At 31.5% G+C, this 72,089-nt stretch overlaps 4 protein-coding genes and 1 pseudogene across 4 annotated transcripts; 2 read left to right on the top strand and 3 right to left on the bottom strand.

Moving 5' to 3' along the window:
* The first annotated feature begins 35,180 nt into the window (after nt 1–35,180).
* Nucleotides 35,181–37,337, top strand: LOC110271861 (uncharacterized). Its single transcript, XM_021123461.2, has 4 exons — nt 35,181–35,591; nt 35,622–36,081; nt 36,170–37,238; nt 37,331–37,337. The coding sequence occupies exons 1-4, from the start codon at nt 35,181–35,183 to the stop codon at nt 37,335–37,337; spliced, it is 1,947 nt and encodes a 648-aa protein (XP_020979120.2).
* Nucleotides 37,338–37,357: 20 nt separating this feature from the next.
* On the top strand, nt 37,358–38,435 carry LOC148563698 (uncharacterized; annotated as a pseudogene).
* A 6,900-nt stretch (nt 38,436–45,335) lies between these two features.
* LOC107643506 (D-ribose-binding periplasmic protein) lies at nt 45,336–47,350 on the bottom strand. The gene is made up of 3 exons (XM_088489123.1): nt 46,600–47,350; nt 46,264–46,403; nt 45,336–45,828 (listed from the first exon to the last, which is right to left on the bottom strand). The coding sequence occupies exons 1-3, from the start codon at nt 46,922–46,924 to the stop codon at nt 45,715–45,717; spliced, it is 579 nt and encodes a 192-aa protein (XP_088345249.1). The 5' UTR covers nt 46,925–47,350; the 3' UTR covers nt 45,336–45,714.
* Nucleotides 47,351–59,346: 11,996 nt separating this feature from the next.
* LOC148563697 (uncharacterized) lies at nt 59,347–61,902 on the bottom strand. The gene is made up of 7 exons (XM_088486908.1): nt 61,557–61,902; nt 61,176–61,457; nt 60,803–61,097; nt 60,673–60,724; nt 60,285–60,630; nt 59,972–60,097; nt 59,347–59,528 (listed from the first exon to the last, which is right to left on the bottom strand). The coding sequence occupies exons 1-7, from the start codon at nt 61,900–61,902 to the stop codon at nt 59,347–59,349; spliced, it is 1,629 nt and encodes a 542-aa protein (XP_088343034.1).
* Nucleotides 61,903–61,926: 24 nt separating this feature from the next.
* On the bottom strand, nt 61,927–63,190 carry LOC148563696 (uncharacterized). Its single transcript, XM_088486907.1, has 2 exons — nt 62,918–63,190; nt 61,927–62,115 (listed from the first exon to the last, which is right to left on the bottom strand). Exons 1-2 carry the CDS (start codon nt 63,188–63,190, stop codon nt 61,927–61,929), a joined length of 462 nt encoding a protein of 153 aa, XP_088343033.1.
* Between the last annotated feature and the right edge of the window lie 8,899 nt (nt 63,191–72,089).

Raw genomic sequence — 72,089 nt, 5'->3', positions numbered from 1 at the left:
TTACATCATCCTTGTTAGCCCCCTTGAGCCTATTAAAACCCCTTTATTCTATTTAGCCAAATTATTAGCCTTAAGCAGAAAAATAAAGGAAAATTCCAAGTGAATCCTTAGTTAGCTTAAGATAGAAAATTATGAATAGAGTTAAATGTGGGAGACCTTTTGAGAATATGGGTAATAGAAACAAAAGGATAGAAAAAGTAAAAAGGAATAAAATAAAATTTGGGAAGCATACTCATGAGAAAATCTAAGTGATTCAATTATCATGTGCAAAAAAAAAAAATTATTTTTCAGCATCTAAATAAAAGGGAATACAAAAAGGAAATTCCCCAATGAAAACAATGCACATGGAATAGAAAAAATATATATATAATAAAAAGTGAAACATGAGCATGTAACAATAAGTGGGAAATTATGGGAAATTAGGTAAAGAAATTTTATTTTACTAGATGTGTATGTTAGGTGAGATCTTAGTCTAATTAAGGATTCACTTATTAGCTCACTTAACCCTATACATAAATCCTTACCTTTACCTTGGCCCCATTACAACCTTAATTAAGACCTCATGACTTTTTGGTATGACTATATTCTATAATTGTTGATTGGTTAGATGAAAAACAAAGTTATAGAAAGTAAGAATAAAAAGAAAAAAAAATAGAGTGAATAAACCCAATAAACACTGAGTAACTAGAGAGTAAACACAAAATCCAGTGAGTGTTCAATAACTCATCAACATATATCTGTGCTTAAAATTTACTAATTATTTTGCAAGTTTGTACAATATTTTCTTTCCCATCTCATTTGCTAAAGTGCTTTATTATTTAAGGGTTGGCTATATATATATATACACAACTCCTTGAGAATGTGAATTAAATTAACTACATGTAAGCTTTATATATGATTGGATGAATTAGAATTGCATGACTCATTAGGTAGATGCATTTAGCATAGGTTGCATTTCATAACATTCCATCACTTTAACCTTAATTATTTACCTTGGATTTAGCATGAGGACATGCTAGTGTTTAAGTGTGGGGAGGTTGATAAACCCATATTTCATGAGTTCTTTTGTGCTTAATTAGAGTGATTTATTCGACTCTTCACCTACTTATTCACATTAATTGCATGGTTTTACTTTCCCTTCCTTATTATGTCATATAATGAAAAACATGTTTTCTAAGCTTTAAAAATTAATTATTTTAATTACCTTTATTTCCATTCGATGCCGTGATTAATGTGTTGAGTAGTTTCATATTTTCTAAGGCAGAATGACTTAAAGGATGAAAAAGGAAACATACTAAAATGGAAGGAGAAAGCAAAACGGAGTCTTAAAGAAACTGGTATCCACGCGATCGCATGGATGACGCGATCGCGTGCCAAGCACGAATCAGCAGCGACGCGGCCGCATGACTGACGTGACCGCGTGGCAAGGAAAAGCTCCAAATGACGTGACCGCGTGACCCACGCGGACGCGTGACAGAGGCCACGCACCAGAAATTACAGAATACGCCCCCAGCGAATTCTGAAGCCCTTTTTGGCCCAGATCCAAGTACAGACAGCATAGACCAGAGGTTATAAAGTGTGGAAATGCTTCCATTCAAAGGAGAGCTCGCATATTTTCACCTTTCAATGATTTAGATTTAGATGAGAAGGAGATCTTCTCTCTCTCTCTTTTAGGATTTAGGATTTCTTCTTGTTTTAAGAGTAACTCTAGATCCCAGGTTTAATGTTCTTTTATTTTAGTTTTACTTTTATTTATTTATTCCAATATTTGAATTGATTATTATAATTTATGAATTATTCCATGTTACAGATTTCTATTTGAATTAATAATATTTGAGGTATTTTCAGTTTATGATTGTTCTCTTTGATTTAAGTTGCCATTGCTTCCCATCTAAGGACACTTTTATTATTTCAGCAATTTACTTTTTCTCCTTTTGGTTTTAGTTAAGAATTCAGTAACTCAACAGTTATTAACTCAACACAATTGATAATCGTGATCTTGCTAATTGAGTTGAACTTAAATAATCCCACCCTTTTCTTAGGAAATAATTAGGATTCAAAGGTCAATTTAATTAGTCCCTTGACTTTCCTTTGCCCTGGTAAAGGTTGACCAAGTGGAGTTTAGATTCAACTCTCATTAATGTTGAGAGAGATAACTAAGTTGGACCTCTAATTTCTCTACCTTGCTAAAAGTTGCTTTATAGTTATTATTTATTCTTAATTGCCATTTGATTCACTCGTCATTTAAATTACTTGCTTCTCACCTTCTAAACCCCGATTACAACCTTTATAACCAATAATAAGAACATACTTCCTCGCAGTTCCTTGAGAAGACGACCCGAGGTTTGAATACTCGGTTAACAATTTTTAAAGGGGTTTGTTACTTGTGACACCCAACACGTTTGTACGAAGAGAACTTTTGAAGGTTTAGAAACTATACTTGCAACGAGGATTTATCCGCAATTTTTTAGACCACGCAAAAGTTCTCTCCTCACTACTGGATAAGTTGGGCTTGGCTATATAACCGACAGATGATATCATCGGCCATAGGGCAGGCATACATCGTTTACATTTGATTGAATTGTTTGGGATTTGTTACTTATCTTGGCTTGTTTTGTAAGAACCGAAATTTTTACGTATAACTATTTTAATAAAATAATAATTTTTAATTGCCCGGAATAGGTTCGAAAATATAGAAATATTCTTTTTAAAATATAAAGGTAAAATTTGATTTCAATGAATTTTTCTGAATTGGAAAATGTATCTTTTGCCGAAAATTTTTATAAAAATGCGTACCGGTGCTTAAGCCGGCAGTACCGGATCTAGTCTGTCTAGTGCCATGTATTTTGGAAAATAAGATTTTGAAAATTGAATTTATTATTTTGAAAAGACAAAAATAATTTAGAGTAAAAAATCGGGCACTAATCTTAAAGATTTTGTCCTAAAGTGGGCCAAACGGATCTAAAACGCTAACGAGTTAGACCGGACCCAAGTTAGGCCCAAGCCCAACATATATATTCACATTTAAGTAGCCAACCTAGCCACTTTCAACACAAACAAGAGAGGGGAGGCGCTGAGTTGAGAGAGAAGAGAGGTGAGGGTTTGGTCACTATTCACCACCAACTTCTAGTGGCCATAACGTGAGCTACGGAGCTCCGATTGACGAGCCGTTTGTGACAACGCAAAGCTCTCACTGAGATCTTCAATTCTATATAAATAAAGTGGTAAGCAAATCAAATCCCAAGCTCCAATTTTCTGTTCTTTGACAAATTCAAGTTGTGGCTTTGTTAGATTGAGATTTTCATGGTTTTCTTTGTTTAGGGGTGATCTAGCATTGAAATATTGTTAGGTTTTACCCCTAATCTCGTTGGGTAAGGTAAGGTCTCACTAAACCCTTGTATTTAGTTATTTTTGTGAACCCTAGGTTTGATGTTGGTATGTTATATGATGCTAGATTGAGTTTTGGTGTTTGTTGGAGTTAGTTTGAAGCTTTTGGAGCGAGCTTGGTGGTTTCATTTTGGTGTTTGGTACATTTTGGGAATCGACCAAGGTATGATTTCGGTTTTCTTTATGTAATATGTAATGTTTCTGGACACATAGGCTAGTTGACCTTAAGATAGGTTTGCATGATATGATTGTATGATTAGTTGTATATAAATATTTTGCTTGATGATGGTTTGGATGGAGGTTGAATAAGTTTGAATGTGATGACATATATGTTATTAGATGATGATTATTGATGAGTTATATTGGTGGGTGTTGAGGTTTGAAGATGAATGTTGATGATGATTTTGATTGTTGGTTATTGTGGTTCATGTTGAAAATAAATGAGTGAGGAGGTTTGATGAATTGAATGGATTGATTGATGATAATAGGACCAATTGGATGAAAGATTTGATACTTGTAACATTGATGATTATTGGGAATTTGAATGGTGGTATTAAGGAAATTGGATGTGATATTAAGTTGAATTTAGAGTTGGAGGAGGTGAGTATTAAATAGTTTAGATGATTGAATGATTGATATGGTTGAGGAATGCATGGTATGGATTCTTGAGTGATTTTGGTGTTAGGTTGTGAATAATTGGTTTTGAATTGAGAGTGTTGGAAAGATTGAGTTTATAAAGATTTTGGTAAAAATGGATTTTGGGCAAACTTTGGCGGATCATATTTTGAGCTACAATTTTTGAAATTGATTGAATTTTATTTTAAATTAAAGATAATTTAAAGAGCTTTAAAATGGTATAGATTTCATAGAAATCGGAAATTTGTAGAAAAAGATATGATCATTGGAAGTTAGTGTCTAAAATCTGATTTCTGTGATGTTACAGAAAATTGTGAGTTCTGGTTTGTGTGCGCACGCACACTGTTGTGCGTGTGCTCTGAACAGAGGCCACATTTTCACTTGTGCGTACGCACACCCTTGTGCGTATGCACACCCTGTGATTTTTAGAAAACATGCGTACGCACATTCTGGTGCGCACACACACACAGGGATATGCCTACTATTGGGAGCGCTAGCACACTCTGATGCGCTCACACACCCTACAAATTTTGCAAGTTGTGCGTACGCACAATATCATGCATACGCACAAGCTGGGAAAACTCTTCTGGCCGTGCATACGCACAACCCTATGTGTATGAACAACCCTATACGTACGTACACTGCCCTGTTTTTTAATAAAAATCTTGTTTTTAACTATTTTACCTATGAATTGGAATATTGATGATGGATGATTATGATTAATGGAATGAGTATGCATGGAAGTGTTCTATGAGCAGTGGGCTCTGAGATGGATTATGTGATTGTGATATGCTTTGTTCTCCGTTGTAGGGGCTGTGGTAGTCTCCCACCTACATTTGGATGTGAAGGTTGAAGCTGGGCTTTCCACTCACATTTCTCGCTCATGGAGAAGGTGGTAGGGTACTTATCCCTCGAAATTATTCCTCCTGAGTATGTGGTTTCTCTCTGGTTGCAAGGTGGTAGGGCACTAACCCACAGAATCATGCTGCATCCAGAGGAAGGTGGTAGGGCACTCTCCCTCAGAACATTTCCCTCTGAAAGGTGGTAGGGCACTCATCCCTCAGAATTATTCTTTCTGAGTATGCGCAACAGAGAGACTAATCCGAGAGTTGTCGACTGGATTATGTCTCAGGTTTGGCACTATAACTGACATGTGATATCACAGCCAATAGGACAAGCATTCATCATATGCATCTTTTATGTGTTTGTTTGCTTTGATTACTTGCGGTTTGCCTAAATGTATAATATGCCTACTTGCTTCTTGAATTACTTGCTATATATGAATATTACTTGTGTATTACCGGCTTGTATTATCTGTGATTGTCTGGTGCTGAGGAGGTTAGGTAGGCGGTAGTGATAGGATCGCACGGAGGGTAGGTTGGTGAAGGCTGTGGAACATCGGTGACTAGTTTTAGTTAGAAATCCCCTAAGTTTAGATAACCCTGTTTAATGTTTATGGTTTAAGTTATTTATTTTGTTAAGCTTGAATATCTGTTTGGTGTGAAGTTCTAGGATTTCCTTCAGCGTCCTAGAACCTTACATCTTACATATTGGGCACTGTTAGCATACTGAGAACCTCTGGTTCTCATACCATATATTGTTGTTTTTTTCAGATGTAGGTCGCAACCTACCACGGTGAGTTTGCATATGTGGTGACAGAGCGGAGTATGATCTTCTTTAAGTTTTATTTCACTTTACTTCTGTTGTAGTACTCTCATCTTTTGTATATTTAACGTTGTTGCCTTAAAGGCTTTATTTCTGAAAAAACTTTGAGAGAGAGGTTGTTGCTGTTTTAAACTTCAAAACTCTATTGTATTCAATTTGATTAGCCGGCCTAAACTCCGTATATATATATATATATATATCTTGTTTACTTAAATTATTACCTTTTGTATTCTGGAGTTATCTATAAGGTTTTATATATATTATGTCTTGTTCTATTCGTACCTATGCGTTTAGTTATCGTGTGTGACCGCTTCGCGTTTTGTAATTTCGTTTTATGCAATTTGAGCTTTTATTCCTTCATCGGGCTTCTAGTATTACTATTTCTTTCTCTCTCTCTCTCTCACTCTCTCTCTCTCTCTCTCTCTCTCTCTCTCTCTCTCTCTATATATATATATATATATATATAAAATATTATACGAGCCTTAGAACTGTCGTGACACTTTGTTATCCTTCGCTTGACGGTGCGAGGTAAGGCTTAGGGTAACAGGGTGTTACATGTTTAATTGTGTGTATTAAGTGACTATGTGTTAATTGTTTTACCTAAATCTACTTGTGTATTACTTGTTTGTCTTTCTTGTGTTTGAACATCTGAGAGGTCCCTCATGCTGGTGTCAGTTGACACTGAGGGCTGTTTTGTTTGGAGTTTGGAGAGTTGTGGGAGCTTTGAAAAAATGAAGTAGATTAGAATTCTCTATGATAGTTGTCTAATTACGGATTAGTGAGAACCTAGGTTGAAAAGACTGATGTATGGGAGTTTAAGATTGCTTAGAGAGTTCCTGTTACCTTATATTGAATCTATTTAGCATTTTTACCGTACTGAGAACCCATGGGCCGGGGGTTCTCATTCCATATATATTCCTTATTTTTCAGATGTAGGTCTCGGTGCTCCGCAGCGAGTTGGAGTTCGTCTAGAAGACGGCGAAGTTTAGTTTGAATTCTATTTTTGTATTTTGCTTAGATTTCTTTCCCTTTATTTTAGAAAAACTTTAATGATGTATATGTATATGTTTTCTTTTGAAACCTTGCTTATAGAGGTTTTGATGTGTATTTTGGAGAGAGATAGGATTGTTATCAACTGTTTTGTTGATGTAACTCTAGCCGACCTAAACTTCGCAGGTCTTGACTAGTGACACACACACACACACACACACACACACACACACACACACACACACACACACACACACACACACACACACACACACACATTCTGTCTTTATCCTATTCTTTCTTTAAGCTTTATTTTACCCTGCTTTTCCGAACGCTTATTATATTTCAATAGGTGTGTTTGCGCTCGCAATTTTCTTTATTTTCTTTTCAGGCTTCTCGTTTAATAATTTCTTCTAAAAATATATATGTATTACAACTCTACCTTGATTCGCACCACCTGATTATCATTGATTTATGACTCAAGTATAAAGATTTGAATGGTAGGGTGTTACACTCTTGCTCTCAATTCGCCTCAAATTTTATGTCAAAAACGTCCACCATTATAGCTAGATCACGAGTCCTTCTGCACTGTTTGAATTCTTGCTTTTCTCATTCTTTGATCTTCCATGCTCACCACACCATGCTAAAATTGTGTGAGGGATCAAGTTTCTTGGTGAGGAAATGAGAAGATGAGAAAAAGAGGCAAGAAGATGAAGAATTTCGAGGAGCTGGAAAAGCTTCCTTTCTTATTAAGTACAAAAATTAGAATGAGAGAATCTGACAAACTTCACTGCTAGAGACCCTATTTATAGTTACAACCTAACTAACTAGATGCTGAGTCATCACAATAAACTCTTATTAACCTAAATGAATTACTAAATCTAACTTGTTATACGTTTTCAACTTGCTTAACACCGTACTCAATAAAAATAAAACAAACTACAAACTAAAAAGACCTGTCAAACATAACAACGCAACTATTATACTAGTCTTCAATTCTAAAATCATCTTCGACATTACTATCAACAACTAAAAGAGTCAGTTCTCCCATTCCTACTTACCCAAACATTCTAAATTACTACATAAAAAATAAGAGTAAATAGCCATTTCTGACTATAAAAGGTTCGGACACTGACATTTCTATCCATGAAAGACAAAAATTAAAGTTATACTCATGAAAGATAGGTTATTGTAGATAAAATTATCTGAACCCTAAAAAATTAAATAATATTCTCAAATTATCCTCAAATATTTTACTCCACACCACCATTCTCTCAATTTCAAACCCTACCACCACTCTCATCCCCAACTAACACCATCACTGCTGCCATCACCATCATCACCACCGTCGTCACCACCTCTAATTTTCACATAGCACTAATTAAAATGAATCAAACAAAATGTTATCATAAAAATCAAACATAATAGAGCAAAAGACAGATCTAATTAAAAAAGAGAAAGGAAAATCGAGAATACATATCGATGAGAAGACCCTTAGGCTTCTGATTCTTCTCGGTGTACACTTTTGGGGTTCAATCTTCTGCTTCCCTCGCGTCACCTCTCAAAAGCTATCGATGGGATTGGGAGTAATGTGAGGTGTGAAGTGTGGCGATAAAATGATGATAAAGAAGAACGAAAGACCAACGCAGAAAAATGAAGAAGAATGGTAGAGACGCTATGTGGAACCCCCTCTTCCTTCGGTTACAGTACGAGAATTCGATGGTATGGGCTCCGGTGAACGCCACTATTTCTTCAACGGAGAATCCTCTTTTCGCGAAGATCTCGATGATTTAAGACATCGACATTGTTGGCTTATGATGGTTGCCGCGACATCGGAGGATCTGGACATACGACTATTGTGGCGATCGAGGTATGCAGGGTAGTAAGGGCTGTCGATCATGGTGACGAAGTCACGGGTGGCGACTGGGAGGATGTCGGTGCAGGAGACGGTGTTTGGATTTGCGAGCTCGAAGGAGGTTTTCGCTCGAACGATGGCGTCGAAGTTGTCGCGGGGAGGGAGAGGTTGATTTTGTTGTCGTGCTCGGCTTTGTTGAAAGAGGTGGATGAAATGAGGACGGAGGCATTACAGCCGTTAGGGAGTCAGTCATGGAGGAAGAGGCGGATGGTGGCGCCTGTGGTGGTGGGACTAGCGATCTGCTTGGTGATGACGGTAGTAATGGTGATGACTGATGACGGCAATGATGGTGGTAGTTGAGGATTGGGGGAGTGGTGGTATGGAATAAAATTAGAGGTTAGAGTTAGGATATATTAGAGGGTAGTTTAGAAATTTTATTTAATTTTTTAGGGTTTGGATATTTTTGTCTGTAAAAGCCCATCTTTCATAGGTATAACTTTAATTTTCGTCTTTTATGGATAAAAATGTTAGCGTCCTAATCTTTCATAATCAGAAATGACTATTTACTCTAAAATTTAATTACTCATTTCTTTCGTATTCTTTTATCATTGAAACAACAATGTTCTTTCATTGAATCTGATATTGACTAAAATAAATTATCAAATTCACGTAACTATACCAACCAAATACAACACCACCAATAACAATAAAAAAGTCTTAAATGATGCCATTGTGTTCGATATATATTATGTTTATAGTGAGATTATTGACACCTAAAATTATACCAGGAAAATAAAATTAGAAAAAACGAACAAATATTCAACCGTTTCAACCGTCATTTCCACAAAGTAACAAATTTTATTTTTAGGAAAAGAATAGGGAGACAATGAGAATACTAAATAATGTGAACAATGGAGTAAAAAAGGAAATTAAAATTAAAATTATAAATTAGATTATTAATTAATTATTTTTAATTTCAAATTTTGAATTTTGAAAAATAAGGATTTGCAATTAAACCAAATTACAATTGGCACAGTTACTCCCAATACGCTAACCTCCCATTCTCCATTTGCGATCTCCGATCCGCAGAGTCACCCCGGCGCCACTGCACTTCCTCGCTTTCCGGTCCGACGCTGCCCAGCCTCTTATCGTCCCGTTTGCACTCCGTTGCGATTTGAGATCGCGCGGCATTAGCCCTGTGAATCCTTCTTCCCGCTGCCCACCCGCCGCTGGCCGTGCAGGCCTCATCGCAACCTCACCGTGCACGGTAGTATCGTCGACGTCCAGCACCATATGTTACTACATTTTCATACATGCATTCCTAGGCATGGATGCTAACCTAAACTTTCCAAAAGAATTTGCATTTTTGATGGCTTTGCTCCCCGTGTGGTAGATGGGTCAATAACATACACCAACGTGTTTGATGCAAACTTTGACACACTAGTTTCAGCTCTTGAAAAGAATGGCTTCGGCTCCATGCCAATCCTAATAGGAGACGTTGGATGGCCAACGGATAAAAGCGCTAACGCAAACATAAAGAATGCTCAGAGGTTCAACTAGGGCTTTATACTGGATGTTCAATTCAATAGGTATGCAGATGGTTATGTTGATTTTTAATTGGATGGTTATTCCTTTTGATTCAGTTTACTCATGCACGGTTAACAATGGCTGGATGTTCAATTCACTATATGTGTGGATGGTTATCCTAATGTTAGGGTTTAGGGGATAATTTAGGGATGGAGTGTTTTTTTTACTTTATTAGGCCAATTCTAAAATCCATTATTCATATTGTTCACAAAAGTCATTGGCTACCTAACAAAATTGTTATCTTTATTTTCAATAGTTGGATTGTATATAAGTAAATCAAAGAATGACAATCGACCAATCAATAAATACACAATGGATTATTTTTTTTCCTAATTCAAATCAATTCATAATTTTTTATTGACAGGATTAAAACCCACGAATTCGTGGGTTAGTCCAAATTAATATGAATATAGACACAAGCCTTTTTCCTAACACTCTTTTATAGAAAGTAATATCCACGTGGACAAGAGCACTTATCTTTAACCCCAAGTTGGTATAGTAATCCGAAACCTTCGCACACAATAAAATAATGTAAGAAAAAAAATATGCGAGTAAATGATGAGATTCATTTTTGAAAGATTAGTTTTTTTTTTTAAATTAGTCATTAAATTTTTTTTAATTAAATTCGTTTTTTAAAAATTTTATATTAGTCATATTAGTCCTTTTATAACTTCCGTTACTAACAATATCAAAATTTGTTGATGTGGCATATTAAGTGATACTACATAAATCATAACATATTTTATAATTCTAATTGACTGTTAACATGATAAGTTTATGTAATTAGATTAAATTAACTTTAAATTGAGAGAATTTTAAGACATTAAAATTTCTTAATTTAGGATTGATTATTTAATCTAATTTTATAAATTTATCATGTTAACAGCCAATTAGAATTGTTATATATATATTGTAGTGATATTTAATGTACTATATCAATAAATTTTGACGATATAAGTAACGAAAATAATAAAAGAATTAATATAATCAACTTAAAATTTTTAAAAGACGAATTAATTAAATTTTTATTTTAAAAATTAATTTAAAAAATAAATGATTTTTTAAGGATAAATTTAAATATTTATTTTATGTTTAACTTGTGTTTAGGAAAGATTTGATGACTCATGCCTTGGGAATAGGGTTAAGGTCTCAAGGTCTTATTATTAGTGCCCTTGAGCATAATATATACAAAACGATGAGTGTGAGATACAAAAAGTGAATATTACAATTTTGGATTTTGTCATTCCATTGGTTCCCACCAATATATATCCTCCATCATAAGCTCCAAACAATGATAATATACATATGTGGAAATTTTGGTTATTGATTATGATGATGACTTTTGTAGAGAAGCTTATAATAATTTACCTATTATTATGATATGTATGGAAAGGTAAATGACCATAGTAATTATGTTCTTCAAATCTGAATGCTAAACTGTAATTAGCATTTTCTAGACCTATGAAAGGACGACACATGTTCACCAAAAATATGTAGGAAGGGGGACCAAAAACTTTGAAGTGGGCACATAGCATGCTTTAATTTTTGTCTTAAATGTGTATACTATATAAACCATGCACGGCACTTTATTACCCTTATTGTTTCCTTATTATCTCATAATAAAAAAAATATTTATAACCTTCCCCACGTATAGTTCCTTTACATGCATGTGAACAAAATATAATCTTTAAAGTGTGAAAGGGAATGAAGAATCCTAAGTATAAATCCCATAAAGCCAAAAATTCTTTTCCCCTTTTTCAATATAAATTGTTAGGGCTTGTTTGGTAAGAAGTTTAATAAAGGACAGTTTGTTGCATAAATATACCACATTCACACAGGATTTAAAAACATTAAGCCCTATTTAAAGAATGCAATATAAGTAACTTAATTTAATAATTATATCGATGATTAATTTTATATTTCGAATATGTGATTTTGAAGTCATACTTTTTAAACATACAATTAGTAGTGTATGGTTTAAGGCTATTTATGGTTACTCATTTTTAATTTGTTTAATATAAATTAATAATATTTTATGAGTTTAATTTTAATACACGAATAGTGTAAAATATTTTACATAATTGTGCAATTACATCTGTTGTTTTGGATGATCATTCATGCAGTTAATGTAAAAAGTAATTATTTTTGTTGATGTAGCATTATGTAATTAGATATACGTGTAAAACTACTATAGACTGACAATGCATTAAAATTAAACTAATATTTTATTACTAAAATGAATCGTTAGTAAATATTTTTAAACCAAGTATAAATATATCTTAGGATTATGCGGGTCATATTTCTCACTTTCTTTTTTAATGAATTTCCAACTTTTGGTGGTCATATGACAAGGATAGAGGGACCCAAATTGAAAATTCTAACCTTTTCTTTTGGGGGTTGTAAAAAAAAAAAAAAAACTAGCTATGTGCTCGTGGGGTAGCTGCAAAAAGTTTTATGTTGCTGGTCCCTTAAGGGATAAAAGGTTTCAAAAGCTACAATGATTCTGAGTTCTCAGATATGGTTTTATGAGATTTTGATGCTGAATACAAGACATAGCACTAGTTACCCTCAAGTCCTTGAGGCACTCATTGTCCCCATTCTACAGCAGATTTTTTTGATAGAAAGAATGAAAGACAGATAATAAAAGATAAAAGTAAAATAAAGCAACAACAGGACACATATGATTATATGATGCCAGAAACTTAATTAATTAATTAATATATATATTTATTAGTAAAATTCCTGACACACACATATATATACACACGTCTCTTCTATTAATAATGAATCTCATGGTCACAAGTCCCAACCATATGATCATTTTGATTAGTCTTCCTTGATAATAATATAATTTATATGGTGCTACGCTAGCATGCACAAATAATGATACACTATTATTCAGTCCCATTATTAGTCATTTCAAGAAATATATATATATGCTACATACATGGCATGATAGAGTAACAACTTTATTGCTTATTATTACAACAATTTTGAAGCATTTATATTGATTTATTTGATCTTTGGATGCCATAAAAAGAAGGAGAAAGTTATGAAATGGGGTATATATAGATAGATGATAAGGGGAGGTAGCTAGGGTAGTGTTTCGAGGGGGAGCGTCTAAGCGTGGATATCGTTGGTCTTCTTTATTAATGCCTTTGTGATAGTGCCTGTCATGCATGGACCTCCATATACTCACTCAAAGACAGTGGAGGAAAAAAGAGTCTTGTGCATAATCATCTCCACCACATCAACAACCCCTAATCTTTCAAATTAAAATCAATTTTTCTCACTTATTTTTTTCTTTAATGGTTTTCAGAATAATGCGCACAATATGAATAAATTGAAATTCTTAAATTTTTTTAACTATAAGGGTAAATTAACCGATTTAGATTGGTCGAGTAATCAGTTCACTTGTCTGTTTAAGTAAGTGTCGAAGGTTTAAATCCTGTCTTTTTGCATGTAGCCAATAACTCATTCTTAATTATGTGAAAATTCATTAATTTTTAATGATATTTTGATATTTTAGTGATATTAAAATATAAATTAATTTTTTAATTATTTTTAATATTTTATTTTAATTATATAAAGTATTTAAAATATTTTTTATTTTAATAAATAATAATATATACTACTTTTAAATTTATTTTAAAAATATATCTTAAGAATAAGATTGGATACGTTGATATGTGATAATATTTAGATGTGTCTGAACTTGTCTGAAGAATAATTTTTTATTTTTTATCAAGACACGATTAGACACACGTGTCGGACAAATATCGATAAATATCGTATTCGAAATGAGTCTGACACGCGGATACGACAACCTAACAAAGTGTCCATGCTTTATAGATCTCTAAAAGATAAAATCCAAAACATAAAGCTTAAACAAATCGAACAACTATCGCTTGTGCTAAGTGTCAAAGTTAACTAATCTATCCTTGGTTTGATGGATTATTGATAAATAATTAGTTACTACATGTGTGATAAAATTGGGCTCTCTTGTCTTTCTCAACAAAAAGACGTTCCAAAACAAAAGACTTTAATAATTTGAAAGCAGTATGACATGCCTTCAGCTTATTAGCTTACATAATAATGAAAGTAAATCCAAGGAAAGTGCTTCGTGGCAGCCAAATATGGCTAAGTGCAAAGTATAGATGAAGTTAAAACAACAATAATGATGACTACACATGATTTATCATTAACGTCAAACTGCTTCAATAGTATCTCGCTAGTAATTAAGCAAATTTGTCTTCTTCCTAATAATAATTGTCTCACCTAATAAGAAATTTCCTCAAATTTATTTTCGAGAATAGAAAAATCCAAAGTAAAGACTAGTTATAATTAAATGAATATTTTATAATAAGATATCCAAATACTACATATCATTAGATATGAAATGAATAAAAAAAAATATTAAAAAATTATTAGAATTTATTATTTTTTATTATCAGTTAGTTATTAATATTTAATAATATAAATTAAAATATATTATTAAATTACTAAACAAAAAAATTAAACTAAAAAAATTAAGTTAATAATTAAATAATAACTAAAGACAATAAATTTTGATACTCCTAATATTTCTCATAAATAAATGACACATGATCTTAAGGGGCTGCAAAGAAGTTGAGTGGTGAAAAGTTTTACACTTTTTTACTTTGGTGGCGCGCTTGTTGCATGTATTGTAATGTAATGTAGCAATGAGAACCAAAGAAAAAGATGAAATTGACATAAAAAAAGATGGAGGAGCTGTTTAACCGAAAGATTGTAGCCGAATTTTGTATTGCATGATTATGAAGAAATAATAATAATAATAATAAAGATGAATTGAAAAGAGCATATAGAGTTGAGAAAGTACAACGAAAATGCATAGATAGGACTAATTATATATATTGAAAAGGAAGAAATATATTCTGATCTCTCCCTTTACTCTTTCATATTTATTAGTTTACCATTCTTTTACTTTCATAAAGCTTAAAAGGTGAGTTGTAAATTCTGTACACTTTTTTTCTCTTTCTCTGATTTTTTTTAACCAAAATACTGATGAGGGTAAATGAAATTAAAATAGGAAGAAAATCACCATATATAGTGGATTCGAAAATATGGAAAGAGCCCTAACACCTTCCGACCACTTTAGAGAACACTAATATATGATGATATTTTTTTCCTTTTTCAAATTAGTATTTGGATCTTATTACTGGTGATCAACTGATTTGGTTTAATTTTGGTTCGTGATTGTTCTTATTACAAGTCTCAGCACATCTGTTAATAATAAGATCTCTAAATAATTTATAAGTGATGTATCTTTGATCATTTTATATATGAACTAATTTTTGGGTTGACTTAGATTCATTTAATCTCAGTTTTAATAGTTTTTTTAATATAAATTTATTATTTATTTTCTAACTCAAACTCTAATATACAAATTAAAAGAGATATATTTATCATAATTTCTGACTAATAAACTAATTCGAAGTTGATAATGTCATGAAAAAAAATAAAAAAGTGCTTGAGGTTCAAATTAGGTACAACCTCCTCATACTTTACGAGTTCACATTCAGTTAGTAAACCAAGAAGAAAAAGTTTAGTTGTGTTTGAGTCACATGGCATTAATTAGTGTTGAGTTTTAGATTTAGAACCCCAATGGAATTATACTAGATATCTTTCATTTGATCGTACTTGCAATGTGGTCACTAATTCCCACTTTGCATTTTCATATCTACAAGGGGAAAGGAACTATACTTAGATAGTAAAAGAAACCCGGTTTCATTACTAAATATAAATATTAAGCTTATAATTAACATGCCACTTAGTCAAAAGCATTCTTTGTTGGCTTTGTTTTTAGTTTAATTTGATCAATTGCCGAACACTGTTCACATTACTTTGCACGCATTGGACTTTTGTAACTTTGGAAACTTGTATTAAAAAAAGGTGCTAGTCCTTATCTTCATTGGGGCTAGTATGAATTTGATTAAATGAATTAATTAGAATATAATCCATATTGGTCCATTTAGAAAATAATATTGATTAATAGTAATAATAGAATATGTGCTGAGAAAAAAAAAAGAAAAGAAAAGGGATAAAACGAATCATATTCTGTCATCTTCAACTGCAACATTCCCTTTATGGTCGGAAGTGACAAAAAGATTTAAAGTTTATCACAATTTTACATCAAGAAATAAAAGTTTAAAATGCCTTATTATTCTATTAAGTGTGACAAGGTACAGAATGTTGTGGCATAACACTATGAAGTTGTGAAGTGGGTTAGACCCCGAAACAGTATAAGCATGATGAAGACACATTTGACATGCAATTTGCCAACTTGGGACCCATTTTTGGAGAATTTGGATCAAATATTTTTAAGTCTTCTCCTTAATACTTTTTGGTTGAGAATATTTAGAAGTGCTTAAGTTGGGCTACGGTTATATATACAATTTACAAAGTTATTTCCTATCAATGGATACATATTTGCTTCATAATAGGAAAGAAAAAACTTGGAGCCTTTTTTTTCTTTATTTTTTTTGTTTTTGTGCATAGCTTGGATCCATGGATTTAATTAGCTGAAGCCTGAAACTCAACACTAAAAAAAAAATTACGTCAGCCGCCCTTCAAATAATAATAATAATAAATTTTCATTGCAAGTTTTGAAGATTAGATATGAAACAAAACAAGGCATTTAGATGACTAAACTCTGATTCACAATGCTAATAAACTTTCATAATTCATATATCCTTTTTCACCAATGTTAGGATGGGCCAATGTATTCTCTTATATTTATCTTGAATTTGAGTTACTATTAACTGATTTTCCATTTTTTTATTAAAAATATTATCTTCCATCCTAGTATTTTTCTATTATTTATAATTATTTTTGCGAAAATGTGATGCATATGAATTTTATATTAATGACGTATGACATTTGCTTTTCTTTTTCTATTTGGAAAGCACTTGAACATATTATTTTTTAGAGTAAACACTAAAATTAGTTCTTAACAAATTTTAAATTGGATATTTTGGTTTTTAATAAATTTTTTAACCCTAAAAGTTCTTAAGAAGTATTCCGGTCAAATTGGTCTCACTTACTTTGAATAAAATTTTTAACATGTATGTTAGACAAATAACTTTTTACAAATTTTATTATAAAATAATTAAATTTTAAAAAGTTATTATAAAATAAAATAATCTTTTTTAGAGAGATCAATTCGTAAAAAAAAAATTAAAATAATAAACTTATTAAATTTAAAATATTTAATTTATTTTTTAAATCAATTTAGGCATTTACTCTATTTTCTATGGAATTATATTCTATATTTTTTTTTATTTTCCACGATATCCTCCAATCTGACTAGTTAAAGACTAATTCATTGTGATACTAAACTTCATTTAAGGGTTTGTCGTTGACCAATAAATTGCTGCATGCATAAAGCGAGATTCAAACTTCCGACAGGCTACTGACCACTAGACCAATCTAATTTGGTTAGATCCTACATGTTTTTATTGGTTGAGATTTATACAACTTCGCCATTGACATTTGCCCCTCTTTTGGACATTTAGAACAAGTTTCTTTTAAGAGCCCGATTCTATGGCAATGTTGATTGTTGAAGCCCTTTTGTTTTTTCATGTTTGTTGTTAATTTGTTATTGACATTTAAATCTAATTCTTAAGTCCGTTGTGCACTTGTTCTTTTTTTTTTTGGTCATAAACTTTGCTTTTTTTTTCAAAATAAAAAAAACAAAACAAAACACTAGTCTTATAATAGTAATCAATTTTGTTCTAGTCATCTCTAATTTGGGATGAGGTTAAATAAAATAGAATGAGCTCATTTTTCTTTAAGCAAAGTATCAAAAGTTTGATATCCTCATAAACATGTACATACAGATTATACATATACTCTGTTATTTTTATTTACAAGGAATTTCACACGTGTAATTGATAAGTCAATAATGACATCATTTGAGGAATGTTGAGAGATTTAGTAATTAAAAAAAAAAAAAGAAACAAACTAACATTTTTACTCAAATATTTAGAAAGTTGATAAATTTATCCTTTAAAAAAAAACAAAAAATAATTTTATATCGATAAAAATGAATTTCTCTTAATAAAATCACTCCAAACCTAAAAAATTATTGAAAATTTTTAAATTATCTACCTAACCTAACCTCAACTCTAGTCTTATTGCACTTCCAATTTCCAATCCTACACCCCCAATCTTCCTCCACAAATATTCTTCTTGTTGGTTTCAATCAACTCATCACCATCCAGGATCGGACCACATGCAATAAAGAGGGGGTATTTACCCCCACAAAATTAAAAAAAAAAATACTAATATTTATATATATTTATCTTTTATTATATTATGTTTATCCTAAAATAAAATATAAATATTTTTTTTAATTTATGTTATTTTTTTTGTTAAACTTAACATATAATAATAATTATATTATTAAATTTGAGTTAGTATAATAATAAATAAATAAATTCAAAAATAGGGATAATTTTATTTATGTTAGTTAATTAGTTATTAATTAAATTGAAACTTAGTTTTTTAATTAAATACAGTTTAAATTATTAGTAATTTTTTAAAAAATTATTTAAGATAAAAAATATATTATTTACATATTAATATTTATTATTAAAATAATTTTGATTATAGTAATTATTTTGGTTAAAAATTTTATTTATACCATAAAAACTATAATAAATAGACTTAATAATTAAATATAAGATAATAAAAAATAAAATAATTATTTAAGAATATATAGAAAAATAATATTGTCATGTTAAACATAAAAAAAGTCATTATAAATTATTATTTTTATTATTTTGAATATTATTATACTGTGTGAAATTATTTTTTATTATTTTAAATATTATAATAAGTGATTAGTTGTATATTTCTAGTTTTTATCAACATTTATAAATAGTTTTAATTTAAAATTTTAAATATATCTAAACCAATTTGGGTTGATCGAGTAAACAACTTAGTCGTCCGCTTAAATAAGTGTTGGGAGTTCGAATTTCGTCTTGTATTAACAACTCATTGGCCAATTGCAGATCCTTATTAAATAGAACTCAAATTCATGACGGATTAATTCTTAACTTATTAACTATTATAAAAAGCCAAAAATCAAAATATATCTATATCTAAATTTTATTATATTTATACCTCCACGGTAAAATTTTTCTGAGTATGTCGTTACTGTAACCACCTGAATCATAATTGATTGCCAATATCTCATAAAAGGTTTCATTATCTTTTATTTCCGCCACCTTTCTCTTTTTTATTTTTATTATTATTATTATTATTATTATTATTATTATTATTATTATTAAAAAAATACTACGTATCTTTTAAAATTTAGTTTTTGTCAGTCTTTTTAAAAATTTATTATTTAATTAATTTAAATACTTATTTTATATATCAGTTATTCAAAAAATCAACAAAATTATTTTTTTTATTTTTTTCTCTTCTAAAACCTGAATAAAAGATAATATTTAAAAAAAAATACTTAATTACACTGTTATTATTATTATTATTGATGCCATTATTCCCTCTTCAAGATAGCACCAACTTATTTTTCTTCTTAGTGTGATGAGGATGGAGTAAATCCCCATAATAGTCCCTGAGATTTGGGTCGTTACCCAATGTGATCCCTGAGATCTCAATTGCACCATTATAATCCTCCAGATACCGCTCCGGGCACCATAATAGTCCCTGGACAGTTTTCCGGTGATGAGTCATCAACAAGACGTTGACGTGGCCTCATTTTGCCACGCTGGATGATGCCAACGGCTAGTTGAGCTGGCATAGTTTCAATTTATACCCAATGTGGTCCCTCCCCCTATATTTAACCCTAAATTCCCAAATGTCCAGTAAGTTCATTTCTTCTTCTTCTTCTTCGTTCTTTTTCCATTCTTGTTGCTGCTGTTGTTCCTGGAGTTGGAAGTGAATATCCATGATGGGTGGTGGAAGCACTAGAGTTGGAAGCTCTATTAGTTCACTGTGCAGTGGCCATCGGACGAGAACGCAAAGCAGGAGCAGAAGATCCGGGGTGCCGGAATGGTGCGGTTGCGGCTGCCGGCCAGTTCTCAGGTGGTCTGGGATAGATTCAAACCCAAATAAACCATTTTTTGGTTGTCCCAATTATAATGTGAGTTATCAATATTACTTGTGTTGTTATGATTGTTCCTTCTTACCTGACTGTTCTTCTCTTGTTCTTCTTCCCTGAAGTTTGAGCATGTTACATGTTTGCTTGATTACAGACAAGTGGAAAGAGATGGTGTGGGCTTTTTGTGTGGGCAGATACTGGGCAGAATGAACCAGTTGAGAAACCAGAATCTTATGGAGATAATCATGAAGTGAAGATGAACTTTGATTGGAGGCTTGGGAGATTAGAAGAAGATGTCCGGAATCAAAAATTGGTTAACCAATTGTTGGTATTAGTTGTGTCTGTATTGATTGTGTTAATTGTTATCCTGTATTGTAAAGCCTGAGTTAAAAGAGTTGGTGGTGTGTACCCTGTATTCATTGAATGAATAATATGTAAAAAATGATAACATGATTATGGTATTAGAAACTGTTGAATAGTGTTTGTTGATGGAATATAAACTTGGATAACTCAATTAATTAAAACAGTAATATGCTAAAGAAGGCAGCATAAGTGATTGAAAACTAGCCAACACTGAATTAAGATAATGGTTCAAACTTAAAAGATAATTGTATTAAGTTAATGGTTCAACTTAACACAGTTAGTCATATAACACAAAGGGCAGCCATCTAACATGAGAATGTTAAACAAAGTTGCCTCAAAAGGGAGGACTTTACAGCAAAACATAAAGGATTGTTTTTTCCTTGTGTAGTCTTTGTCTAGCAAAAAGTATTAACATTAAAATAGATAGCCCTATACATATTAAGATAAAGTCTTCAATTCTTCTTTCTTGGAGCCTTAAATCCTGGAGTTGGGATGAACTTCATGTAATTGACAAGTCTTGTTGTAGTTCCTGAACTAGCACCCTGCATGGAATTCACTGGGACAGAAGTTGCTAGTGGAGAGGATCTTCTCCTTGGTGATAATTTTGAAGGCCTTTTTATTCCATGATCCTAGATAGAAATTATTTACGTTACACATAAATGATGATTCACTTGAATCACAAAAAATTTAAGAAATGTAAATAGGGAGTTACCTTTTGAGAATCTTCTACATCAGAAGCAGTTGGCTGAGATATATCTATCTCTACAGGTTGTGCATCAGAAGTGGCTTGGCCAATCTCAGTAGACTGCATAAGAGAATTATCTTCTCCATCACGTTGGTTACCATCATGTTGAGGCTGCTGAAGTTGCTGCTCAGATAGAAGACGTCTAATGTATCCACATTTAGGTCACTTAAACAAGCCTTATTATCCGGATAATATATCATTGTTCCTTCTTGATCTTCTTTAAAATCACCTCCGTGATGAAACATAATATCCAACATCTCTTCCATCTGAAAAAAAAATTCAAAATCCATAACTTGACGATCAAGATAAACACAAATAGATTTTTCTGTCCTATTTACACTAACTATTCAATAAAAAAAAAATACATATACACAAATAGATTTTAGTGTCTTATTTACATAATTATAAGTTTTTTTTTTCCAAAAATACACAAAAATTAGCTATACAAATATATTTGTATGTATGTGTATATACACGTTTGTATGTGTGTTATCATACATATATTTATTATATATTTTATATTTTAATATGTATTATATATAAATTAAATAATTGAATGACAAATTAAGTAATTGAATAACAAAGTTCAGTTTTATGTGCTGTACCCTGTATGCGTCTGTTTCAATTTTTGTGACAATAAATCATATTCTAAATTGAAACAATATGTTTTGAAACAATAAATCATATTCTAAAGTTCAGTTTGCATTTTGCCCTCTGATAACTGGCAAGTTGGCAATCCTATAATAAGTATGCAACAAATATAATATTAACTCGTAGCTAGACATGAAATTTTTATTTGAATATGTATGTTTCAAGTTCCATATCATCACATCTTCTACAAACTTAATAAAGAGTATACTTTTCTAGTAATATGTTGCTATTTATTTTCAATCTTCTAATAAAATTAAAATGGCTTAAGTTAAATAGACCTTTTAAAAATTTTCATCATTATACATAAGAACTGATAAGAGTTTTATCAAATAGATATTAGACATCAACAGATAAGAGTTTTATCAAACAAAACACTCATGACCATGAAATAGAGCATTATTTTCAAACAGAGCATGACCATAATCAAACAGAGTTTCTCATGAAACCCCAACCTAATCAAACCTTAGAACCATAGTAGCAGAAAAAAAAAAACCAAAATTCCAACCACACTCACAACACAAGCATATACAAAAATCATCATGCATTGCAAAAAAAGAATAAAAAAAATTACCTTTACAAATGGCAGAACCTCTTGTTTCTGACACAGGTGGAAACAAACGATGAAGTGAAACTTGATTTTGATGTCTTCTGACTGCAACAATTTCAACCTCACCAAAGGAACCCTAAGAAAGTAAAAGAGCATTATTTTCAAACAGAGCATGACCATAATCAAACAGATCATCTCATGAAACCCCAACCTAATCAAACCCTAGAACCATAGTAACGGAACAAAAAAAAACCATCATTCCAACCACACTAACAACACAAGCATATACAAAAATCATCATGCATTGCAAAACAAGAATAAAAAAAATTACCTTTACAAATGGCAGAACCTCTTGTTTCTGACGCAGGAGGAAACGAATGATGAAGTAAAACTTGATTTTGATATCTTCTGACTGTAAGAATTTCAATCTCACCAAAGGAACCCTAACGTAGTGGCATTCATGAAGAGAGGAGGAAGAAGAAGAAGAAAAGAAAAAGACAGAGAGTGGAAGTGGAGAAGACAAGTGAAGAGATGGTGTGTTTATGATGAAGGGCGTTTCATATTTTCTTTTGGGCCAAACGACAACGTTTTTGTCAAATTGGGGCGCCAACCCAAAACGCCAACGTTTTGGCTTAATCCAACGTGGCAATTTCGTGACACATCAGATCGTCGGTGATGACTCATCACCGGAAAACTGTCCAGGGACTATTATGGTGCCCAGAGCGGTATCTGGAGGATTATAATGGTGCAATTGGGATCTCAGGGATCACATTGGGTAACGACCCGAATCTCAGGGACTATTATGGGGATTTACTCGATGAGGATGATAATACCATGATGATGTTTTTTTTTTAGTACTTCTCTCCTAAAACAGGCGTTGGTTGTGTCTTATGTGGAGGCAGAGAATTATCAAGGAGTCTCAGAATTAAAGAACAATGGTGTTGTTGTCGTAGTCTAGTTATTTCAAATTCTGCTCAAGTTAATTAATTAATTAGTAGAGATTAGTTAATTTAATTTTTTATTTTAGTAGATTTAGGTGGTTAGAATAGGTTAGATTAGACTCTAAAATTACTGAAAAATATTAAATTACTAAATTATATGCTGATTCTTGCTACTAAAATTGTTAGAAAAATTTTTTATTGTATTAATAATGATTGAGTTGTTTTAGAGCTAGCAATATATACCTTACCCGTGGGTATTTAACCCAGATCAACCCGTTCGGATAGGGTTGTCTACCCGACCCGCTGCGGGTAGGGTAGGGTACGGTGTGAGTTTGCTTGCGGGTAGGGTAGGATACGGGTTCATGGTATACTCTACCCTACCCGCACCTCTAATATATTATATAATATATATGTAAAAGTTATGTATGTAGTAAAGAAAGTGAATGTTAAACTCACAATTTTTCTCTCATAAAAACTTGAAATAACCACTAAACTAGTTGATGATTATATTATTTGTAATTTTATGTTGAATTTCTTTAAGATTTTATTGTTTTTAATTTTAATTTGAATTAAATTTTTTATTTCTATTTTATTAATATGTATGAAATTTGGAATGGTTGAATTTTATATATGCTTGAAAAAATTTTATTTTTCTGCGGGTAGGGTATGGTTTAGAACTTTAGAGTGTAGGTAAGATTAAGGTTGAGAGATTTTCAACTCTCGAGTAGGGTAGGGTAAAATTTTAAGAAAATTTTCAACCTGTGGGTAGGGTTAGGGCAGAGTTCAAATCCTACCCTACCCTATCCATTGCCAGCCCTAGCTGTTTGTATGTTACCTTAATAATGATTAAAAAAATTAACCTGTTCAAAAGGATTGATGGATATTTGGTTTAGCCCTTGAAATGTGAAAAAATCCAAATGTTAGGAGAAACTCCGTCAAAATTTTTATAAAATTTTTAGTGAAATAAAAAAATTAAAATTATATTTTTGAAATAATATAAAAAAATTAATTGTTAGGTTGCTGTATTTTTGTACAATTGTTAGTTTAAATAATTATTTTGATCTTAGTTTAAGTTTTTTATTATTCATTCTAATTTAATTATTTTAAGATTAAAATACTATGTAATTTTTTTTAATTTACTAAACTAAAATATTTTTAGAATTATTTGTTATTTCTTGAGTTTCTTCTTATATTATTATTTATTGGTGTTTGTCATGTTATTAATATATTACTAATATATTCGCTGTACAGACATGACGACAGGTAGCAGAGGTAGGTTGAGTGGGTCACGTGGTCATGATAGAGGGCGGGATTCCATCGAATCCCCAGAGCTGCCCAGTTATCGTCCTCTACCTCGGCTACCCCGTTGACCCCTGTGACGTCACAGGCGGGTCCATCAGACCAGCAATTCATCATGGTCCCAAACCCGAACTGGGTGCCTCCATCTGCTATGTTCCCTGCAGATGCAGTGATGACGTCGACAAAGCACGCGGTGGGTGATTCCTCCAATGCCCTCGAGTAAGATGCCCCTCCACCACTTCCGGTCATTCAGATGAGGATTGGCCCGATGGCATGCAATCATGAGTTTAATTTTTTAATATTAAATTTGTTTATCTTAAGTTTGTTTATCTTATGTATTTGTTAACATGAGATTTTTTCTCTGATAGGTTTGCACCAAATTCCAATGCTTGCACACAGGAGATATCCGAGGTCATTAAGTCTATGTATGACCACCCGTGGCCAACCTATACACAGATCCCGGCTGATGTGAGTGAGCATTGGTTTCAGAGGTACGCGGTAAGAACCCAATTTTAGTGAATCACTTTGTGCAGTTGAAATTCATATGGGATGCAGAACACAATGTCATGCTCAGGAAGATCTATGACCACCAGACAGCCAAACGTTTTCAGCAGATGATGAGCAACGTTCGTCAGGGGAAAGACCACCTAACATTATGAATCCGTCCAAAAATCAAATGTGCATTAGAGGCCTATTTTAGAGATAACAAGGGGTTCAAGTATTGTCGTCTGACGAATGTCACTAACAGGGCTTCGCCCAGGTCATCGAGGTATACGGGTGGTCGGCGGCCACCTTTATGAAGAGGAAGACCATTTATCCAACAAGGATATCAATTTGAATTGGATCATTTTCAGTTGGTATATAGGAGTTTGTATCGGAAAATATATTAGACAATTTATTTACAATTTTTTACAAATGTATAATCTTTTGAATTTCTAATTTACATTGTCCTAATCTAGGATCCAAATATATTAATGATGATGCAATCCAATTTAACTCTTTTTCTAACTTTTTATTCTCTCCTCCTAATGTTGGAAACATTGTCTCATTAAAGTGACAATCTGCAAATTGAACTTTAAATACAAATTTCGTTTGTATTTTTAGATATCTCATAATAGAAGGATAATCATATCCAACATATATTTTTAATTTTCTTTGGAGTCTCATTCTAGTGTGGTTAGATGGAACAATTGGAACATATATCACACATTCAAATGTTATCAAATGGGATATATTTGGTTGTTGGCTAAAATCCGATTGTAATTAAGAGAATTTGTGATAACTTGTTGGCCTTAAACGAATAAATATTGTAATATGTAAAATAGCATGCCTTTAAGTAGAAATTGGGATATTTGTTCTTATAAGTAAAGATCTAGCAATCAACTGGAGGCGTTTAATAAGTAATTTTGCTAGTCTATTTTGGATATAAACATAGACTACTTGATGTTTAACACTTATATTAGTGGTCATACAATAAGCATCAAAGATTTGAGAAGTAAATTCACCAACATTATCAATAAGAATTATTTTGATTGAATTTTCAAAAAATTGTGCTCTTAATTTTATAATTTGCGCAAGTAGTTTCGCAAATGCCAAGTTGCAAGATGATAATAAGTACACATGAGATCTCTTGAAGATGCATCTATTAGGACCATAAGGAATCTAAAAGATCCATATAATGGATGAATTAATTCACATATATCACCTTGAATTTGCTTAAAGAATTTAGGAGATTCAAATTCAATCTTTGTTGATCATGATCTTATAATCAGTTTTCCTTAAGAACATACAGCACAACAATACTCATTGGATTGAAGAATCTTATGATTTTTTAATGAATGTTTTTGTAAATTTTCAATAATACTTCACATCAGTGTTGTTCAAGGGTGACCTAATCAATCATGTCAAATGGTGAATTCATTTAGTTTAGTAAGCTTCTGGTTTACTTTAACATATTATTTAATTGCACTAATATGAGTATAATATATACCCAAAGAAAGTATATGCAATTTTTTTTCATTATGACTTTTTTTTATTTGAATCACAGCTTGTAATAAAGAAGAACTCATTGTTATTCTCATTTACTGTCTCAATATGATATATGATATCCATTCCTATGGATATCTTTAAAAATCAATAAGTTTTTTTGAAATTTTGTAGATAATAACGCATTATCTATAATGAGTTTTGTTTCTCTGGGAAACAAAATAACAACGCCATCAATCATTTTATTTATACCAATGATGGTAGAAACATTTGCCTCTTTAGGTATAAGGTTGGCAAAATAAATTTTATTTTAGAGAATATGTGCTTGTACTCTTGGCAAAGACAAATTTTTTCTCCTTGTACTTTTATCATGTTCTTCACAAAAAAAATAAATAACATATGAAAGTGCAATTCAACGTATGATTTATCTTTAAAATTAATTTTCTTTTGAAATTCATAACTTAATCATATTTTTACTTGCATAGCTATTTTATTTATTGTATACATGTTATAATAGCACAAATTTATTTTATTGATTCTTTGAAACTTATCTAAAAGGAAAAATTTAAAAATAAATAGATTCAAAAATAAATAAAAACATATATTAATATATCAAAAATCAAACATACAACAGAAAGAAATTATTCAACATTTTTATTATTGGTTAGATAACTAATATTTTCCTAAACATCTTTAAAGAAATCAAACACATCATAATGAGTTATGGTAGAAGCATCTTTTAAAATAAAATTAATTTCTATCTTTTTTTATTCCCTTTTAAAGATGTTTGATAAAGTTCAACTAAGTATTTTGATGTACAACAAGTACATAACCAATAAGCGTTACCACCACAACGATGATATCTGCTTTCTATATTCTTATTGTGCCCATTTTTCTTTTCTTTATTTCTCATTTTTGTAGGATCTTCTATTATTGAAGAATCTTGTCTTTTTTTTTTATATTTGTTATCAAAATAGTGATCTTTATCATTCTTGGGATTACAATGTGCCACATTTATTTCAGAAAATAAAATAGAACCAGAAGGGAGAGTGTCATATTTTTCATGAGCAATTCATTCTTCTGTTCTGCCATAATAAGGTATACAATTAATTTAAAATATTTGTAAATTCCTGTTCTCGATATTGCTGTTGCAGGAGCAGATTTGAGATATAAAAAGTCGAAAATATTTTTTTCAATATATCTTTATCAGTAACATTTTTTTTTATCTAATTTTAATTGAGGTTATTTCAAACATTGTGGAAATATATTTAGCGATGGATTTAAAATCCTATAACTGCAAATGTAACCATTCATATTGGGCATAGACTCTTTCGTAGTTCTGTTGAATTTTTTATAGTAAGATATTCATTTTTCAATCATTCATCAAAATGATGACGAAGAAAAATCTTTGCCATAACACAATTCTTTAGCATTATATTATTATTTGTCTTAATGGCACTAACGATACCCATTAAATTACAATGAATTTTAGAAATATTTTTAAAAAATATGAAGTAGTACAAATTTCAAATGAAAAAAGATTTGACATAATTAAAATTTATTATCTTAAGAGTTTTCATACTGATAACGTGATGTGAAATTAAGATGGATAGATAGAAATAGAATTAGAAAATTATGAGAGTAAGAGAACTTTATTATTAATTCTCAATATATATCACTCAATATAACATAACACATCCACACTAATATTGTATACACAATATTCTTCTCAAAGGAGCCAAAAGACTAGTTGAGATAAGTAGCTATGTGTGTTCTCTATTATGTGTTATTTTCAGTGTGTGTTGAAACCTCTTTTTTAGAAACTATTTATAGTTGAAGACAAGTGTAATAACCCGTATCATACATGTGATAAGATTGAAATTATAATTTTAAGTTGTTTTATTAAAATTAATTTGAATTATAATAATTTGATTAATAAAAAAGTAACATGTTATGCATTGTTCGTTTTTTCTTAATCTAGTGTTAAGTGTATCAACTCTAAAGTAGTTATTAACCAGTTTTAGTCATTTATATTTTTTCAATAAATCAGACATATATACTTAATGTGACCATAAATAACCTAGTAATACTTTCCACCAACAAATTTTTATATGTTGTTTTACCGTGAAGTAAGAACATATCAAAATCAGTTTAAAACGAACAACAAATTATTAGAGAATTCTAATGCACAAAGTTCTCTAATAAATAATTTAAAACCACTAATATTTATTTAATATACCATATGCTAATACTAAAAGTATTTTTTAAAAAGATATATTCATAAAAATAAATATAATATGATTACAAATATAACATAAACAAATATGTTAAATAAAAAATTAAACCAATATACTTATCAATGCCTTTATTAAATTTTACAAATTAGAGAATAAGTATGTATTCAGTTGTTTGGTGATCACATAGATAATTAAATAATTGAGTTGTAAATTGATTTCACAGTGTGCACCTTATTTTTTCTCATTTTTAAATAAAAGCAAGAATTAAGTAAAATAAGTAGTAATATATAATGAAAATGATAAAATATTTTGCATATGTTGCAAAACAAAATCTTGTTGTGAAATATTAAAATTTCACATACTCCAAATCATGAAGATCAACCACAATGTAATGGTCATTTTTTCCTATTTCTTGATCATGATATAAGTTTTTTTTTTTTCCGGTCAAGAGTCCAATAACATCTAATTGAAAAAAATTGAATTAAAAGTATCAAATTAAGGACAAATAAATGAATAACATAATAAATTACTTATAAAGTAAAAAAAGTTTACCAATTTATTTTATATTAAACGATAAAACTAACAATATATTAATAAAATGATATACCTTTAAAAAAGTCGCAATACAATTTTAAACATTTGCATAATTCAAAACCACTAATATTTATTTAATACACCATATGCTAATACTAAGAGTATTTTTTAAAAAGATATATTCGTAAAAATAGATATAATATTATTACAAATATAACATAAACAAATATGTTAAATAAAAGGTAAACCAATATGCTTACCAATGTCTTTGTTAAATTTTACAAATTGGAGAATAAGTATGTATTCGGTTGTCATGTAGATATAATTAAATAATTGGGTTGTAAATTGATCTCACAGTATGCACTTTATTTTTTCTTATTTCTAAATAAAAGCAAGAATTAAGAGAAATAAGTAGTAATATATAATGAAAAAGATAAAATATTTTGCATATGTATAGATAATTGTTAAAAAACAAAATCTCATTGTGAAATATTAAAATTTCACATACTCTAAATCATGAAGAATAACCACAATGTAATGCTCACTTCTTCCTATTTTTGATCATGATATAAACTCTTCTTTTCCACTCAAGATTCCAATAATATCTAATTGAAAAAAATAAAAGTATCAAATTAAGGACAAATAAATGAATAACATAAAAAATTACTTATAAATTAAAGAAATTTTACCAATTTATTTTATATTAAATGATAAAACTAACAATATATTAATAAAATGATATACCTATAAAAAATCGCAATACAATTTTAAACATTTGCATAAATAAACTATTAAAATTTATATATATTATCGATAAAATGATGCTATTATATAATTTTTTGGCAAAAATTAAAATAAAAAAAATAATTTTGTGTAGATTAATACAATACGTACCAAATAAGTTGGATTGTTCACTTGTTTGTTTCAATATATATCAGCATAAGCAAGAAAATTGAAATGATTGATAAGAATTTTACGATCATTGACCGTATTTATTATATGTGACTCATTCTTAAAAGTTATTCTACGCACGTGTAAAGTCGGAATATAAATTTCGCTTGATTCCTTAATCACAAAATTTGAGAAGACGTAGACCTTCCCCTCAATTAGTTCATTCTCAAACATCTTTGCTAAATAATTTTTGATTGAACAATGAATTTTATCACACTGTAAAACAAATTAAATATAAAAGCTATTAGCACTTATAAAGCTATTAAATGGCACTGTCTTTGATTGCAAGGGTTTACTTATCAAATAAATTTAAAATACGAACAAAAAATATTTATAAATTGGACCTAGCATCACTTGAAAGAATCATAAAAAATAATCAACTAACTTTAACATCCATTAGAATCATTTCTATGTAAGTCATCTTGCTCTTGTCAAATTTGGATGGGACTTTTCATAATCTTATAATTTTTGCCTTTATTTTCCAAACTTTTTCATCACATAATCTACTATAGATAATACTATTGATAAAATCGTAGCTAGTAGCCATTAGGTATGAAAAATAAAAAATAGAAGAAGAACAATGTCTAAATTATGAATTCTCTATATGATAAATAATTATAAAAATTTACTATTACTCATTATATACACACACATTAATTATATACGGTAATAATTAGCTAATATTTTTAATGGAGATACTTGCTACAATTAGGTAAAAATTATGCCATTATGTTTTATTAACCTTTATGATTAATTCAATGGAGATACTTGCTCAGCGTATATGTTATCTATATTAATTATATGCCAATATTTTTAGAAAAAAGCTAAAAGAGGAGATATATAAATATATATAATATTATTGTTATATAGGAATTAGATATAAATTGCTACGTTCTTTTTTATTATATTATACAACTTAAAAATATAGTATCATATTACTATTAATTATAGATACTTGCTATAATTATATCAAATTTAATTATGACTCTAAATAAATAAAATATATAACAATCAGCAATATTATTTTTTTTTACATTCAATATTTACTGTAAATATAAAAAGTAAAATAATTAATGAATAAAAATAGGAGTAGAAAATAAAACATATTAATTAAAATTCAATTTGTTAAATAATTAATCTTGTGTCCATACAATATAATTTCACAAAAATGTTATAAATTACAACCTTTATTGATATTGATATCAATCACAATTTATTATTGATACCCTAATCCTTTTTAAAATATGTTTTACTATTTTAAAATACAATGCATGTACTGTCTAGACCTTTTCTATTATTATTATTATTATTATTATTATTATTATTATTATTATTATTATTATTATTATTATTATTATTATTATCAAATTAAATGAGTCATCATCAATGTGTGCACCAACTATCTACTAATAAAATTATTGCACATGAATGAGAATTAGAACTATATCAATTAATATAATTAGAATGATTAAAAATATTGATGATTGATAATTAGTTTAATAATGCATTGACACCTCACTTTCATTAGTTGATAATGTATTAAATATTGATTTTATATAATTATAATAAAGATATTTTTCTAAATTAGTATAATCATACATTATTCATTAAATATTAATTGTAATATAATTGTAATATAATTATAATAAAGATATTTTTAAAATAAATTTAGAAGAGAGAATAATACATTCATTTTGGAGAAAAAATAAATTCATGAGGAATTGACACCTCACTTTCGTTAGTTGAAAGAAAATTCAGTTTTAGTATATTAAGTAGATTTTTGTACATATTAATTTTATATTTAATATTAAAAATATGACAATTTACTATGTTATTTTACTATTAATGTATGTAGTATTACATTATAAAATATAAAAATTGAAGTGATTATTATATAGCTTAGATGGATTGGACTAAATATAAAAATATAAAACAGAATTGTATTATTAAATTTTAGCAATTTTAATTAGTTAATAATTTAAAATAAGATAAAAGTGACTATTCATAATTGAATAGTTTTAGTTAATTATACTAAAAAAATAAAAAAATACTCTAAATAAAAAGCCAAATTAACTTTAATATTAAATTCATTAATATAATTTTAATTTTATATAATAGTTAGATAATAGATTAGTAAAAGCAAATGGAAGGATGACTTTAATTAGTATTTGATAAAATATTTATTTAGAATAATTAAAAAAGTAAAAGTATGATATTATTAAAAATAATACATTTTTATGTTTAAAAAATTACATTTAAATAAAATATTTGTAAAATATAAAATTTAGAGTAACATAGCTTCATGAGCATCAATCGTTAATCAATTATGAACTAACATAAAATTATAATATAATTTATTTACGAAAAAATAATCAATAATTAACATTAATAAATATAAAAATCATCCAAACATTTTGATTAAAAGTATGAGTGGTTAATTATTATTCATTATTAATAATATTTGTTCATAACAAAAAGTAAAAATATAATTATTCAAATTTAGATTTTAGAAGAATTAACGTTATAAGTAACAAATGATATATTTTATCATGTATATTATAAATTAATGAATTAAATTAACTGATATAATGAATTATATAAATTATATTAAATCATATGATATTTAAAAAGAAAATAAAATGAATAAGAAGAAAATAAAATGAAATAGAAGAGAACTACAATAAAATAAATTGAGTGTGAGTTTTTTTTTTCGTAAATTTCATATCACATCCGTTTCAATAATAATAAATAAAAATACGTCAACTTGGTATCTAAGAGAAAATGTTGAAATAAAATCAAAACACAGTTCTAAAGTAAAAACTTAAATTAGACCATAATATCATTGCACAACACAAATTGAAAGTAATTTCACACTACAATATACCACACAAGCAGGTAAATGACTTAAGTTTAAATACGAAATTTTTTTTTTATTTATGCATACATGATAACACCATGATTTATAAATGCTTCATGGATAACATATCATATATTGCTCCGAATGATGAGCATGGAAGTTGGAGAGTGTGTGGTGATTTGTGTCCACGATAGTTGCCTTCTTGCGATGACGCCTCGTAGGGAAAAAAAGAATTGTTGTAAAAGCTACCCAATGAAAGAGTAATTGGTAAACAAATGATATTTTCTTCTAGCATATATGGTCTTTTATAATGGTAAAATAAAAATGAAAAGAATAAAATTTTATATTTTTATATCAGGAATAGAATTTGATATTTATCCTAATAAAATTAAATAATTAATTAGTTATAATTCATGTGTTTAAATAAATAAAATAAATTAAATAAAAATATTTTTAAGAATTAATCAAATCAATTAGTTGATACAAATAATTAGTATAATTGATTTTATTTGATTTATTGAATTCAAAAAAATAAATTAAGAAAGAATTGATTAATTAATTAGTTGATATAATTAATTTATTATAATTGATTGGATTTAATAAATTAAAAAATAAATAGGAAAACATAGGAAACAATAAATTTTTTAACTAAATTAATCTATATTTATTGTATTTAATCAGTGTAAGTAACAAATCATCTATGTTATTATGTACTTTATACATTAATAAATTAAAATAATTGATATAATAAATTACAATTAATTGATTGATATAAATTATAATAAATTGTGTGATATTTAAATATCTAATCAAATTAATTAGTTGATATAATTATTTTATTGTAATAAATTATATTCAATGAGTTATAAAAAATAAATTAAGGAACACGCTCAGAAGTATGCCACGTCAGCTCTATCATTAAGTGTAGAAATTCAATTATTATATAATAGAAATATACATTCTTATATATGTTATAGAAATATGATTTGATTCTATTAACTTGCCAAATTTTTTTAATTTGTCACGTATATTCAGTGTGAAATTATAATTTTTCTAAAATAAATTTAGATGAGAGAATAGTGCTTTCATTTTGGAGAGAAAATGAATTCATAAAGAATTGACACCTCACTTTCATTAGTTGATAATGTATTAAATATTAATTTGAGGTAATGACCAAATCAGTACCCGAAAGATTCAAACGCTGACATTTTAGTACCTTACTATTGTAATTGACAAAATGGTACCTGAATAAATTTAAAAATTGACAAATGTGTCCATATGCTTGCCAGACCAAAGCTCCGGTGAGGACAATGCTGACCTGGACACCGGATTTTCTTGACAAAACAGGTTTTATTTGAGTTGTAATTTTTAATTAAGTAATTTAACGCCTAGGCGGAAATAAAATTAATTGAATTTGATTTTGTCCCAAATCAGAGGTCTTTGCCCTAATCCCCAATTAACAAGTGCTGTTACTAGTTGCTTACTTATTGTGACTTAGTGTTTCACTAGGAGTAAAACTGAAAGGTCACGTAAAGAGGGAGAGACGTTGCTCTGGAAGCTTGGCGCGAAGAAGAACGAAAACGAGGTGAGAGACATTGTCGAAGTCGGAGCGTCAAGTGTGAGGGATTGCTAGTGGCATCATCGCATCTCCATTCTTCGCTAGGAACAAATCTACGAAGAGGTAAGTTCGCGTTCATTCCATCGTCTCATTTACGTGGCTTTTGTGGACAGCATTATGATCATTTTGATTGTTTTAGTAGTGAGCCATTTTTGTTGTTTGTTTTATGTGCTTGTAACTACTTGTTTATTTATTGTATCTTCCCTCTACGATTTTTTAGATGGATCGTCTAGTTACGTTTGTTTATCATCACATGGGCGCCTTGAAAAGGGGTGGGGACGGTAATGTGATATACGATGAGGGTTTAGTAACTGAGATACACAGGGTGAATGTGGAGACATGCAATTTATTTTTTGTTGAGGGCTTATTTCTATACTTGGGTTACCCTGGATACAATGAGGTGTACTGGCTAGAACCTGATTTAGACTTAGGTAAGGGTCTTAGAGTGCTTATGACGGATGCTGAAGTGATGAGGATGTGTGAGAGTGCGATGAAGAATGACAACACTGTCCACCTATATTTTGATCACCCCATTGATATCAACCCTGAGATCATTGATGAAGAAGTCGTGTCTGATGGTAGCAGTGATAGTGTGGTTGAAGTCAATCCAGCTAGTGATAATGTGAACGAGGTTGAAGTTACTAATAAGGTAGTCGGTCAGGCTAATGAGAAGGAGAATAAAGGTGTGAATGAGACCAGTGGTGAGGTTAATGAATTGAATATGGCTTTGAGTGTTGTTGTGAAGGAGACTGTGAATGAGGTTGTAAATGAGGCCACTGTTGATGTTAACGAGTCGAACAAAGGTGAGAGTGGTGCTATGAACGAAGCTGTGAATGACGAGAATGAGGACAAAGACACTAAAGGAGCATCAGCTCCAGAGAAGGGTGTTAAGAAAGTTAGAAAGAGGCATCCAAGACCACCACCTAGTGGTTTATCCCGAGAGAGAAGAGCTGCCCAAAATGAACAACCTGAGAGTGATCTTGGAGAAGCTAAAGCGGTAAATGAATCCACATACGAGACCAATGCTGATGATGTTAATGATCCGAATGAAGGTTCTGATTTTGGAGAACCAGTTGCGAATGAGTTGAGGCCAGAGGAACCTGAGAGTGAAAATGCGACAGGTAAATTCGTTGTTTTTTTTTTTTTGTTAGAGGTTATGTGAATAAGCATTGCATCAATTCTCATGTATCTCAAATGATTCTGCAACAGATAATGTAACACAAACAACTGGAAGGACCAATACAAGGAGAAATCATCCACGGCCTCAACCATCTGGGCAAAGAATTATACCTGGAAAGGAGGATGAAGCATTAAGGGTAGAGGTGCCTAACCCGAATAGAGAAGATGGCGAAAGTGAACCTGAGATGTACCAATATGAGTCTGAAGAACTCTGTAGCCCTCCTGTATCTGACGATGAAGATGAACCTGTATTTCCTCAACATAACCCCAACACGCCATATAGGAAAATAACTCTGGAGTTGAATATGGAGTTCGAGACCATGGACCACTTCAAAGCAGCAGTACAGAAGTACAATATACAAATTGGGAGACAGGTATTCTATCTTAGGAATGAGAAGAATAGGTGTAGGGTGATTTGCTATGACCCCGACTGCCCTTGGTTGTGTTACTGTGCCAGGACCAACTACCCAGCATCCTTTCAGATAAAGACATTTGTGGACGAACATACGTGTCCCAGAAGCAACAAGAGTAAGTCAGTCACATGTGCTTGGGTTGCTGAGGAACTGGTGCCAAAGCTCAGAATCCATCCCAACATGCTGCAGAGGGAGGTACAGGAGTGGTTTAAAGTGGAGTATGACATTTCAGTTAATGAGAGGATGATGTATAGGGCTATGGACAAGGCCAAAGAAGTTATTGAGGGAACAGAGAAAGATCAATACCTAAGGCTTAGAGACTATCTGAACGAAATCATGAAGGCTAATCCTGGTTCAAGAGCCAACATGGGGACTACTCCACAGCCAGAGGGGTTGCCTAGGTTTAGGAACTTGTACATCTGTTTGGCTACTTGCAAGAATGGATTCAAAGCAGGGTGTAGACCCTTTATAGTTTTGGATGGGATGTTTTTGAAAGGTTACTTTGGAGGGCAATTACTAACAGCCGTTGGTCAAGACGCGAACAATCAACTGTTTCCAATAGCGTATGGGGTTGTTGATGCAGAAACTAGGAAAAATTGGAGATTCTTTCTGGAGGAGTTGCACACTGACATAGGGGACTACAATGAGAATGGCTGGGTTTTTATGTCGGACCAGCAAAAGGTGATGTGCACTATGACCCTGTTTTTGAATTTTTGTATGTTTCTTGAAGTTACTTTTCGAATGTCTCCTAATTATTTGTGGTTACCATTCAATGCAGGGATTGATACCAACATTACAGGACGTGATGCCGGGGGTCAAGCACAGATTTTGTTGTATGCATATGTGGAGAAATCTGAACAAGAGATGGAAAGATAAGGAACTTAAAGCAGTATTTTGGCAATGTGTAAAAGCAACTACTGATCAAGAGTTCAATGATGCAATAGCAACTGTAAAACGGATCAACAAACAAGCATGGGAGTATTTGTCAGAATTTGAACAAGAACAGTGGTCGAGAGATCAGGGTTTTCAGAATGGCCGAAGGTAGATAATTTGACAAGCAATAACTGTGAGTCATTTAATTCAACAATTGTGGGTCTGCGGGGGAAGAGCATTTTGACAATTCTTGAGGAGCTTAGGTTCTATATCATGAAAACAATGGCCACTCACAAGGACTCACTGAGGGGCTTACACTGGACAGATAGCCCCTGTACAAGTCAGTAGGCTAGAGAAAGAAAAAAGACAAGCTAACTACTGGGAAGCACAATGGTGTGGTGATGATGAGCACAACCAGTTTGAAGTAACAAAGTGGCAACATAGAGTGAGAGTCAATACACGAGAGAGGATATTCTCATGCAGAAAATGGCAGCTGACTGGACTACCATGCTGTCATGGGATTGCAGCAATCCAGAGAAAGAATGAGAAGCCTGAAGACTATGTCCATCACAATTTCACCATTGAGGCATATAATAGGACTTACCAGTTTCACATTAGAAGCATACCGAGTCAAGAGTACTGAGAGCATCACGAAGGGCTGCCATGTCTGCCTCCTTCATACAAGAGGCCTATTGGCAGACCTACAAAGAAGAGGAGAAAGGATAGCACTGAGCAAAGCTTTGGGAGCCAATACAAGGCCAAGAGAAGATACGGACAGATAACATGCCAAATCTATAAGAGGGTCAGTAAAACAAAAACCAATATTAATATCTATTTACTTTACATTTTATTTTCTATTTGTAAATTTGATGAATGTTGATTTACTTTACTCATGTGCTCTTTGTAAGGCTGGACATAATAGCAGAACTTGTCCTGAGAAAGAAGCTGGAACAGCTACTGAAGAACCAGATCTTGATGAGGAAGAAGCTAGGGAGCAAGAAGCTAACTAGGAGGAGACCATGGAGGCTGCACATGTTGCAAATGAGGAAGATCTCACTCAAAATCATCCACAAAGTCAGCCTAATCAGGTAAACAATGTGATTTAGCTTACCTTGTTGTTTCAAACTGTTGGATCTGTTTCTATAAAATGTTTGTTTTCATGAATGGACAAATTGATGCAGAATAACATCAATGATGGGAACACTACAACGAATGCTGCACCCTTAATGTAGCCACTGTACCAGCAGCAACCAACTTGGTTACTCCAACAGCTAGTTCAGAACCAGCACCTTCGGTTGTCACAAGACCACCAGCACCAACACCAAAGAGGAGAGGCAGACCATCTTTTGTAAGGGACAACCTAGTTCCACCAAGAAGAAGAGGCAGCACCACTCGAAGAGGACTGGCAGCCACTACAATACCTCTAACTCCAACACAAAATGCAGCAGCTGCACCACCACCCCCTGCTCAACCTAGGGTTGTCAGGCCTGATGTTGGGTCTAGATCCCAAATTCCTGCATCTCCATCCAATGCTGCAGTCCCATGTAGTGGGACTGGATCAATGCCACAAGGTCCATTAGTTAGGCCCACTCTTCAGGCCCAACCTACAGCTCCATTTAGGCCACCAACTGTGACTAGGGATACCATGGCAGCAGCAAGCCCAACTACACAGAGCATGTTCACATGCTTCATCCCACCCCATCTTTGAAGAAGAAAAAGCCATCCGGACCACCACCATCAAAGCCATCAACAAATGACAAGAACTGAGCTAAGAATCTTGGGTTTTTTAGTTTGTTGTTAGCTCCATTTTGGACATGATTTAGTTAATATGCACCCAAGTGCCATTATGGCATGTAAGTGCTAACCAAGTCTTTTTATATTTTGTAAGTGTCATTTTGGGTCTGTAGCAGTTACTATGAACATAAGTGTCATTTTGCTAGTCTTATTTGGGGCCTGAACTTTGTTACTCTGAATAGTTAATGGTTATAACTTCACGTTATGCTCCTGGTGTTTTATTGAGCTTCTGTTGACAAATCTATTTTAAATGTCTTACATATACTCTATATAGCTTGCTCACATCACAACAACAATAACTCAGTCACAGCACATGAATAACACAACATACATTAAATCATCTCAATTACAATGAGGAGAAGATTACAAAATTCCAAAGTGTCATTGTTATACTATTATACTGTGCACTGTCTATCTACTTAGCCAAACTAAATATAATCAAAGAAGCTACATTTAACCCAATCAATATACACATAAAAATTAGGCACAACTCAACCCTCTTCAGAGTATCCTTCATGTCATTCACCACAGATAGTACCATCATCCTATCAATTTTTTGGCCATCCCCACACTCGACATTGATTCTACTTTTCTTTTTTGGTTCTGATTTGCCCAGCATATTACTATTCTCTGAAGAAACTTCTCCTTCCACACATTCTTCTTGTATTTCATCCAACCATTGAAAATACCCGCAACGATTTTGTGTGTTCTAGCACAACACGAAAATTTCAAAGATCAGAGAATATTCGAAAACTAAAATTGAATAAGCACAGACGACAAACCAAGAAGGGATATTGCATTACTTCCTCACATATTCATCAAAATTCCAAACTTACCTTCCACATAGGCAGCGTAGAAACCATCTATCAGGGTTGCTACTTGTCTTCGACTTCAACGAAACCACTGGAAGGGGACAAAAGCAACATCCATCATAAGTTTTGCTCACAATACCGGAAGCACCATCCACGTCGAAGGCTTGCATCGATGACTGCCTTCTCACCGTTGCAGCTTTTCCACAAGCCCTTGCTGTATGCATCTTCCAATTTTGGATCCCCTCCTGCGAGTGAACGAAGAGAGCAGTATTGGGATTAGGGCAAAGACCTCTGATTTGGGGCAAAATCAAATTCAATTAATTTTATTTCCACCTAGGCTAACAAATTTCTTAATTAAAAATTACAACTCAAATAAAACCTGTTTTGTCAGCAAAATCCGGTGTCCAGGTCAGCATTGTCCTCACCGGAACTTTGGTCTGGCAAGAACATGGATACGCTTGTCAATTTTTAAATTTATTCAGGTACCATTTTGTCAATTACAATAGTGAGGTATCAAAATATCAACGTTTGAATCTTTCGGGTACTGATTTGGTCATTACTTCTATTAATTTTATATAATTATAATAAAGATATTTTCCTAAATTAGTATAAGGTTTAATTATTCTGTTGGTCCTATAGTTTCGTGAAATTTTCAATTAAATCCCTATATTTTTTTCTTTTTAGTTGGTCCCTGCACCAATTTTTTTTCAATTAAGTCCCTCTTAGTAGTAATTGACTTAATTTTATAGGGACCCAACTAAAAAAAATTGGTACAGGATCCAAATAAAAGAAAAAAAAGTGTAGGGACGCAATTAAAAAAAAATTTGGTGCAAGAACTCAATTAAAAGAAAAAAAGTATAGGGACCTAATTGAAAATTTTGTAAAACTATAAAGACCAGCAGAGTAATTAAACCTTAGTATACTCATGCAATATTCATTAAATGCTAATTGTAATATAATTATAATAAAGATATTTTTCTAAAATAAATTTAGATGAGAGAATAGTGCTTTCTATTTTGGTATATTAAGTAGAAGTAGATTATTATTATTATTAAAATAATTAAAAATATTTCTTATTAATAATTGATAAGTAGTTTAATAATGTATTAACTATTGATTTTATATAATTATAATAATGATATTTTTTTAAATTAATATAATTATGCATTATCATTAAATACATTCATTTTAGAGGAAAAATAGATTCATGAAAAATTGATACTTCACTTTTATTAATTAGGAGAAAATTCAATTTTAGTATATTAAATAGATAAATAAATAAGTAGATAAGTAGATTTTGAATTAAATAATAGTAGAGTGTTATTTATGTAACTCACTAATTAGTGGAAACACATGAAAACTAATATCCCTTTAATTGATAATGTTCGATACATGGAACATTTATAATTGATAATATCTCATACTCTCTATTATGTATGATAATACTCTATGATAAAATATCCATAATAATAACTATTTTATAACACTGTCAAGATATTCTCATCATAGTATCTTAATTTTTTTTTTTTTTAGTTTTTTCTAAGTTTGTGTTACAAGAGTCTTAAGTTTTTAAAGTTGTCACCAAAATCACATCTTAGGAAGAGAAATATTAAAAAACCATTAGAATGTATTTGTTTTAGTTATTATGTAATCATTAATTCAATTTTTTTAGTCTAGTTCTTTTAGTTTAAAAATTTAACAACATACTTTATTTCATATTTTTAAATACTGATAACTAATTGATAACTAAAAATATAATAAATTTTGATGGCTCTCTAATATTCCTCTTTTAGAAAACCAATTTAATTTGTACTAGTTACTTTAATTGCTGTACTTAATTTAATCATGATTGTCTTCGAATTAACTTGTCTCAAGCTTAATAAATAGTGTTTTAGAATATTGTTAAATTGGATAGAAATATAAAAAATATATATTCTTGTATTTGTAGTGACTTTATATATTCTTGTATGAACACAAATCTAGGGTCTCAAATTTAAACTTGATAGATAAATATAAGAGTAGTAAATTCATTGACTTTGTTTAAGCTATACTTTAAATACTTGCTTGTTAACCTTGTTTATAGCTCCCACTAACTTTGATGAGACTTGAGAATGTGCCTAAAATATAAAGCATTAGATTATCCTTTAATCTTCCTCGTACCGGTATTTCCCGCCAAACTACCTAACCGTTTTTTTCTTATTACCAACACACCTACCTCGGACACTCTTATCCTGCGCCTATGTTGCCACTGTCCCTTTCTTCGCGTCAGACACATTTCTACAAACACCTTCAATGCCCCATCAGAACCAGTCGTCGTAGACCTTAGTGCTCTCAGGTGAATGCGTTCTCCCCACTAAACAACCAAACTTTATTAGAAAGCCAAGGCTTTTAAGGATTTCTTTCCCTTTTCATTATTCTATCTGAAATTTCATATGTTAGTTACGCATGACAATGTTCCATGGTTATATGGTTCAGAGTTCGGTTAAAAGATGCTTTTCGATGTCATGGTTTCCTTTGGTTCACTTAGTTCATACGTTTGTTGTGAAGGTGGTCAATGTGGGTGTCCCATTGGCGCCACGTGCTTGTGAAAATGCTTGAACGAAGATATGTCTTTCTTTCTTGTGAATTTGATTGTTGACCTGTTAAACTTGGCCTAATATTGTTTCATATCAAACACACATTAGATTACTTCAACTTTCAGTATGGAGAGATGTTTATAGGAGGAGAGGGACTGGGGGCACAGGGGCTTGGGAAATGGGAATTTAATCACTTATCGGTCATCACAAATAATTTTAAAACCAAGTCGAAGGTACTGCATTTAATACCATTGTTTGATTTCCACACCTTCACTAAGAACATTCCCATATCATAATTTTTGTGGCCAGAATTCGTACATATAAAGGAGTTTGTTCATTAATGTTTGTGGCCAACATTCTTTTCCTTGAGGAAATCTTGTAATATTTAATAAGGATATCACAAATGTTTACTGATATGATATGTCACAACATGGCCCCAATTGCACGTGCCTTTATGTTATGTGTACCTTTTCTTATCCCTTTCGGAGTCATTGAGAATTTATTGTAGATTTGATCTGTGGTCCTAAGTTGGCAGAATGTTATTATTACTGGATTTCCGGTCAATGATTGCAAGAAAAAAAAAATCCTAGTTAGGTTTGCCTGTTTGATTATTGTGGACCTCAATCTGTTAAGGCAGTCTGATCTGGAACTATTCATGTGTCTATACAGTTTCTTTGGATGATGGGGAGGATGAAAGTGCTAGTTATGTTGATAATTCAAAATTCGAATTTGGAAAATTGTGAATTAAGTTACATGGACTTATTTCTTTTCTTTTTTTCTTTTCTTTTTTTTAAAATACAGTTGGCAACTGGCAAGAGGATCAGAAAATAGTAAGTCCATCTAAGAAAATTAATGGTGACATCTATTAATGGTATTAAAAAGATGATTTAGAGTTCATTTTGCATGTTGTTTCACATTAGCATGTTCTTCCTAGTTGGTTATTGATGGAGTAGGCCCATGCTAGTTCTCAATAGCTATGAAGTCAGGTCCCTGCAGATCTTGATGGATCTGGCTGGAATTTCTGTCATATTCCTATTTTTTGCAAGTAAATCGTGGTTGAGGATAATTACAATTTAGTTAGAGGACAACCTAAAATGCTATGATAATACAATTTAGTTAGAGGACAACCTAAAATGCTATGATACATACACCAAGTTAAGCATTAAGATTTAAGATCATCCAACGGTATAGATAATAGATCTATACCATTTTATACCATTGGATTATCTTGGTTTATCATGCACAACTTGGTGCATTAAGTCATTCTCATTCCCTCAGAATATCAACTAAAATTGAATGGACATCAGCTTTTTTTAATATAATCATGGTTAGAATTTTGCTAGGACATACATATTAGGAGTTAATATTCAATTTGGCCCTTGAAATTTAAGGTTGGATTCAAATTGACCTATAAAATTTCAATTGATTCAAATTGAACTCCTAAATTTACAATCATAACTCACGTTGAACTCATCTCTATTAATGGCGTGTTGATTTGACACATTAACTTACCATGCTGGATAAAACAAAATGACATCGTTTTATATTGGCACTTAATCTTCAACGAAATGACGTCATTTCACACAAATGGGTTTAAAAAACATCTCATTTTATAATCATCACTAGTGGGAAAGAGATGTGTTTCGTGTAAAACGATGTCATTTCATTGAAGAGTAGGCGCCAATATGAAAAGATGTTTTGTGTTATTCAGTGTGACAAGTTAATATGTCAAATTAGTACACGTTAACGAGAATGAGTTTAGGAGCTCATGCAAGTTACCATTGTAAATTTGGGGATTCAATTTGGGTCAATTGAAATTTTAGAGATTAATTTGAGTTCGGCTTCAAATTTCAGGGCCAAATTGAGATTCTACATATTAGAGATTCAATTAGGTAACAATAGACACTTATTTGTATTAGTTCCCCACTGCATAATTGATTAACAGTCAGTTTTATGTGTCATCATGTTCTTGTCATGCAGGGACAGAGAAAGAATTAAGAAGTATTCTGATGATATATATCTAATATCGAATACCAACTGGAGAATCTAAGCTTGTGCACGAAACCCCTTAAATTATAGAAACCTTTTCCTAATTTAAGCTTTCCATAATCAGATAAATGTTTGCTTCTGAAATAAGGAACTTATTTTACTTTCTTTTCAATCGGATGGCAGACCTCATATCAGCTGGTACAATAACTGATCCCAACATGTATAAAATATAAAAATTGTACTACAAAGTAAGCACATTTTTTTAGACAACTTATAAAACTATTTTAAATTTTCTGACATGTTTGGCTCAAAGCTAACAGTGTTTTGACATGCAACTGTTGTTTGATTCTTCTTCTGCAATGAAGCCAAGAATGGAATATTTAAATTTGATCTTCAGCATAGAGTTATTATATTTTAACTTTTAACCAGTCTTGGTTAAAAAAACAGGAATTTAGTGAATTATTGCACAAGGAGTGTGAAGGTCCTGGGACATTGTGATAAGCTATTCATAGTTATGTTGGTTCCTCTGAGGAAGAGGTAATTACCAAGAATACCTGTCTTCAAGGGTGTGAGTATTTTGATCATAAATTTATGTTGATTAGCTGGGAAGTTTGGAACTCAAAACTACAGGGATTTACACTTATAGTCTTCTAATTTTTCCTTTTTACAAGGTTGATTCAAGTTATAGGTATAACTTGCTTATTAAATCATAACAAAAAGGAAGATGTGGATGACTGGATGCTGTAACTATATCAATAACAAAACTCACTTCTAATAGATTTATACATCATTGCTCCTTTTTCTTTTCTTTTACTCACTTCTAATAGATTTATACATCATTGCTCCTTTTTCTTTTCTTTACTTTTTCAATTTTTTTTTCCCTTTTCCCTTGCTTCTCTTCTCAGTGCTATACAAATACGCTATCACTGAAACATGCCTTTGCCGTTGAGGCCTTAGGGTGTGATTGGTGATGCAATAGAAATCCTGCTTCAAGTTTTGGTTGAAATTCCATGCTCATTTACTATCAATCATCCAAATGGAAAACTTGCAAGATCAAAGAGGCAGTTGAATTATGTTCTATTCTGTGAAACATTATGCATGTCACAACATAGCCCCAATCAACTTGCGGATTCTGAGATGCTTTGTAAAGAGGGGCGCCATGATTTTGACCTTAGTGCTGCTGGATTTACCGATGCCGCCGTCCGAGGCCTATGTCTCTCTGCTCTCATTGCCTGGATTTCATTATGCAATAACACATCAATACTAATTGATGATTACTCATGACTATCCAAACTTATGAAAAGAAGATCAAAGTTTAAATTCAATTCCCAGTAAACTATTGTTCAAAGACTACTGTGGATTATATTTGATTTGGTTATGATGACTTATTTTCTTTGCTGAGTAATCTTTGTTTCTAATGCCATGATTCTATGAGTACCTATTTCTTTTCAAAAAGATGAATCCACCCGAGAGAGAATCTGCACTTATGGTCATAAGACCATGTGAAGTTGTAGATCAAATTCTTCAATGGATTCATCTTTTGGAAAGGATTAATTAAAACTTGCTACCAGAATATTTTTCATGGAATAGTAGTACTAAAACCAAAAGGGAAAAAAAAGAAAGAGGAAAGAAAAGTAATATTGACAATAAAATACACTCATATATACCTGATATGTATTTCCTGTCTCAGACTCCCCTCCTGTTTCAGTAGCTGAAATCTTCTTTTCTTCCAGCGTCTTCTCAACTGCCTCAACCTGTTGCTTTCTGCTCTTTGGATTCTTCTTTGCTTTCAAGACCTTCATAACCTCTGAAACCAGAACAACAAGAACAAGATTTCATCACTCTTCCAGAACAACAAACTAAAACACTGAAGTCACCCTTCTTTGATTCATAAGAAAGATTTGATGGTACTATCATCACACATATGCATACACATCACATATATATATATATATATATATATATATATATATATATATATATATATATATATATGTATGTACCTTGAGTAGTGATGAGCCTGTAGGCATGGCCAAGATTGAGAGTCTCATTAGGCCTTAGAAGCTTAACACGTGTAAACCTCACAGTCTTGTGGTGGTGCTGCTGCTCCTGATTATTACTATTATGATTATTATTATTATCACTATTATTCTGTTCTTGTCTGTGTGGTGGTGGAGGAACAGGCAATGGTATTATCAAAGAAACATAGTGACCTGGGTTACTCCTCATAATCTCACTTGCAGTTACTGGCCAATATAACCTATCAATCTTCCCACAAGGGTGTTGGATCACAAGAACTGCAGCATCCACAGCTTGGCAATTCCCCATCCAATAATCCTTTTTAATTGTTTCTGTTCTCTAAGGTTCACAAAGATGAAGGGAAAATATGGCTGAAGAGATAAGGGAGAATGAATGAATGAATGAAGGGAAGGAAGGAAGGAAGGAAGAAGGAATGAGGTAGTAGTAAGCAAAGGTCTCTATCTATACAGCTCCTAGTAGCACCCCACAATGAAAATAAAAACTCACTATGTTTATAACCTTGTTTTCTTCTCTCAACTAACTCATCTTATGCTAGGCAAGTCAATTTAAGCTAACGGATTGACCTTAAATTGCATAGGAGGAGGGTAGAGAGGGGCATGATAAAAAAAATATTGTGTGTGTTGTGAGAGTGTGTGTACGTTGTTGTTGTTGTTAATAATTGTTCAATCTAGTTAGAGATAATGTTTGCAATTTTGCAAGATCAATTTTTTTATTATTTAATTTAATGTAATTTAATATTGAGGAAGGAGTGATTGGCACCGGCACCGGCCTGTAAGGAATGGTGGAAATGCCACGTGGAGAGACGAGAAGGAGAGGGAAATTGGACGGATGTGTTCGGCGATGTCGACCGGGTCAAGCATTAGATTTAAGGTAAGACAAATGGGACTTACATATTATCATTGCTACTTCCTACTAAAAATAAAATAATTTTCATAATGGAAAAAAGTATTGGGTTATCAAAGCGTGCGTTTCAACAAGCTTTTGCTTCCTTTATCAAGGAGTTAGCATGGTTACCATAATTGGTAACATTTTAGTTTGTCAAAATGTTTTTTATTTCTAATATTTTTGTTCTTAATTTTTTTTAAAAGGTAAAAATAATAAAATTTTATTTTTTATCTTTTTTATACAATTTCTAAAACTAAAATAAAGTATAATTATATTATAATGTTAATAGATATTGACTTTAACTTTTGCTTTAAAAAAATTAGAAAAAAAAAAAAAAAGAGATTCTTTTGAGTGGACGCGATAGACAAGGACACAGCACCATCTTATCCGCCTTACAAAAACTTGCATGCCCTGTTTAGTGTTTTGGTTGCCTAGAAAATATAAGAGAAATAAAAATAGAGAAAATGGGAAAGTAAGATTACTTTAGAAAATTGAATGTTGCCAAATTTTCTAACTTTATGTATGCAACTATTCCCCGGTAGTCTGGTACATGGAAGATTAGTGCTCAGTTTTACTACTATAGTGACAGAGTAATAAAATTAAAGGCACCATTATCTTTGTGGGAATAATATTAAGAAAGCTATTTTAAATTGCACAACTTTTCTTGAGCGCTTCAAAGTTCAATGCAATTTTAAGTAGCTTCATAGTGACCTATGCCGTGGCAAGTAATTGATGATGTTGTTGTTAGTTATTCATATTATCATATATGATTATTGCATAAAATATACTATGTGTGTGAGTGAGAGTGTATATGTGTGTGCAACCATTGCAAATTTTTAAAAATATTATTTATACATTAAAATCAATCACTAAAATTAATCACTATATATTTATTAGGTATAAATATATATTATTTAATTTATTTTTAATATATATTTTATACTAATAATTAATTTTAATAACTAATTTTAACATATACTTAATACCGTTAGCAAACTTTACTTTGTTTGAATAAATGCGCTTTAATTAGGCTTTATCCTTAATAGTGTTGTTGAAAGCGGGTTAGACCAAATCACTACAAACCATTGACAATTAATTAATTGTATTATCATTGATATAAACAAATGTTTTTAGACGGCTTATTAAAGAGTGTTCATCATTAATCATAGTCTGCATTTTGGAGAAAAAGATTATCTACTATTAATTTAGTAGTTTGGAGCTGATGACAAGCTGATGCATCACTCACTCACAAACTCCTTTACCTTTATGACTAACAAATTATGGTTTTGAGAATCCTCATTGATTTATGTAGCAAAGTTTTTTGAGCCTATCTTGTATACTTTGACTAGAAATTATCCCCCCCCCCCCCCCCTTTTTTTTTTTTTACAATATAATACTGTATCATTATTTCTCCACAATCTTAAGTACTCATTGGTCATGAAAGCACCAAAGCAAGAACATGTCTCATAAAAACATGATGAGTTATTATTTTGAGATAGAGACTACTGTCACACCATATATAGTTATTTCATTTAATTTAACCTTTTTCTTTTAATTGCACAACTCTATAAAAGCATTTTTTTTATTTTTTATTTGTCATTTTTGTTTATATTGTTGTGAAGGCATTAAATATTTTTTAAAAATTAAATAATAATAAATTTTATATTAATTAGATTAAATATGAATTTAATTAATATATTAAGTTTAGAGCAACAAAAACATTACAATCCAAATCTATAAAAGCGAAAAAGATATTAAATTATTGCTTCTTTATTAATTTGAATGATTTAGTTATATAAAAAAAGGATAGATTAGGAAAAGTATATAAAAGATTTAATAAAAGGAATGTAGCAATAGCAAGTGAATCCAAAAAATTTTGACAAAGACAAAGTATGTATAACATGACAATAATTAATTTAATAAAAATATTATGTGTATATAAAAAAATTGATGGTTAAGTACAAAAAATTGAATAAAAATTATTGTGGAATCAAATTTAATAATTTAATAAGAATAAATAAATATTACTGTCATTTATTATTTAAAAAAATTTTAAATTATAATAGAGATACTTACCTCCATAACAATATATTTAGAACCGTCTCTGACAATAGTCTTTCTCTTCTTATTATAATAAAAAATTTTAAATATTTATATAAGTATTCATTAAATTTAAAATATGTCCTAATTTTACAAAGTCAAAAGATAACCATCGCACCTAAGCATTTATTCACCAAGGAGGGGAAAAAAACCTCCAACATTTTGTCATAACACTATGGTTCATTAGGAAGAAAGCATATGCTTTAGTTTTATATTGCATTTAATTATATTTATTCTGGTACTGTCATAACACAGAACTTGCTACTTATGCTTCTTTTATGGGGTTATATCCTTAATTTAGAAGGGTCATCATTTTGTCAACATGTAATCCCCATATATATGATGTAGCCGAAAAATTGTTGGCATAGAGCATAACCATTTTCTATATGTTTTGGCTCAATAACTTGTCTATATAAATAGATATCTTGGGATGAACAATGCTCATTGAAGCCAGGACAAGAGAGTTAAATCTCTCTGAAGAAAGATCTTGATTCTTGTAAAGAAATCTGATATATAGTATATTTTGCTTAAACTAACTACGGTTGCCCCAAGAAGGTTTGAAATTTCTCCTTTGATATTCACATGTATAAACATCTCTGCCTTAAATGTCAGTCTATACAAGCCATGTGAGCTGTTGGTGTGACTTTGCCTCAAATATTAAATATTGAAAGGACTATTTCTTGTTCAAACATGACCCCTGTAGGGGACTACACTCTTCATGTTATTTCTTATTATATAGGTTCTTAAGAGTCTTATTATTTTATATATAGTAGTCTTAGTCCTATGTGAAAATCAATATGGCATCTACCCGTTTCTTATTTAATTGGGGTATGAAAAAAATATTCTAATGAAAAAGACATGTTTTAAATATTGTAGTTGATGGAAATCTACCTCAATTATACTCATTCATATATATATATATATATGCAACTTGTATGGGGTGCCAAATTAAGCTCTTTGTAATATATGGTTTTGTAAATCAATCTACTATCAACAAATGGAATATCTTAATCTCTTAATTAGGAATTATAAATTGAATTATGAAAAAAAATATTTTGATGCATTATCAGTGTAAAATAATTTTACACGTACATCTAATTACGCATTGTTACATCAATAAAAATAATTTTTTTTTACATTAACTACGTAAATAATTATCCAAAAGAATGGATACGATTAGACGACTATATAAAATATTTTACGTTATCAATGCATCAGAATTAAATTAAAAAAATGGTTGAGAAATTGATATTCATCTCATGAAATATCAGTCAAGGTAATTACTTTTGATGGTAAATTTTTTTTCTAATAAAATCTAAATGATAAATGGTGTTTTTACTTTGTCAACATAAAAAAATAAAAGAAAGAAAAACTGGTTTTGTATTGTACCTTGGCTTGTAAACATTCTCCCCTTTTTAATTTAAAATCTTCCTACCAAACCAAACATTGGACTCTCAAAGGCTCTTGGTGGTGGTGGTAGGGACTATTATAATTCTTTTGTTGTTATGAAGGACATGAAGCCAAGAGTTGCTTTCTCCACATTCTTTCCCCCAATCACACAAAACAAAATAAACCATCCAAGAAAAAGTGCTTCCAAAATTAATTTATTTATCATCATGAACAGTAATGTGAATCTCTGAATACCTGAAATTCTGATGAAACATGGTAAGGAAGGTAGGGGAAAAAAAGCAGAAGCTATTGTCTTTTATGGAAAAAGAATCAGGTTCCAATGAATGTGCAGGATTTTTTATTTTATTTTTTATTTTTTTTATGTCCTGTGTCTGATGATTTCAGTTCAGTACATTCTTCTTTTACAGGAAAAAAGAATGAAAAAAATTTCCCGTTTATTTACAATAAAGTTTCAAATATGTGAGATACATTATTTACTGTGGATGGAGTCTTAAAAACGAGAACTTTTTTTTTAAATATTGGAGCTTAATTGGTATAACCCACAAAAATGGCCAAAAACTCGTGTTTAACGTCGTTGGGAAAATTTCTGACAGCGCCACAAACAGTCATTTTTTTTTGTCAATTAAAAAAATAATAATTATGCAAAACATCACTGCCGATTTATATATAAACAAATTAAAAAAATTCTTTTAATACAAAATGTCGACGTGGTTTTATTTTTATTTACATAAAAATTATTGTTCACCCAAAAAACGTGGTGCCTTTCAAAAAAATTGACTCAAAATTATAGCAGGGTAAAACATAATAACTCTAAAATATCAATGCATATCACCAAATTATTTATAATATAAAAAAAATAAACCCTTAAAAATATGAATAATTTATGCTAATAAAATGAATAAAAAATAAAATTACGTAGATATCTTAAATAAAAATTGGTTAGTTATATGCTATGCCCTAAATATTTTTATATAAATTGAATTAAGTTTATTCAATTTACTATATATGTATATACTGTTCTAATAGTAAATTGAATCAACTTAATTCGATTTATTATGTGTATTCTATACAAATAATAAATCAATTTAAGTTAATTTGATTTATTATTAATACAGTATATATTTAGTGGTAAATCAAATAAACTTGATTACACATAATAAAAATGGAATAGTGAAATTTTGAGATTGTATTTATAATATTTAATGACATTTTTATCAACTAGGTTACTTATGCTGTTGGTATATAATATCTTTTATTTTATTTAATTATTTTATATATTGTTTGCTTTTCAAAATTATTAGATTTTTTAACAAATTTTAAATCAAACTACACAACAGGTTAGATTTATTATTTAATAAATAATTTATAGCGAATTCTAAACCAATAAACTTTATTGTAGGTTTAACCTGTTAAAATAAAATCTGGTCGGTTATGTGCTATTTCCAATCCTAATCGCTATCCTTGGACTAGTGTTTAAGAGAAAAGCTGCCTAACAATTATCTTTCTCAAAGTTTAATTAAATTGTAATTCTCAGTTACGTATTAATCTTTTTTTAAGAGAGTGTATCCAATTTTTTTTTTTTTAGTGACTGAGTGTATCCAATTTAAAAGTACTAAAAAGTGTTTAAAAGATAGAAAGGGTGAAAATCGAAATTAAATTTAAAATATCATGCGTAAAAACCATAGACATTAGATTTCAGATTCAACTGCATTTTTCTCATAACCTTACTAGCCTTTAATTTGTTGATATATGTAGTACAATAATAACACTTAAGGGTAATAATGTTAAAGAGAAAATAATTTAAAATTATTTTATTTAATTTAATTTTTATAATTTTGTATATATAATATTTAAAATTATATATTCATTGTTGAATTTAAAAAATTAACAATATTTTATAAATGATGACTAAATATTATTGTTGGGATAAAAAATTCAATTAAATGTATGATTAGTTTGTTTAATGTGCAGAAAATTAATTTAATCACACTGATTCAAAGAGCAAAAAAATCGACCCAACAAATTAATGAAGCTCAACATTGATTCAGTTTAAACAAAGCATTTATATCATCATATATTTAATTCAAAGAAAGAATGGATAATCTCTAAGAAAAAAGAAAAGAAAGAATTTGTTCTAACAACAATCACAAATTCAACTAAGTGATCCAAGTCCATTCCTTCTCTAACTTAATGACTAACTAAAAAATTGAAATTCACTCCCATTTAAAATAAACATTACACCACCAAAACCAAATTCTCTCTTCTATCTCTTTTCTCTTTTTTATCATCCACGTGATTTTTCAGAAGCAAAGCAAAATAAAAGGGAGAAATTTTGATTAGGACAAAATCAAAGTACAAAAAGTGGATTACATATTTCAATCAAGGAAGAAAGAAGTCAAAAGAAGTTAGGGTTAAATAAAAATATCATATTCGAAGAAAAAATCACGAAAAGTATTTTCACATTTATGCTTCATTGAAATTAGGTAAAAAAAATCTCCTCCTTGCATACACAGAAGTAGAAAGTTGAAGAAGTTAAAGATGATGGAACTGAACGTTCAAGAATCGAATTTGGAGCCAAAACAAGAATGAAGGATTCAGTTTCAAGAAGTAATTTGAAAAGAGATGAAAGAGAAGATAGAAGATATGAATACATGTATGATTCAGCCACAATCTCTACTCTATCTCTCCTGTGTGACGCTGCTACTATTACTGCTTTTTTTAGGAGAATAAGTTCAATGTGCTAAAGCAAAGTTTTAAGCTTTGGAAGCTTCATTCTTCTATCAAAGGAGTGAATGGCCAAGGATTAAAGTAAGGAGTGAGAGTATAACATTTGGGTTTCCATAACTTATAGAGCTATTACCATTCTTCTCCTTCATAGTTCTTATTGAATATTCTATTTTCTCAGTTTAATTTTTTTTGTTTTTGTTTCAATGGTAAAAGACAATACAGTGAGAAATATATGAAAAAGTCATTAAGTGATGAAAAAAGGCAAAAAGAGTTAGACTTCGAAGAAAAAATTATATGTTTATCTCAAAAATTTTTTGTATAAATTTTTGTTTTGTTGTCATGCTACTGAAGAAATTTCTTTACAAATTGGGTGAGTACTTTACTGTTGAAAGTTAGGGTGAGTTCTTAGTCAAATTTGGTTTGGGTAAAAGTTGTGTTTGTCCTAGATAGAATTGGATAGAATTCTAAGAAAATTGATAAATATAATCTTGTTCAAAGATAGTGAAATTTTCTCATGGTTATGATGGAGACTAAATGTAAACTATATTACACTGAGTAGCTAAACTAAAATATATAGTTGTGTTATTTTTCTTTCTCTTTTCTGCTTTTAGTTTTTCATGTTAGAAGACAAAACAAAATAATCTACAAAATAATCTCTTATTTATTCTTTTCAGATAGACTTTACAACTATTTAAATATTTAAATATTAGCTAGATTTGTTTCTATAAAAACAACTCTTAATAAAATCAATCATATATATATATATGAGAAAATTAACATTTTTCTTTATATTTGTCTCATATTTAAATCAATACTTATTAATCACTACTTTTTATTAAAAATGATGGTCTGATATTTTTCTATGTTATTTTACACATATTTTTAATATTTTTTTAATAAAATTATTAGCTAATAAAAAAATTAAATATTTTATATTAATAAAACAATAATATTATACATTTAAATTTTTTTATTAATTAAATCTAAATAAATTGAACTAATATTAATAAAAATTAATTATAAATAATATTATTTTAAATTTTATTATTTAATTTACTTGAATTTAATTCATAAAAAAATTTGATTGTGTAGTATTATTCTAACAAAGATAATCTAATTTGTCATGTCAGGTTAATCATTGTTAGTTTAATAATAATACCAATGATTCGTATACCATCATTTTTATGATAAAGGGGTCAAACCTAAAGGTTATCAGCTCGAGAAAAACTTTCAAACAAGACTTGTAATGATGTTTATTTACTTTAAAGTTTAAACCACCACTCGAGTATATAAAGACGACAAAAACAATTTTTTTTTTTTAGTTGTTTATTTAGTTACAGTTAAAAAATATGTTCTAAAACATGTGAGTTAATAATAAAAGCGTATATTATGAATAAAATTGAAAACAAGTAAATTATATTAAAAATTTAAAAGAATAATTAAATTATTTAAATAACTAATAGATCAAAAATTAATAATTTTAATTAATATTAAATGCTACTTAATTTTTTAAATTTATATAAAATATTTTTTTTTAAAATTCAATTTTATAATAAGTTTTATTTAAAAAATTCAAAAATAAATAAAAACTGTTAGACTAAAAGTAAAACAACTAACAATAAGAATCGATAGATTAAAATATAGATCTTCAAAAATTAAAAAAATATTAAAAAATTATATAAATTATAAATAAAAATTTAATATATAAAAAATTATTAAATTTGTAAAATAAAAAATATCAAAATAATAATAAAATAGAAGTAAAAATATAATATTATTAATAAATTTATAAAAAATAATAAAAAGATAAAATAGTTTTCCAATAAAATTTTTATTAAAAATTTAAATTTTAAACAAGTTAAAAAATTAGTATCAAACCTAAAATAATAATTTTAAAAATATAGTGATATTTTTTAATAAAAAATATTTTTAATTTATGTCGCGTATCAAAAATCTAATACATGACAATTTATTTAACGAACAATATCAAATACCCTTATTTAACGACGTTTTAAATATTTTTGCCTGACTCTCCTCATTGCTTTAATTTATAGTCATTAACATATAGTATATGAATACTACTATTAGCACTATATTACTATCATGATCTTCGTCGGAAAGAAAAAGAGGAAGATCTGAAATTATTAAATTTTGGACGACAACGTACCCACTTTTGCAACAACCTTTGAATTGCTTCTCTTCATTATGAATTGACTATTGTATCAATTAAACTCTGAAAATCCTTCTAAATACTATTATTGAATTTGAATTAACATTGAAAGGCACCAATACCAAACACAAATTCATGGTGCACCTAAACTCATAAATGGCAATACTCCATCTCCTTCTCAAGATACATGTTTCTTTTATGTTTTAGGTAATTAGATACATTAACTTTTTAAAATTCAAAAAATAAAATAGTAAAATTATTCAATTATCTAATATTATTTAAAGTAAAATTTAGTTTGGAATTCAATAGCATGAATAAATGAAGATTTTTTGTTGGTATCCCTGAAAATTCAGATATGAGACATGTTATTAGGCATAGTCACCATCATTATTTTGGTGAGCTGCCTAGAATCATTGCACATATACAAAGGAAGAAGGGGTAAACGTTTTTTTTGGTAACTGAAATAAATTAAACAAAGAAAAACAAAAGAAACAAAACAAGGAACTGCTTAAATAGAGGGACAGTCCCGTTTAAGACTACTCTTAAACTCCTTCCAAGGTGAAAGAAGCTCCACATGCGAAAGTTGTAACTTCATCGCCATCTTTATCATAGTATCTGCCACCGTGTTTGCATCTCTCATAATCAAACGAAAGTCAACACGCCAATTCCAATGCATGATATCTCTTATTTTGAGCACCAGTGGATCAATAAACCCAAAACCATCTTGAGTAACAAGATTAAATGCTTCCACACAATCCGTCTCACAAATAACATCTCGTTGACCCACATCCCAAGCTAAGAGATATCCTCTCCAAATAGCAAACAATTCTCCTTGAAGAATACTATTACTCTCAATCATTCCCAAACACCCCATTTGCCAGCTCCCATTACAATCTCTAATAACACAAGCAAAACCAATACTATCACCCGAACCAAAATAACTAGCATCACAATTAATCTTAAAAGTACCAATGGATGGGGGATTCCAAACGTTTATTTATTAGATTTTGTTAGATTGGGATGGATGAACTGATTTTGGTAAAAATTCTAGACGCGAGTGATTTTATTGATGAATAGGAGAAAAAAAAAGGAAAAAGTAAAAATGAAAGAAAAGAGAAAAATAGATATAGAACGAACAAGTCTAAAATATATATATAGTTTGTTGGAGTGCTAGATATATTGCTTTTCGTTCATTAAAGTGATTTCGGATATGAGTCATGATATGAAAAAAATATTTATACACCAAAATCAATCATTAAAATCAATTATTATGTATTTATATATTTAAAAATATTATTTATATATTAAAATTAGCCACTATATATATTTATGTATTTTATAGGTATATAATTATGGAAATTAATTTGGTTATGGAGAGAATAATGGCAATAATCTTGAATATGGATGCATGGTGAGTTATCCACCAATGTGGACCTGCGTTGCTCAAAGACCTGCAAAACGCAGGTAATATTTTGTAGGCCATGAAAACAAAAATCTGCAACTCCTGCAAAATGCAGGCTGCGATTGGACTGGGGAACGAAACCAAGTTGCAAAACGTGGCATGTATGCTGAGCAGTGTTGACCAACATAGGACTAAGCAAAACGCAGGTTGCGTTTGTCAGCCCTGCACAACCAAACGGAAGTTGTGTTTTGTAGCGTTCCTAGCTGCATGCGCGCCACGTGTCATGGAGGGTGTTCACAAACGTCTTTAAAAATCAAAACACAGATGGCTAGGGGAGCAAAGTAAAAAAATAAAGTAAGTTACGGTGAGGAAGAGTTGAACTTGAGTGAGGAAGATAGAGTGAAGAGGGTTAAGAGTGAAAAAAAAAAGTGTGGGAGAAGAAGAAGCATACTTTTAACGAGATAGTTGCAGTGGCACTGGCATTAACTGGGTTTCAACATGTTTCGCTAGTAGGCGAAATGAGAGGTCATTCTGCACTGCTGATGAGTGCCTTGGTGGAACACTGGAGGCCGGAGACTCACACATTTCATCTTTCGGTTGGTGAAGTGACGGTGACGCTGGAAGATGTGAGCTATATTCTTGGTCTCCCGATTAATGGGGAGGCCGTTATGGGTAGATCAGACAGCAGTCACCAGTTTTTGGTGGAGAACTGCATTGCGTGTTTTGGTTGAGAGCCTGGTCCGCAAGATCACGTGTTGGGAAAAGTTAATATTCAATGGGTCTGGCGGTGCAGAGACACCGAGCCGTGTGACACTCAGGAGTCTGTTGAGCGGTACGTCAGGGCGCACATTTTCTGCGTGCTCGGAACAGTTGTGTTTCCAGATAAGTCGACCACTTCATTGAACTCGAAGTTTCTACCGCTACTTCGGAATTTTCACCGGATTTCATCATACAGTTGGGGGGCAGCCAGTCTGGCACACCTATACAAATCGTTGTGTCGTGCTTCACGACACAACTGTAAAGAGATGGATGGCCCACTGATACTGCTTTTTGTTTGGGCGTGAGAGCATATGCCGTTCTTGGCACCTATACCCCGCGATCAGCTCGGCGATCTTGGTGTTCCACTTGCGCGACGGTATTATTTTTTATTGTTATTGTTGTTGTTATTATTATTATTATTACTATTATGGTTATTATTATTATTATTATTAATTTGTTATTTTTATTAATATTATTATTATGTTTGTTGTTAGGTGAAGTCATTGGCGCCGACATACAAAATATATACGGAGGCCTATTGCGTATTTTAGGCGAGGACTCGACGACATGGAAATTGACGATGTAAGTTGTAACCATTAATGTCCAATATTTTTATTCAGAAGAATAATTTTTCTAATCGGCCTCTTGGTAACTAATGTGCAGTTTATATGGCGGCCATATATGGGAGTGGGGGTTCCGGATGTCCTCGATGTCCATATGGGTATATGCTCCACCCAGTCACTGCTAGTATCATTCGAGTGCATAGAATGGCACCCAACAGACCGAGTGCGACGACAGTTCGGGATGCAACAGCTTCCACCAGGCCCAGCTTTCGACATTGGTCGTGATCATTACAAGCGGTTGACAGGAGCACAGAACCATGACTGGGGACAGATTTACAGTCAATGGGTTAACATGTGGAGATTTGACCGCTATAACACATTGCAGTTAGGCGAGAAGATTATTGACTTTCATCCTCTCCCAGTGTACTACGAGTGGTACACACAGCAGTATGTGATTCACATGCGACTGTCAGATAGAGTTGCAGGTGAAGAGGGTGGCGTCGATGAACCACAGTAGCAACAGGAAGAACCAGCTGGCCCACAGCAGCAAGTCCCGCCTCATGAGCAGCAGTTTCAGGTATTATTATTAATTACTAGTGTTTTTATTATTAATGTTTACCGTTTTAAACGATAATTAATTATTATTGTTTAGGTTTATCTATTATCATTAATTACTAGTAATTGTAATTAATTGTTAATTAGGTACCGGCATATGAGCACCATTATCAGGTCCTGGCATATGACCCCTAGTACCAAATGTCGGCATATGCCTAGCAGTTTCAGGATCTGGCCTAGCAGTGGCTGGCATATCAGCAGCAGGCACCATATATACCGGAACCACAGCCACCTCAGGCACCTTTGCCCTACATACCACAGCTGGTAATTCCAGTCGAGGGTCAATTTAGTCCGTTGGGTGGATCTGACACCATCAGCTTCTCTGAGGTCCCGAGAGATACAAATTATTTATTTTTGACGCCACGGAAGGGCCTGCTACATCTCAGCAGTCTGGTGGTCGTCGCGCCACTTCAGGTCATGCTAGTGACTTCGACTTTGATCAGTCGACGGGTCATGTAGATCCGCCCGGTCCTTCTGCACCACCACACTCCCAGTTGTTTGATTTGAATGAGTACCCACAACAGGAAGAGGGAGATTTGGGATGCACTTGCAGCACTGGTATGATCTTGGTGGAGTGAGTGCTCCTGTGATGAGTGGTTCAAGTTTGTATGACGCTGGTGGTGCGAGCATGATAGATTTCGGTGGTCCTGACGTTGGCAGTGGGCTGGATGCCGGTGTATCGCAGGGTCATCCGTATAACTTACGGACACAGACTGCGCCTCCGAACAAATACACCCCATCCTTGTATTCAAAGAAGGCGCCGAGGAAGTAGTCTGTTGCATTTGATCTTGTATTCAGTGTTGTATTCAGATTTGTATTCAGTGTCGTATCTTATATTTAGATGATTCTGTTCAATATTATCATTATGACATATTTAGCTTTGTTCTCGTGTAACTCTGTTTGGATCGAAATGTTTGTTCTCTAAAAAATTAAATAACGAGGTTACAAGAAAAAGTAACATATAATTGTGAAGTAGGTCATAACAAAGTTACATTGAAAACCTTAACCACTAATCACCTCCAGTGGAGCTTGGACCTGCGTGCTGAGGATATCGGCTGCGGCTATATCCCTCGCGTCCACATATAGTGCACCGGCGAGGACCACGCATATCCCGCGAATCCATCTCATTCACGTAGCGGGTTGACTTCGGTCTTCCTTTTGTCGTGCACCTCAATGTCCAGTTGGCGATCACCTTCTCTCCTTCATATCTATCCCAGGTAGATGGGTCACCCATTGGAACAAACTCGCCTCTATACATCTTGCAAATTTTAGACATATTGTACACATCGTGCACGTACACTTGCCAATCAAGGCGCTGGTTGGTGCAACATGCAAGCACGTGGCAACATGGAAGTCGCTCGACCTGGAAATGGCCGCAGTTGCAGTGTCATTGCGCAAGGTTAACAGTGTAAATGGTAGCATCTTGCATTTTGCGAACCTCAAACATCTCATTGTGCCTGTCAAACCGATTGACCACAATGTTTCCTGCACGTCAGAAGCTTTCTTCAACTCTCTTCGTTGCAAATTCTGAATACGTGAATCCGTTGCGGAGACGCTCATGAGCCTTGGTACTCTTCCGAGTGAACAACTCATTCAGCCGGTAGAAAGTTGACCAGACAAGGGCAGTCACATGAAGGTTGCGTGCACCCTTCAGGACAGAATTTATGCACTCTACCAAGTTTGTCGTCATATGTCCCCAACGATGACCACCATCGAATGCCAACACCCATCTCTCAACACCGATCTCATCGCACCATTGAGTATATGCCTCACCCCGCTCTTTAAGCCTTTGGTAGTTTTTGTTGTACTCTTGCTCCATCCTAGAATAGCCTGTTGAACAAACCATTTAATCATAAGCAGATGCCACAAGTTTACTATGAATAGAACCATAACAGCGAGTTGAAATACCTGTGTTCACCACGAGTTTATGCAAATATGTAGCCTTAAACCTCCTTAAGAAGTTGGACCCGATGTGCCTGATGCAGTACATGTGCCACGCCCTTGGTGGTGACCATGCACCGTTACTGCGAGCTATTGCAACGTCGATGGAGGTATGGCGGTCAGAAATAATACCCACACCATCAATGGTAACCACATATCTTCGCAAATTGGTTAGGAAAAACTCCCATGCGTCTACTGTCTCACCCTCGACAATCGCAAATGCAATAGGTACAATGTTTTTATTCTCATCTTATGCAACCGCTACCAGAAGTGCACCTTTATATTTTTCGTACAGGTGCGTGCCATCAACCTACACAAGTGGCTTGCAGTGTCTGAATGCTACAATACATGGATAGAAGCTCCAAAAAACACGGTGCAGAACTTTTACACCTTGAACCTCCTCACTCTCACAGTAAACGGAGAGTGTTTTAATTTGAACACGAGACCTTGGCATATTCAATGTCATTGCTTTCAACCATACTGGCAGAGTCTGGTAAGAAACTTTCCAATCACCGAAAACTTTTGCGACAGCTTTCTGCTTTGCCAACCAAGCCTTGCGGTAACTCACAGTGTAGTTGAACTTGTCTTGAACTTCTGCAATAACAAACTTCACCTTTTTTGAGGGGTCTGCTTCGACCAACGGCCTAATGGCATATGCAATTGTGTCGGATAAGCCAGTCGCACCCTCCACCATACCCCTTGCATTCGCATAGAATGTCTACGGCTCAGACTCATACACAGTGTAATCAACTCCTCTAGAGATGGTGTAGCTTTTGATTGCAGATATCACCGACTCTCTCGAACCAAATTCCATTCCGACACTAAACTCGCCATCTTCCGCCACAACGTTGCCTTCACCTACGACATGCGCACCACCATCAGTCAGACAAGGCAAATAAAATAAGCACTATAGGAAACTTGAGTTAATAATCATAACATACCCGTATTCACATACTCAGAGAATTTCGGGGCATGCATGGCTTCAAGTAGGGGTGTGCATGGCCCGGCCCGGCCCGAAGACCCGGCCTGGTCCCAAACACTTTAGGGGCTAATTTAGTGTGATTTCATCGGGTCTAGGGCCGGGTATGGGTCTCAAAAATAGAGCCGGTCATAATTTCGGGTCGGGTCCGGGCCATAGCTCGGGTCACCCGAAATCGGCCCGATGGCCCGGTCATCATATATAATTAATATTTTGTGTTATTAGTGATGGATGATGACTATTATTATGTGAAATTTAAGTGTTGTAAACCTTAATATTTTGTGTTATTAGTCATTATATATAAGACTATAAGTTAATATTTTATGTTTAAAATGCATAAGACTTTAGACTAATGCATAATCTTGTGTTATTTGTATTGATTTAAATATTTGGTGTTATTAGACAATATTAGTATTGATTATGGTTATGCTTTAATTTTAGAGAAGAGTTGGTTCTTAGTATATATTTCTAAGTGAATTTTACCATGTCAAATAATGATTGGAGTCTTGGAAATTTGGATATTTTTACATGCTAACTTACAAGAAGGTATCAAGGTAATATAATGTTAACGGCCCGATTTTCACCCGGTTTTTACCCGGTATAATCGTGGCCCGAAAGTGTATAGGTTTCATCGGGTCTAGGGTCGGGTTCGGGTCTTAAAAATAGGCCCGGTATATATTTCGGGTCGGGTCTGGGTCACACCAAACCCGGTTTCACCCGGCCCATGCACACCCCTAGCTTCAAGATCTAGAGTCTGCATAAAAGACGGAACACCAAACGGGTGTTGGCTTACAATCGCATTTGCTTCATTTTGCACCGCCGGATTGCCTGCCAAGTCTCCGTCATCGTTTTCGTCATCGACTTCATAGTTAGCTTCGAATTCCTCTTCGCTGTCATTATTATCTTCTTCCCAATCTATATCCCCGAGCTCATCAACATTGACCTTGTCGCCAACTGTACCCATCCCCGACTGCTGTTCAAACTCAACGTACAGCTCTATCATCGGCACATGAGATCGGATTTGTTGATAAATATACAACATTTGCTGCATATTGGCATCGTCAGTGATGGGCATTATTTGAAACTGTATTAGCCCACCAAATACTTGCATAGGACTTCTGTATAAAAGATTGTTCACCCTTTTCAAAATGTTGCTTTGAATGTTATTACAAAGACCATTTTGCAACTCAACAAAACTCATGGTACATGGAATAGTAAATGACAACGGACATTCACAAACAAAAGTCACTCCTTCATGTGTATTTGGTATAACCTCACCGTTATAATATACTCGCAAATTTGCAACACCTTCCATAACTTCAGCCTCAATTAACTCTATTTTTTTGACATAGTTATCTGTCAAAAAGTACACCACTAAGGACTTTATGCAAGAAATAGTAAGAGGAGAAGTGAAGATGAAGATGAATGAAACTGGACTTCGTATTTATAGGCAAACCTGTGGATTTAAATATTATTCTGTGTACAAAATGCAACCTGCGTTTTGGGGCTTCCAAGAAAAAGTTTTTGACACTAACAAAACGCAACCTGCATTTTGTGGGCTTCAAAAAAAGTTGAATTTTTTGACTTAAAAAAACACAATCTGCATTTAGCCTAAAAAAAAATAAAAAAAATGGAAATACCAAAAAGTAACCTACGTTTAGTGTGTTTCAAAATTTAAAAAAAAATATAAAAAGTACAAAACCCATCTTGCGTTTTATATCTGACCCATAGCAGTGCAATTTTTTTTATTCCCTCCATTTTATGGTGTTACACGTTAACACTTTCCATAATAAAAAAAAACAGCGATATAATTAAATACAATATAAGAAAATTTAGGAGGTAAACACTTTTATTAAAATTTAGCCAGCACTTAATCATCAAAAGAAAAGTGAGTAATCTAAATATAATCTCACACCATTAAAAACATTAATAATGACTAACTAATAACTACAAATAACAAAATTTACTAGCTCCTAACACTCCTCTTTATGGATTAGCTACCCAACTTATCTTTCACGCGCCAAAATAAAACAACACAATTCTATCATCTGCATAAAATCGTTCCAGAACTAATAAAAAAACTAGGTCATCATTGTTTCTCTCTGATCGATCACATCTCTCATCTCCTCTACGGTTCCACCGTCATTGCCATTTTTGTGAGACTCAGAAAATCTGGTGCCACTACGGAGGACAATGATGGGGTTGAAAGGAGAGCGGTTGCCGTGACAGATACAGCAGAGGGGTGTGGCGGTTGATAGTATAGTTATTGTTGTTGACGATGTTGCTGTTTTGGTTAGAGGAGGAGTGGGGGTGCTGGCCGATCATGTATCAACAGTAAATTTGATCACCTAAATTTCTATTTTAATATTTGAAATTCGTATAATTATCTATTTTGATTTTGTTCATAAAATCATATTTATAAAAAACAATAATTTTTAATTTTTCATTGCACTAACGTGCTTTAGCCACTATCCTTAATATTTATTTTTCTTTTACTAACTTTATCCTTTATACATGTTATTACATTATTTATAAAATTCTTATTATTTCTCTTTATATGAATTATTTTTTTATTATTTATTATTTATATTTTTTATTAATATTTTTATTTGACATTATATATTTTTATAGTTATAATTTTTGTGTATTATATTTATTATTATCTTTTTATAATAGAATTTATTGATTCCATTAGGTAAAATAAATTAAACAAAAAAATTAACCATAAATAATAATAATAGTTAAAAATTATAACGTACTAAAAAAGAGTACTAAGAGTATTAAAAATATACTATATAAAAAATATATAAAAAAATTAAACATGCATAAAAAATAATATTATAATTTAATGTCATGTCCTTTTAAGTAATTATCTATCTAAAAGTGATTTTAACTAATATTATCTAAACAATATTTATTTTATCAAAATCAATTTTGGTAAAGAGTTGTCAAATATAAATTATGTTAACACAAACTTACTTCTACCCAAAATCAATTCTATAAAATCACTTTTATTCAAACTCCAGTTTGACAAACCACAATCCAAATACACACCTAGTTAAATAGTATACTAGTAACTAAAACAGATTAATGACCGTAGTCTGATTTTCAAAACCTTGGTTTTTACTCCATGTAGTGATAATATGATATGAAAATATAATCGAGATGCATGAAGTGGATGGGACGGTTGAGTTAACCATGCAATATTTGCATGCATAGGGAAAAGACCTCTTGCCAGGAATCTTGCTGGTAGAGAACAGCTAGGCCCTATTATATATCTATCTTTAGGTAACTACCTACTGCCCTAAGCTCCGTAGCATATTGCTAAATGCTAATTACAGGAATAAATCGTCAATTTTGTCGCCTAATTATTCTGGTGCCTCACATAATCACATGACATACTTCCTCAAGCTACGTGTGCTTTGTCGATTCACACTAACTCTTTCTGCCTATAATTTACATCCATTATTGTTCACCATGATTAACCAATCAGAACGTTTTTGTCAAATATGGCTTTGTTAATTAATGAGCATATTTTTTCTGGAGAATAAAATTTCATATTAATATTTTATGGAGAATTTTAAAGTGTAAAATTATACATAGAGAGAATAAATATTGTCAGGTAATAACTCATATTTTATTCAAAATGTCTTTATTATATAGTTTAAAGTTTTGAATATTTGCTGATGGATGTTCAAACCAAATAAGTTTTTTTTCCCTTTATAAAACACATGATTTGGATTTTGATTTTGTAAATTTTTCTTTTGGTCTTGGTCCAATAAAATTTAAAAAGTTTTAGTTTTAAATTTCTGTTGTTAATTTTTTATCAATATAAAATATTATTTTTTTGGTTTTGTTCCTGTAAATTTTTTAAATTTTGGTATCGTAAAATCTAAAACATTTTGATTTTAATCCCAACCGGTAGTTTTTGTTTCATTAAGTATTAATGTGCGAAACAAGTTAAATAGTTTTTAAATTTAATAGACCAAAACAAAAACAAATTATGAAAGCAAAACCAAAAAACATATACTTAATAAACACCAAAAATTTATTTAAGCCTAAACTTTATTAGTCTTCTAATAAACTTTGTTTGAACTTGCATCTAAAAACATGCATGCATGTGTATCAGTCCATGTACAAAATATTCTTTTATATATATTATAAAGAAACAATAAAATTAAAAAAGGAGAAGACACATAAAATTTTGGGTGGTCATTGATACTATTGGAAGATGGAGGACACATTATTGACACCTAAATAATTTCTTTTGTTTTGGTATGAAGTTTCCGTACATTATTAATAGTGAGAGTGGTTGTGGTCCAATCTAAGAGTGGGTGTTAATTATACACTATTACGTGCAATAATAGTGTCCGTCAAAATTCTCGTGACGAAGATTAAGTAAGCGGATATCAGTAACTCTAGACAAATAAACTGTCACTACTATAGTAGTATAGTACTATATATATATATATATATATATATATATATATATATGTTCATGTCATGTCCACTACTCTAATTATTTGAAAATAATTATCCAATTCTGAATTTATTTTTATTTTTTTTTTGAAGAAAGCATTGCTAATGGGTTTGCAATTTGAATGCATGATATTAGGAATCTGCACACATTCTGTGTCCATGTGCAAAGAACGGACACATCTACTGAATTCCAGTGGGTAACCTACCTTCACTGTTCTTGGTTATTATTAGTTTAAATATTTAATAAATAACAAATAAATTATTTTAAATGTTAAAAAAATAATAATTAATAATTAAATTAAATTTACATCAATATACCAATTAATAAAAATATTTTAAGTTTTCAATAACTTTTATTTATATTATATATTTTTTATTCCTCAATTATATATGTATATATCAAGTGACATTATTTTAAAATTAAACAGGAGAAATTCACTAAGTTCATATAACTTTAAAATTAGTTCATAATATATATATCACTACTAGAAAATTAGTTATTACAGACGGATATTTCCAACGGATTTTATCCCACTGAAATACAGACGGAATTTGAGAGGGATTTTTTTGTCGGAAAACAAACAAAATAGATTAGCATAAATTACAGACGGAAAAGAAAATCCGTCTATAATTCCGTCGAAAAAATTAATTTTTTTTCCGTGGAATGGTTACAGACGGATTTTTCGTCTGTAATTAGGTAGATAAAATACGCGTTTTATTAAATTATTACAGACGGAAAATCCGTCTGTAATTTAAAATTTTCTGTCTGAAAATTTTAATTTAGACCTAACCTATACCCTCTTCTCTCTTCCGCCGTGGCCGTTGCCGCTGCCGCCGCTGCTTGCATCGCACAATCTCTCTGTCATCCCTTGCGTCCTACGAGATCTCCCCGCCGCCGCTCTCGTCGCAGAGCTCTCTCTGCCGACGCTCTCATCGCATCTGCTCCCTCTGGCACCTCTTCCATCTAATCTCAACTCGCTCTCTCAGTTCTTCTTGTAACCATCTCAAATTTCAGGTATATAAATCCTGATTTTGTGATTCTGTTCTTTGTGATAAACCTTAGGGCTCAATTTTTCTGTGCCAGTTTTAGGTTTATCATACTCTACTTTTGTGCTTCGTTTGAATCTGCGGATTTACTCTGATTTTGATGAATTTTTTCTGCAATCGAAGCTTTCGTTTGAATCATTTGCTTGGACGAATGTTGAATCTGTTCTGTTCTGCTTTGTTCAAGTAATTTGTAATTCAATTTGAGCTATTTGTTTGATAATTATTTACAACTTTCATTGTTTGATAATCATTTACTTGTTATTCAGTGTTACAGCTCAAGATCTTGTTGACACTATGCTTCTAAATTTGCTTCTAAATTTTTGATATCTTCACTCTTAACGATGGATCTGTAACGCCTCTACTCAAGGTTAGGGTTTCATGTCTCTAATTATATGCTAATTATGAGATTATGTTGATAGTAATTGAGATTGTGAATGTTGCAGAGCATGACAGTGCATAATATGTATGTTGGAGAGGGTTCAGACTTCAAATATAATATATAAAAGGGTGGCTGAGCAGTGGGGTTCTCTTGGTGACTTGACTACGTCTGTTACATTGATTCAATTCGATTGATACAGAAGGAATACTCAGGATCTGCTAGAACTGGCGATGGATCTGTTAGACGAGATCAAGTTGGTGGGGTCAAAATACTCATGTTAATATTTCTTTACTTGATAGTTTCTAATTCTCTGAGTCTGAAACATAAAGTACTAAATTTTCAGAAATAGATTTAGCTTGTTAGAATGACGGCTGAAGAATGCACCAAAAAGCAGATCATTGACATCTAATCCACTAGCATCAAACATATTTAAGCATCAAGTTTAACCAGTTATTTTTCCACTTAACACCATCTTTGTATGTATTTTGTGTCTTCTGAATAGACTAGCATTGCATGATGTGTGATATCCCATAGTTTTATGTCTTCTGAACCAACCAACCTTGTGACCCGCAGCATCAACTATGGCGAGTCCCTTGGCTGTGAATGCCCTTATGGTAGCATATCACTGCCACGAATAACATAGTTGCATTGGCTGTGACGAGCCACAAGAAGTGATCAGCCACGACCCACAAGATGGCTTCTAACTTTTATTGCAATTGTTTCTAACTTTTCCACAGGCTTCAATTATTATATGTATAAATGTTTCTATGATCATAATGATGCTTATTTTAATCTTGATTCTATTTGGTTGATTTTAGATTTCTGCAAGGACCTGAAACTGATCGAGCTACAATGAAAAAAAATTAGAGAGGCCATTGACAACCAAATAGAAATTACTGTGCAACTCATTAATTATCAAAGAGTGGTAACAATTAATATAAGCTTCTTTAATTAACATTTATTCTTTCTATATCCTTTGATTACTCTGCAGTCTGCACTCTACAGAGAAAAATAACAAATTTAACAATTTAAATCTTATTATTCTACTTGCTACTGAAGATTCTTATCTTCTACTCAATAATTCAGGTAAGAAGTTTTGGAATTTGTTTCATTTGCAACCTATGCGAGATCAGAAGGTAAGGTACAACACGCACGCGCGCGCACACACACATATAAATAATCATACTAAATTTAATTAACCAGTTTTAAGATTGTGTTTTTATTAACAGGGAGAAGTACAGTATTTTATTGGTGTTCAACTTGATGGTAGCCAACAATTGGAGCCTCTTCACAACTGCATTGCAGATGATACTGCCAAAGAGGGACAATTATTGGTTTGTTTAATTTCTAATCATTAACTAATTCTTGCAATTCTCTTTATTTTACATTGGATAATTGTTGGTATGTATCTGTGTTAATCAGGTAAAACAAACTGCTAAAAATGTTGATGATGCTGTTAGAGAACTTCTAGATGCTAATATAATTTGTTATTCTATAATTTGCTTTATTTAAGTGTTAATTTGTGTTTCTCTGCCTCCCTTATCAGCTTATACATTGGCATATATAATGCCCTTGTTTATCAGCTTATACCAATTTCAGGGAAGTTGAAAGGCTTTCCAAAATCCTTTTTATATATACAAAAAAGGTGTTTATTGCAATTGTTTCCTTGGTTGCAAACTAATAGTGCTATATGATCAATGAATAAACAAATGATTTGATTATACATACAGTGATAACTACGCAGAATTCACTTTTTAGGGACAGCTTTCTGATGAATGGTTATGTTCTAAATACTTTCTAAATACGCAGAATCCACTTTTTATTGGAATTGTTAGAGCCAGAGTTTGTACAGTGCATCATGTGATTGATTCAACTTTGGTCCCTTGATAGAAATTCTGGGATTGGAACTGGCAGGAATTAGCCCTGTATGATATGGCAGAAATGATCAATTACATATATTCAGTAACAAATTCAAAGCTATTCATAGTTGGGCATTCACAGGTAGTTATGATTCTGGACATCATCCTTTTCACTTGCTATTTGGTGGTTGTTGTAGTATGCATTTTATTCATTTCTCTTATTTCCGGGGAACAATTATATCTGTTTGGGAATACATATTTACCTTTTGATTTTCTTTTTTATTACACAGTAAAAAAATGGTTGGTATGGTTAACTGTGGATCTGTTGTGCTGTAGCGTGTTCATCATCCTTGCAATTTGTTTTTTTTTTAGTTTTATTTGCTCCTTCATTCATTATTCAGATAATTTCTTTTCCTTATTTAACTCTGTTTATTCAGCTTTTCATTTTTCGCTGTTTGAATCTACTTGCTTTATGGATTGAGATATATAAATTAACTCTTTTTTTTTTATGTTGCTTGTTGTAGAGTTTTCTTCTGCTGCAGTAGATTCCATTCATTCAGATGAAGATCAGGTAACATTTTTTTAAAAAAATTCAACTTGCTTTTGGTATTAATGTGCTTTCTTTGTCAGACATTACATCCCTGGTGCTTTTGTGTGTTCCATTTTCTTAGCTTAAGATAGAAGAGATTGTGACTGAAATGGGTGGTCTTCTACATGCTAAAGCATCACTGGATTTGAACTTTGTCATTGTGAAAAATATTTTGGCTGCAAAATACAAGATTTTTTTAGTATCTAAAACTTTTTCAGGCTTTGGGCCTTGCTTATCAGCAATTGGGAAGGTATACTGCAGCCATAAAGGTACCTTCTGTTTGGGTTCCTCTTAAATCTTCTGGATGATTAATTCCTCAACCACCAACTTACTTTTGAATTCTCCATCAGTCTTATGGCCGTGCCATCGAGTTGGATGATAAGATGGTCTTTGCTTTGGTTGAAAGCGAAAATATCTCGTTGACACTTGGTTCATTTAGGAAGGTACTCTTCGATAATAATGAATTCTATTTTTTTGCAAATCCTTTCATGAATTTCTGGAAGCTGTTCAACCACATCCAATGGTTTATATTCTATAACTATCTGTGAAATTGTCTTCGGGTTTTTCTACATGAAAGGGAGTTGAACAATTTTGACAAGCTTTGGAGATTTCATCACAATGTGTGCCAGCACAATATGGGCTTGCTTTGGGGCTTCTTTGTTTAGCAAAAGATTGCATGAACCTGGGAGCATTTAAGTGGGGCGCTTCTTTATTAGAGGTTTGTTTTATAGAAATTGTTTGGATGCTGTGGCATTCGTTTTTAAGTTCAAATAAAATCTTCAATTTCAACAACTTTTAGTAACCGTTGAAGTGACTGCAGGAAGCATCTGAGGTTGCAAGAGCAAGTGCTTATTCTGTTAGGAATGTCTCATGTAGGAAAACGCTGCCTTGATTTTCTTGAATAGATAATCAGAGCTTAATTCCTTGCCATCTGTGTGTTTCAGGTAGGAAAGGATGAATTCGGGTATATGTTATGTGATATTTTAAAGCAGAACTTTGTTGATACATCTAGCGTGCGGGTTTGACTCTGAAGCTAGAACTGCATTAGCTTTTGTCACGCTTAGTCGATGGCGAGCGCGAGTTCTTGTTTTTCCGGAAATCTTTTAGAGGAGAAATTCTACAACTCTATCACGGTACCAAAATACATGAAAACAAAATTACAACACTGCAGTATTTTTTCCTCTAATTGAATTAGAGCAATAATGAATAATTACTTTTCAAAAATAATTATTTCAGGCCACTGTGTATGCCTCAAACAAATCATCAAGTTGCTTCTTGACCAATGCCAACACTACCACCGATGCAACTGTCTCATTTAGAGGAAGAACCTATGCAGTTCCAGCATGATCTGTTTAGCTTGGCTTGGCTTGGCATGGCAAATATACACGCCAAGAGATTTTTTATTCCATAAGATTTGACTACATACTCTTTTAATTAAATATTTGTTTGTTATGAATTATAGTTGATGTATCAACACACTTTGATGTATAGTTGTTACTTAATATTATAGTTAATGTATTAATACACTTTGTTTATGTTTTAAATTATA

This window comes from Arachis ipaensis, chromosome B5 (assembly GCF_059453495.1).
Source record: "Arachis ipaensis isolate K30076 ecotype BB chromosome B5, ASM5945349v1, whole genome shotgun sequence".
Classification (NCBI taxonomy): Eukaryota; Viridiplantae; Streptophyta; class Magnoliopsida; order Fabales; family Fabaceae; genus Arachis; species Arachis ipaensis.
This window is presented reverse-complemented; position numbering and strand designations above follow the sequence as displayed.

Bases quoted from the DNA above. Each gene is read 5' to 3' on its own strand.
- LOC148563697 (XM_088486908.1), bottom strand. From the start codon at position 61,902: ATGGTGGAGGGTGCGACTGGCTTATCCGACACAATTGCATATGCCATT. The intron at 60,631-60,672 runs GTTAACCTTGCG...GGCCATTTCCAG, and splicing joins AAGATGCTACCATTTACACT to GTCGAGCGACTTCCATGTTG. The intron at 60,098-60,284 runs GTGATTAGTGGT...TCTAAATATAAG, and splicing joins AGGTCCAAGCTCCACTGGAG to ATACGACACTGAATACAAAT.
- LOC107643506 (XM_088489123.1), bottom strand. From the start codon at position 46,924: ATGGGGAATTGCCAAGCTGTGGATGCTGCAGTTCTTGTGATCCAACAC. The intron at 46,404-46,599 runs GTACATACATAT...TTCTGGTTTCAG, and splicing joins CAGGCTCATCACTACTCAAG to AGGTTATGAAGGTCTTGAAA. The intron at 45,829-46,263 runs GTATATATGAGT...AATGAAATCCAG, and splicing joins AGACAGGAAATACATATCAG to GCAATGAGAGCAGAGAGACA.
- LOC110271861 (XM_021123461.2), top strand. From the start codon at position 35,181: ATGGATCGTCTAGTTACGTTTGTTTATCATCACATGGGCGCCTTGAAA. The intron at 35,592-35,621 runs GTTGAAGTTACT...GTAGTCGGTCAG, and splicing joins CTAGTGATAATGTGAACGAG to GCTAATGAGAAGGAGAATAA. The intron at 36,082-36,169 runs GTAAATTCGTTG...ATTCTGCAACAG, and splicing joins TGAGAGTGAAAATGCGACAG to ATAATGTAACACAAACAACT.
- LOC148563696 (XM_088486907.1), bottom strand. From the start codon at position 63,190: ATGATAGAGCTGTACGTTGAGTTTGAACAGCAGTCGGGGATGGGTACA. The intron at 62,116-62,917 runs GTGCATGGGCCG...AGTTTCCTATAG, and splicing joins TAGATCTTGAAGCTAGGGGT to TGCTTATTTTATTTGCCTTG.